Source organism: Nicotiana sylvestris, chromosome 6 (assembly GCF_000393655.2).
Source record: "Nicotiana sylvestris chromosome 6, ASM39365v2, whole genome shotgun sequence".
Classification (NCBI taxonomy): Eukaryota; Viridiplantae; Streptophyta; class Magnoliopsida; order Solanales; family Solanaceae; genus Nicotiana; species Nicotiana sylvestris.
In genome coordinates this window covers 78,462,161-78,534,249 of record NC_091062.1, presented here as the reverse complement: position 1 = coordinate 78,534,249, position 72,089 = coordinate 78,462,161, and the positions used below count along the sequence as shown (strand labels likewise).

The 72,089-nt window shown below is 35.9% G+C and overlaps 2 protein-coding genes, 1 long non-coding RNA gene and 1 pseudogene across 17 annotated transcripts; all 4 read right to left on the bottom strand.

The window, feature by feature from the left end:
• Positions 1-6,873: 6,873 nt before the first annotated feature.
• LOC138870180 (uncharacterized) lies at positions 6,874-8,266 on the bottom strand. The gene is made up of 2 exons (XR_011400418.1): positions 7,817-8,266; positions 6,874-7,025 (listed from the first exon to the last, which is right to left on the bottom strand). It is a non-coding gene; the product is annotated as an uncharacterized lncRNA (long non-coding RNA).
• A 23,031-nt stretch (positions 8,267-31,297) lies between these two features.
• LOC104247215 (DEK domain-containing chromatin-associated protein 1-like) lies at positions 31,298-38,682 on the bottom strand. Of its 5 annotated transcripts, none has more exons than XM_009803205.2 (11): positions 38,210-38,682; positions 36,009-36,042; positions 35,164-35,243; positions 34,926-34,985; positions 34,649-34,762; positions 34,473-34,553; positions 34,261-34,341; positions 32,302-33,001; positions 31,851-31,942; positions 31,740-31,770; positions 31,298-31,648 (listed from the first exon to the last, which is right to left on the bottom strand). In XM_009803205.2, exons 1-11 carry the CDS (start codon positions 38,591-38,593, stop codon positions 31,494-31,496), a joined length of 1,812 nt encoding a protein of 603 aa, XP_009801507.1. In that variant the 5' UTR covers positions 38,594-38,682; the 3' UTR covers positions 31,298-31,493. The 5 variants fall into 5 exon arrangements, with proteins under 5 accessions (XP_009801507.1, XP_009801492.1, XP_009801480.1 ...); XM_009803190.2 differs by having other exon boundaries at positions 31,851-31,948; positions 32,302-32,998; XM_009803178.2 differs by having other exon boundaries at positions 31,851-31,948; positions 38,210-38,681.
• Positions 38,683-44,566: 5,884 nt separating this feature from the next.
• On the bottom strand, positions 44,567-48,656 carry LOC104247263 (11-beta-hydroxysteroid dehydrogenase A-like; annotated as a pseudogene).
• Positions 48,657-56,724: 8,068 nt separating this feature from the next.
• LOC104247181 (HVA22-like protein e) lies at positions 56,725-61,645 on the bottom strand. Of its 11 annotated transcripts, none has more exons than XM_070150281.1 (8): positions 61,290-61,634; positions 60,819-60,859; positions 58,035-58,176; positions 57,809-57,866; positions 57,696-57,722; positions 57,422-57,544; positions 57,171-57,330; positions 56,725-56,910 (listed from the first exon to the last, which is right to left on the bottom strand). In XM_070150281.1, exons 4-8 carry the CDS (start codon positions 57,853-57,855, stop codon positions 56,890-56,892), a joined length of 378 nt encoding a protein of 125 aa, XP_070006382.1. In that variant the 5' UTR covers positions 57,856-57,866; positions 58,035-58,176; positions 60,819-60,859; positions 61,290-61,634; the 3' UTR covers positions 56,725-56,889. The 11 variants fall into 11 exon arrangements, with proteins under 11 accessions (XP_070006382.1, XP_070006383.1, XP_070006385.1 ...); XM_070150282.1 differs by having other exon boundaries at positions 57,809-57,863; XM_070150284.1 differs by having other exon boundaries at positions 57,809-57,860.
• Positions 61,646-72,089: the final 10,444 nt, after the last annotated feature.

Genomic DNA, 72,089 nt, shown 5'->3' with positions numbered 1-72,089 from the left:
TCACGAGCCTCTGATAAGTGGCTCCCGCGTTCTTACGCCCGAATGGCATCATATTATAGAAATATGTGCCAAAGTTTGTTATGAATGAAGTTTTTTCATGATCCTCCGAGTTCATTTTGATTTGGTTGTACCCGAAATAGGCATCGAGGAAACTCATAAACTAGTGCCCAACTGTCGCGTCAATCATTTGATCAATGTTTGGCAATAGGAACGAGTCTTTTAGGCATGCCTTATTAGATCCTTATAATCTATGCACATACAAAATTTATTATTCTTTTTGTGGAACTACTACTATGTTAGCTAACCAGTCGGGATACTTTACCTCCCAGATTGAACCGATATCAAGTAATCGAGTTATCTCTTCTTTGACAAACCTATATCTGACCTCGGCAATCGGGCACTTTTTTTGCCTTACCGAAGGTATTTTGATGTCCAGGCTTAACTTGTGCATGGCCACCTCTAGCGAAATACCTATCCTATCTGCATGCGACCATGCAAAGCAATCAACATTAATTTTAAGACATTCTATAATTCCTGACCTGAGCTCAGGGTTTAATCATATCCCCAAGTGCAACTTCCTTTCAAAGAACTTCTCGAACAATGTGACTTGTTCGAGTTATTTCGTTGTGGATTTGGTTGCATCCATTTCTTCTGGTACCTGAAAATACTTTGGCACCTGATAGGATTCCGATGGATCCTCCCATTTGTCAACTATGCTTAGTTCGAGAGCGGGCATCAGTTTCTGTAATTCCTATGTCACATGTTCCTTCCCTTTACTGCTGGAAATCGAGATCGCGTTCATCTCCTTTATTGCTAGTTGATCTCCTCTTATTTGTTGAATTCCCTCTAGAGTTGGGAATTTGATAAGTTGATGATATGTTGATGATATAGCCTTTATCTCGTGTAGCTATGGTCTGCCAAGAATAATAGTGTAGCCCATGTCGCTCTCTACTACTTCAAACAAGGTAGTCTTCATGACCTCTTCGGCATTTATGGGAAGTAGGATCTCCTAATGGGTTGTCACACTAGCTAAGTTGAACCCGGTGAGGAGCTTTGTGGTTGCAATGATGCTTTATGTTAGCTTGGCTTGTTCCAGCACTTTCCATTGAATGATATTGGCTGAACATCCTAGGTCCACCAAAACACGTTTAATTTTTAAAATCTAAAGCATTAAGAGAAATTACTAGGACATCATTGTGTGGTAGTCGGAGTCCATCGGCATCCTCCTCCGTAAAGGTGATATCATCCTCGACGACTTCTCAGAGTCTTTTTCTATGAGTCACCGATGCCTTTGTCTTTTTTCTACTGAAAAGGTTACACAATTAATCTCATCCCCCCCCCCCAAAAAAAAAATCATGTTGATCGTTAGTCAAGGAGGATCTTCTCCTATCTTCGAGGGTTCCGCGTATCTTTATTGCGGGCGTAGTTAATTTTAGCCCAATCGCTTAAGAACTCTCTAAGATGGTTGTTTTTTAGCAATGTCGCTACCTCCTCGCATTGATGTCGGTAGTCCCTAGTCTGGTGGTCGTTAGTCAGTCCCATGATTCTCACACCATAGATTAGGATCCCTCTGATTGGGATCGGATCTCAGCTTGGGGAACTGTGCTTCCGTAATATTCCTCATCATCGATACCAGCTCTACCACATTGACATTGAAATTATACTCGGACAGTCTGGGGTAGATGAAATCCCGAGAGCATGATATCTCTTTATCCGGCAATGATATGTTACTCCGACCATGGTCAGCTCTCCTATCGGTAGTGAACCTATCCGCCAATCGAAAAACTTTGCCACATCCTTCGTTCCTTTTGTAGGGCAATAATTGGCCCTTAGATGACCATCGAACTGCATCAAAATCATTCTTCGACTTATCCTTGTTCTTTTGTCGATCTCGACCATTGGTTTATGCTGGGAAACCGAGCTGGTCGTCTTCTATTCTTACCTTTAATCCATAGCGATTGTGGACATATTCCCATGTAGCTCTCTGGAACTCGAGCAGGCTTTCTTTCAATTTTCGGGAAACGTCTGAGCTCCTCGGGTTCAGCCCCTTAGTAAATGCCCCAGCTGCCCATTCATCTGGCACGACTGGTAGCAGCATCCTTTCCTTCTGAAATCTGGTCACGAACTCTCATAGCAATTCAGACTCTACTTGCGCAATTCTGAATATGTTGGCCTTCCGAGCCTGTATCTTCCTGGCCCCGGCATGGGCCTTGATGAAAGAATCTACGAGCATCTCAAAGGAATCTATTGAGAGCTTGGGTAAAAGTGAATACCATGTTAGGTCCCCCTTCGTGAGGGTTTCCCCAAACTTCTTCAGTAGGACTGACTCAATCTCGTGTGGATCTAAGTCGTTTCCTTTCACCGCCATTGTGTAGGTGGTGATATGCTCCTGAGGATCTGAAGTCCCATCATATTTTGGTAAGTCTGGCATTTTGAACCGCTTTGGTATTAACTCTATTGCCACGCTCGGTTTGAACAGAAACTGGGTGTATTTCTTTGAGTCTGGTCCTTTTGAAACTGGTGGTACGCTCAGAATTTGGTCCATTCAGGCGTTTATTTCTCTCATAAACCGCATGAGCTCGGTTTTAAAGGGATTATTCATGTTGTTGTTACCAGATGCATTGCCATGGCCCCGGCCCCATCGAAGCCGACCTCACCGCTCGGGGTGGTTGTTATAAATACTTTGTGTTGTTTGATTTGTGGGAGTAGTGGGAGGAACTAGACCTTTTTCATTCATGTTGTTGGAAGTACCTGACAACGCTTGCCTCAACTTTGTCTAACCTGGTCTTTCCGCGAGAGATAGCCCATAATAGCCTTTTGTTGCTCTCTCAGGATTCTTACCATTTCCGTAACGTGCTCGTCTTCAGCGTAATTAGAAGCTTCCTCATGTACGTGTTATGGATATTGCCCGCCATGGACCGGCATGACCATGTCCTCCTCGTTGCGGGTGTCACTGATCGAATCTTTGTGTTAAGGCGGATTTCCTTTTGCCTCAGCGTTGTGTGCGATGTTGTCATTGTTATCTACCATCTTTTATGATTTTTTGCTAAGAAACAAAGAATCAAACTGATTAGTAATATATGCACGAATCAACTCAATTACGCAACTGTCTAAGCCCCACAGTGGGCGCCAAATTGTTTACCCATAAAATGGTACAGTTGAATTTATAACATAGTTTATAGACAAGTGAATCGATTTGATCCTAAAATGGTAAATATATTAAATAAAATGTAATATTTAGCATTGAAATCGAGATAAGACAGCAAACAGCTTGGTTCTGGGAGCAAGGCTTCCGAAGACAACAATAAGAATATCAATAGACTGAAAATAAAGTATTATTGAGCTTAGAACAATGTGTAGCATAAGTTTGTCAGAATTTTCGTCGCTTACAATGGCTGTTGAAGTCACTATTTATAGCTACACCTAGGGAACAAGGTCCTAGAATCAAGCCCCTCTTAAATGACAATTAGGAGGGTCATTGATGAATGTATAACGACGGATTGTGCATTTAATAATGAGAAATATTCTTCATTGAATGTCATCGGATGGCAAATATTCGTTTGTCCTTGAGTCTGCCCGATGCCAGCCGATGCTGTTGTCCCCAGTCTTGGCTTTCACTTGTCTCGTTTTTCGTCTATCTCTGATTTCACGTGTCACTCTATCATTCGAGTATTTAATATGAACCAATTTTACCCTATACACTACTCGTAACTAATTGATGACATCCTCCTTGGATTTTATCTTATTTGTTGTTGTGTAAAAAATGTTAGGCTCGATTGAATTCATTGAACACGTGCTACTTTGAACTTCCATGTGAAGAACATAATTCTAGATATCAAGATGTAGGGGTGTACATAGGTCGGGTTGGTTCGGATTTTACAATTACCAAACCAAACCAATTGTATCAGGTTATTAAATCTAAAGACCAAATCAAACCAATAAAACTCGAGTTTTTCAATCTCGGATTTTCTCGGGTTTTCGGGTTATTCGGATTTTTTCGGGTTTTTTCCGGTAAAAACTTCGTAGAACAAAACATATAACTTTTCCTCAAAATATTTTTAATCTTAGTAAGATATAACTATATAAAGTATTTTCCAAAAAAATAATACAAAATATGAGATGTGTCATGGAATTATCCTAAAATATTCAATAATAAAGACAATAAAATTATGTAATATAAATATTGCTAATTAAAAAGCCATAATAAAAATAAACATAATCTAAAAGTACTAAGTCATGTTAAAATAAGTAGACTAATAAGGGAGTATTAATTACATGACTAAATGCTAAAGAAAAAATAAAAATAGGTTATGCATTTTTATCTAAATTGTTGCAAAACAAAAAATAGATATTCAATACATTCCCGTTCGTAGTATTGAATTGAATGTCTTTTGCTAGCATTAGTATTGATTTGATTTTGGTTGGGGCTTTTCTTAGCATTATTTAATTTACTAATATTAATGGCTATAAAACTTATTGGAACACTCAAAAGTTCTAAGTTCAACCTTGAAATAATACCTTAAAAGATAAAATTGTGAAAAAATTTAAGAATTATTTATAAATTACATCACAATAAATATATTTATATATTAAATATATCTAAAATTTCTACATATGTAATGTCGGGTTGGTTTGGTTTCGGTTTGACTTTCTTTAGTTAAAACCAAACCAAATCAATTATGGTCGGGTTTTTTTTCCAACGCCAAATCAAATCAAACCAAACCATAGTCGGGTTTTTTTTCTTGGTTTGACTCGGATTATCGGGTTGGTGCGGTTTGTCGGTTTCCTTTGTACACCCCTATCAAGATGTATGACTATTTCGTTTAATAGTTTAAGTAGTTAGAAAGAAAATATTTTTAATTATATTATTATATTGTATCACAATATACTTTTTTTAAGTTATTTTCTCTCTTCTATTAAGGAAATTAATTGACACGAATCGAGACTTTCCGCAACTAACCTGCCAATGGCTTAAACAAAGACCACTAATTAATTAGCACATTAAAAACTGCGCCTTGAGAGTAACTAAACTAGCACTAACTTTCATGGTTCCATACTTGGACATTAGTACATTACTATATCTAATATACAGTAACATATATGGGACATCCAAATTGCTCGAAAGAAAGATTCCCACAAACGATATGATATTATATTGCCCCAAGAAAGTGGTAAGTACTTTCCTTTGTCCCATTATAATATTGATTCAAAAGACTATTAATTCGGATGATCGCTATAGACAGATCAAAAGCGGGAGAAGTCATATCTCAATTTCAAATTTTCTGCCTTTTCAAGTAATAATGAAAACAAAGAACGGAGTGGAAGACACAATTCATAAGAATGACCTCAAAAAATAGTTATTGATGTCCCCTTTGACATAATTCATGGTACTACGTCCAACGATTTAGTGCTAGTTGCTGATGCTTGGGCGGATAACATTGCACTTTAGGTACACTATCACCTTTTTATTTCTTTATGAAATGAGTTCGTGCCAATCTCTTCTTCTAGTATTTTCATGGTTATTATGGTAAATTAATTTCTCCTACATTTCCTGATGTTGTATGTGTCTTGTCTTGAGATGATTAAAAGTAAAATGGATAAGTTAGAATAATTTAATCTTGTCAAGCATAGTGTAAGTTTATCAAAGATTTGCCTCATAAAAGTGACTCTCACTTCTTTAGTCCAAATATTTCAGAGTTAGATTTTCATGGTGATGATGAGACTTCAATGTCAAACTGGTCTCCTAATTGTGATTCTCAGAATCTAAATGATTATTAAGAAAAAGAGAGGAACGTCTGTATAGAAAAGAAAGGATGATGCCAAATGCTAATCTCTTAACATCTGTTGTCACACCCCTTTTTACCCCTCCAGGAGATAAATGTAAAATGTTATGGATTGTGGGTTAAAGAGTTTTTCCAATTAAAGTGACAAATTTGAAGTAGGGATTATTTTATTTACAGAATCGCCACTTGGAATTGATTTCTACTGGTGTTCCAAGTCACTTTTTATTTGAATCTCTATTCAAAGGAAGGTTTGACTCTATTATTATTGGTCTGCAAAAACAAAGTCCGGGTAAGGAATTCTGTTGACCGGGGAGAAGGTGTAAGGCATTCCCTGAGTCCCGTGGTTCTAGCACGGTCGCTTTATTGACTACATTTGGCTTGAATTAAACTTGGATAAACTGTGGTTTATTTGGTTTTTATGCTTTTCTTATGTCCGTTTTTATTTATTTTTAAAACAAATTAAAGAAAAGATTTGAATAATAATCTACAACTTAACTAATGAGAGAAAATTATTGTTATGAGTACTAATTTAAAAGATGAGAGTAATGAGAGAAAATTATCAATTGACATTGCTTAAAACTAGTAAGATGTGGGCTTGTCTTGACATTGAATGAGGCAGCCCACTATTGGGTTGATGGAGTCAAATGGGCTCATGTCCAAGACAAAATCCAAAAGCCCATATGCTTTTGGACTTTAAATCTGCAGATATGGCCTTTTAAAGCTATGTTACAGATTTGGCCATATCTTGCTATTTGCAATCCGTAGCCAACTATTTACAAAAATAAGTTTACATATTGTCTTTCTAATCTATAACTTAACTACCTTACTAAATAAGTATTTTTTAAGAGATAAAAAAAGGATTATTGGGACTCTAAAATATAATAATAATAATAATAATAATAATAATAATAATAATAATAATAATAATAATAATAATAATAATAATAAATAGCTTGGTGACAACAAAGGGACAAACATGGCTACAAGGGTTCAAATTTTAATATATATGCTCCTTTCAGACAACCAAATGTCAGTGGAATTATATTTAATGCTTTGCAAAAATAAAAATAATTAAAGATGCTTAACACAATTTAATTAACTAACATATCGTTATAACATTATCAAACATTCAAGAGCATATAAAAATGAATTACAATAGAAGGATAAAGCTACTAATATTTTCCAGCTTCATTATCTTTCATTCCAACTCGATTTTATGAGTTTACATGGTCCGAAAATTACCTGGACAACAGAAAGAAGAACAAATACAGCAGAGTCAGCTATTTCCAAAATCAACAGCAAAACAATTAAACGGGCAGCAACAACAGCAAAAGACAACGACAACCAGCAGATTCAAACCCAAGAAAATAAACTAGAAATACTCCAGCAAAACAGTACAATTATGTAACTCCAGAAAAACCTTTCAAGACTACTCTATTTTCCTTAAACAAGTTTTTCACTTAAGAATCAACTCACAAAAGCTGCTAAGGGATATTATAGCTACTGATTTTTTCTCTTTTTTGTGTGTCTAGAGCTCCCTCAGTAAGATGGAGTGTCCTCCTTTTATATCAAAACAATCAGCTATTTCAAAAAAATTAAAAATCAATCTTTTTGACAGATTTTTCTACAAAATCTGCTCTTAAATTCAAAATGCCAGACTTTCTGGTTCAAATCTTGTCAAGTATTTCAAACAAAATCTGCTCTCCACTATTCAAAGACAGACTTTTATTCAAACACTGTCCAAAGGTCTACATTTTCTTACCAAACAATTTGACTTTTGAGTGTTGTACTCAAAGAGTCTTGAAGTAGTAAATAAACAATCAAACAAGTACCATATACTCTTAAGTATTTTTCACTACCTCACTTTTATCAACACAAAACTATTTTACTACTTCAACAAGTGCAAAAACAGAAAATTTGACATTTCAAACTTCAAAAACTAATGCTAAAATAATTAATAATAGACAAAAATAAGATCTGAAAAAATAAAAATAAAATAAAAAATCAGCCACGAAAAATAATAGGATTTTTACCATTTTATAATTCAAGTGGCCGAAAAAATGGTGGTATGCCAAAAGATGGTGTTCGGGGAGGTCGCCGGAATTTGGCCGGATTTTGATCGCCGGATTTTCATGGTGAAATTGGCATCAATAGCTAGGTCTTGAGGAGCTCTATCCAATGATGTAAGTATTGTGGGGTGGTAGTGGTTGGAGCTTCAAGAATTTTGGCAAAAAAGTGACGGGAAAGTTTCCTAGATCTAAGATTCAAGGAGTTTGAGGGATTTTTGAAGGATTTGGTTTGGAGATATGGAAGGAGGAAGTTGTGGAGATTACATGGTGTGAATTTGGAGGTGTTTGGAGGTGGTCCGCCGGTGGCGGCGATTTTCGGCCAGCGACGGTGGGCGGAGCTGGGGCGGTGTAGAGAGAGTGAAGAGAGAGAGAAGAGAGAAGAAGGAGAAAAGAATTATGGGTGAAAATGAGGACAATTTTCAGATTTTTGAGGCTTTAAATACCTAAGCCAAGAGTGAATGAGATCCATTGGATCAAGATGGAATGGATGGGTATGATTTGATCTTGTTTCATTTAGTGAAACGACGTAGTTTTGAGGCAAAACTGCGTAGTTTCAGACCCTTTCAATGGCAGCCCTTTATCTTGCACTCTTGGACACTTTTTCTTTCAAATTTGGCCAAATTTCTTCCTTAATCCTACTTATTAAATTAATTTTACACAAATAAATTAATTAAATAACTTATTCTAATGATCAATTAACTAGATTAATTCACCAACTGAACATCTAGTTAATTCTTAAAATGCACAAATGAAGAAAGAACTATTTTTTTTAGTATTTTATGATAGGAAATATGCAATTAAAATCACAAAAATTGAGAAAAATAATTAAAATAACAAAACACTAATAACTTTAGGAGGTGTTAAATAGTGCAAAAATTAGGTGTTCACATCTGTTTGTTTCCACTTACTAAAATTAATTTAAAAAAATTCAGCCCTCAGTTCATAAGTGTAATTTTAAAAGCGTCGTACAAAACCAAAGGAGGAGGGGAACGTCCCCTTAGTAGCTTTTTGTACCTTTATCACAATATTATCATATGTATGCCATGGTTAAAACCTAAAAGCCCAAAACGCCAAGAGGAGACCTCAGCTTAGGCATCACGTCCCCAACTTGTGACTTTTGGAGAAGATGGGGATGAATTTGGGACGATTAAAGTTTAGATAATCATATATCTAGATGCAGATTATGAAGGGGCATAAGTTTGTTAGATTTTGATGTTCAATTCTAATTATATGGCTTACCCAAATCGTAAGATTGTGTGAACTTTTGTTCAAAGGCAAAACGGTAGAAAGATGGCACAATAACCATGTCTTTGTGTGGAACTAATGATTAGTTTTCACTGATGATGAATCGAATTAAGGTGGATTCCGTTTCAAAATGATAATTAATCTAGGGCTCCAGTTCCTTTCTTTTTTTGGGTGGTAAATAAAAATGATTTAATTACCAACTGATCGATAATGTACAAGAAAAAAAGAGTGATTGTTGGACATCAAGTCCCAACATCAGAGACAACATAAAAAAGCAACTATTACTGACTACTACTATATAGCTACTCAACCTCCTAACTGGATCCAAAACTATTCTAAGGATAGAAGTTGAGTTGTTCAAGCTTAATTTCTTGCTAATCTCATCTTCATTGGATGACTTGTTTGATTATGTATCCTGGACCTTGCTTGTTTTGAAAAAAAAATGGTATAATCTTTCCTTTCAGATGTAACTCACACTTGGAGCTAATGTCATTCTATAATTTGATTAAAAGTTGTTTCATCTTTTGACACATTTCAAAACATACTTTTAGTAATGCCTAAAAGACTTTATATTTACTTTGCAAATTTTCTTAAAACAATTCTCTTTGGGGTGATTTTGACTTCAAATTTAACCATTGAAATCATATATGGTTTAGACAAGACGATAAAAGGGTGGTCTTTGAGCGGTAAAGTTGGAAAAATGACACTGTATAGCCGCTATCAAAATAATAGTCAAATATATATATATATATATATATATATATATATTAAAAGTAGGAAGCCCATAACTTAAAAGTCAAATTACTAAAATATCCTTCTTATTATTTCTCTAATTAATTTATTTAATTTAAATTAATTAAAAAAACTACAAGTAGACAAATGTTCCTCTGCTTCGTAATTAAAAGTCCCAACGGTTCACATATTGCTTCGTAACAGTCACAACCATTTGTTAACCAAACCTATCTTTTAAGTAATCTTTTAACCACTTCAAACATTCATCTACTGTTTTCAGTTTTTCTCTTCTGCGCTTGATGTTAGTATTTCACCATCGGCTACTCTCCTTAACGTTCCTTTGTCAAGCCAACTCCCAGTATAGTATACTGTAAGTTTTAATATGGCATTTAAATTTATGTGCTTCTTATGTGTATTTCATTTGACAATTATGTTACTTCTTATAATATTATTTTGAAGAGGTTAACGTTTTGTTCTATTTTTATGGATAGTTAAAATTTATCCTATTGTACAATATTAAGTTCAAGAATAACTATTTTTTCTTTGTCGGTTACTTTTAGAAGCGCATGAAAAATATAATATTTTAGAACAAGGCCTTCCTTTATGGTGACTACTTCGCGTTACTTTGCTAAACTGATTGGATTAGAAGTCATCGAAAAAAGTGAAAGAAAATTCTCAGATATTAGTATCAAAACTTTAAACATCTATATAATACTTGTGTGTGCACTTGTTGGATCAACATGTGATGTAATTTAAGTTAAGTTCTTTTATATGTTTTTTTAACTCTGCTGACCGATCAAAGTGCAGATATTGATGGAAAAGACTTGAAAACTCATGTCAGTATATCGATCGTAATAATGGCGTAATACTTACTTTTGTTTGTTGCTTTTCTACAATTGAAAAATTGAAGGTCTATGGTAATTCTTTATCAGAACTAATGAATTATTTTCGCAAACAACTACTTTGCACTTGTCCACTAACTTTAATGTTATACTTTCAAGATATATAGTTTACATGTTAGTAGTAGCGAACCATTTATTGAAGTACGACGGAAAAGGAGAAGATATACTCCATCCGCTTCAATTTTCAATTTAGATGATATATTTTAACTTGGTACAAAGTTTTTATAGAAAAGGATTTTTGAAATATGTGGTGCTAAAAGTTTGAGGGAAAAAGCTTAGTGGGGCCATGATATTTGTATGGCAATAAAAGCTTCTCATATAAATAAAGGGTAAAGTGGATAAAATAAAAAATTTAAAGTTAAATTGTTTCTAAATATAAAAACGTGGCGTTTCTTTTCCAACAGGCTAATAAGAAAAGTGGGTCATTTAAATTGAAACGGAGGAAGTAAAAGTTATAAATTAAAGATAAATTACATTAACACAAGCTTTTATAAAAAATGTTAAATTGATGTACTATATAAATAAGTTGATGTAATTTAAGTAATTTATTATTGTTACTTTAGGGAAGATTTTGTTGATAATAATGGTAAAATTCTGAAAGAATGAACGATGATAAATCAATCCTCAGCATTTGGAATGTTAGAGTCTCAATTTACAAAGGTATTATGCCAATAATATTATGTACTTATATGTCAAATTTAATGGATTGAAATTAATTATTCTAATTTTTTTCTAACTAGGAACGTTTGGACAATCACTATTCCTCATTAATGTGCTAATCAACCCAACAATTCAAAAACTAACAAATCTCTGAAATTGGTAATGTATATTTTATCCAGCATAAAGTCAAATTTTACATATTCGACATATTCCTCAATCTCTTGCACCGCTCAAGTAAGTGAGTCTCTGTATGAGGACCTCATTCTCTTTTGCCTACTTTACATTCACACGGTTCTCGAAAATGACGAGGATAGCCCTCTATCGTGCATGTATATCTAGACTAGAGGCAAGTGTATTGTAATAATACTATTTGAGCGTGAAATTATGGCTTGCATATATTATCAAGACGTATTAGGTGAAATACATTGTATCTAATTACACTGTGATTGTTCATATTGTTAGGTTTAGATGATATCCAATTGTCTTGATATTGACGAATAATTAATTCATTATATAGTGATCATCACGATTCATAAAAACTTGTACTTTATTTTTTACTCAAAATTTTATTTAAATAATATTAATATTATATGTATAGAACTATGTACTACATGACTCGGCATACACGTGCAACGCACGTGCCGAGGAACTAGTGTGTGTATATATATATTCTGTTATTTCTGTATGTTATATACAAAAATTATATGAATTTTATATACTTTTTCGGCTACTGAATGTAAATAGTTTTTTACGCGGGTTAGAAGTGATAATACCCTATTTTTAAGTGCCCTTAAAAATATATTGGAAGAGGTTAGAAGTGATAATACCCTATTTTTAAGTGCCCTTAAAAAAACATTGGAAGTTAAGTTGAATACAAATAGTTTAAAATTTATCTAGTCGGAATTGTCAAAATATAGACAAAGAAGTAGAACCAAAGAAAACAAATTATGGTCAAAATATAGAAAAAGAAATAGAACCAAAGAAAACAAATTGAAAAGTTTTTTTGGTAATTAAAAAACAAATTGAAAAGTTGAACTGGGTCAAGCCCATAATATATCAAAATTGGTGATTCAATTGAAGCAGTCCATTGGACAGGAGTGGCAAACGGACGGGTCGAGTCGGATATGGTTCGGGTCAAAACTGGTAATGAAAAAACGGATGAATTATTCGACCCGACCCATATTTAATACGGATAAAAAAAAGGTTAACCGGCGGATAATATGGGTAACCATATTATTCATGACTTCTTGCATATATGATCACTTTTGGGAGAATTCTTAGTCTCCCTAACTTGAGGAACCCCCAATTTGAGGCTTTATAAATGTAGAAGTTAGATCCATTGACCTAAATGGATAATATGATTCTTATCCTATTTGACCAATTTTTAAAAAGTTCATTATCCAACCCATATTTTAGTGGATAATGTGGGTGGTTAACTGTTTTCTTTTAATTATTTTATCACCCCTAATCGGACATTTATTTGGAGGAGGCGGACCTGTTATCCTTCCACTAGATAGAGCAGGAGCTATTTGTTGCTCAGTGAAATCAGCCTCATGCGATCCATCCCACGTTAGGGACTAAACAGCTCTTGCCTTCGCCTAGCTGATTTCGTTGCTCCGTGAAACTAGCCTCACGCATTCCACCCCGCTTTAGAAACTGAAAAAATTAACTTAAATAGTCATTCATCTAATTAACCTCTCTGGGAACTAAGCATTCCCTGCCTTCGCTTGGGCCACGTGACAAACTCTAGTTTGGATAGGGTTGACAGGATTTAGCCCAAGCCCTACCATCTAGAAGAGCCCAACATTCCACCATTTTTTGGTTACTGAGCTCGGCATTGGAGTACGTTAACTAGCTATCTATAAAGCTGAAGTTACTTTCAGTTTTCGATTGTGGGACATGCAGAGATTGACATAGCAGATACAACTAAGGATTGTGTTCACGATTATTCTCCTGTGTAAATTTTAGTGTGCAAATAAAGTTAAATAATTTACACTTGGAGCTGATCATATTCACCATATATATGTTAAGAGTGATTTTTTGTAGAGAAAAAGGAAGGAGATAAAATATGATATCTATAGTTTCCAATAGTTTAATATATGTTTAATACACTATATGGGTGATCAGGCACTACATATTCAACTGCTCCACTTATTTTCTAAAAACGGAATCTCTCATTGTCTAGTTTTTAGGTAACCAACTATTTTTATTTAAACTGTTGTTGAAGGTGTCACGTGAGTGGAGTGACAGCTGGATCCTAGCTGGAGAAGAGTTAGTTAGAATAGTTATTAATTAAGTAATTAGAAAGGTAGTTAGGTCGGTTATACTCTATATAAGTATGTGTACAGTGCATTGTTCAATACAATAGTGAAAATTTATTTCCTCTCTTCCCCTCTCTGTTCCTCTCAGTCGTGTAAGCTTTCCATAGAAGCATCCATGGCAGACTCTCAACATGGTATCAGAGCTTAACACGATAGTCACGCTTGTCTGATTTTCCTTTTGATTTCACATGAACGAATCTTCTCCTTCTTCTTTTCCTTCGTCTCTTTCCCTTGAAAATATCGAACCGACAAATGCGACGGAGAAAATTGCTACGATTTCTCAAGGAACGGATTCAGTATCCATGTATTTTATGAAATTGAAGGAACTTTGGGCTGAGTATGATGCGATGGTACCTTCAACAAATTCGAAGGAGTACACAGATCATTTCAGCAGTAGAGGTTGCTACAATTTTTAAGTGGACTGAATGATTCCTATGCTCAAGCTAGAAGATAGATTTTAATGAAGTCAGCAGACCCTACCTTGAATCAGGCTTATGCTCTAGTTGTTGAAGATGAAAGTCAAAGGAGTACATCAGGAACATCACATACTGGACTGAGCCCAATAGAAGAAGGGAACGACATCACAACATTGTGGAGTTCAGCTGCTAAAGGAGGCTCAACGCATAAGAACAAAAGGAACTTCAGCATATATTGTGAATTTTTCAAGAAGAAAGGACATAGCAAAGAAAATTATTATCAACTCATTGGTTACTCGACTGACTTCAAAGGTAGATGGAAACCAGTACAAGGAGCTACTGCTGGTCATCAACACCAAAGAACAAATGTCGCACATCATGGAGGTTCCTCAACTCAGGCTAGAGGAAATTGTAATGCATGAAAAACAGGTATGGTTAGAGTTGTTTTTGGAAACTCTCTTGCAGGGACAGAAAGTGGAAGCAACAATCATATACAGATGTAAAGGCAAGATTCTCACAACTCTATGCAGATGCAAGAGGCACAATCTCAAGGATCCACATGGGATGTTACTATCACTTTTACTCCTGAGCAATACAATCAAATCCTATAGATGCTCAACAAAGAAAATGTACCAGAAACATCAGCTAATATGGTAGGTACTATTTGTTCATTTCTGGCAAGTAAAACAGGTCACAGTTAGCTAGTAGACACAGGAGCCACAGACCATATGGTATCGACTCCTGAAATGTTATTTGATTTATATGATTACCTTAAGCAGGGATCACTAGTACATTTGCTAGATGGAAAACAAATGACAATTAGTCATGTTGGTAAATGTAGGTTAGCACAAGGGGATATTAGTGATATACTGTGTATGCCTAGGTTTAAATTTAACTTGTTGTCAGTGTCTAAACTAACTAGGGAGCTGCAGTGCTTCATGTCCTTCTATCCTGATTTCTTCCTGATGCAGGAGCTTCACACTAGGAAGTGAAGGGGACTGGTAAAATGCATAATGGCTTGTACTACTGGAGAAGCAACATACAAAATAAAGCACCACACTCATTGGCTTCCAGGTTGACATCATCTACAGGACTATGACATAGGAGACTAGGGCATGCCCTCACAAAATACTACAACAAATGGATATATGTGAACCGTCAATACAACTGCTGACAGAACTTGTTCAATATGTCCATTAGCCAAGCAAACTAGGTTACCCTTTCCTCAAAGTACTAGTAGCGCTGGTAAAGTGTTTGAACTAGTTCATGGAGATGACTGGAGCCCTTATAGGGTGTCTACTCATGATGGTCATATATTCTTTCTTACACTAGTTGATGATTATAGTATAATGGTTTGTTTCTTATTAAGGTTGAAGAATGATATCTCAGTTGTAATGAAGGACTTTATAAAACTAATAAAGACCTAGTTTAATGGTTCAATCAAAGTCTTTAAAAGTGATAATTGTATAGAATTATTTAATTCACATTGCAAAGATCTGTTTAGTAGTGCATGTATTATACACCAGAGCTCTTGTGTTCATACTCCACAGCAGAATGGAGTTATTGAAAGAAAGCATAGACAGCTTCTTGAAGTAGCAAGGGCTCTCAAATTCTAGGCTTCTATACCTCTAACCTTCTGGGGGTATGCGTTTAGAATGCAGCATATTTGATTAAGAGGATTCCATCTACAGCTTTAGCAGGCAAATCTCCTTTTGAGGCATGCTATGGAAGGAGTCCCAACTTGCAACACCTAAGGGTGTTGGGGTGTTTATGCTATGCCACAAATGTAGCTGCCAAGAGTGATAAATTTTCTAGTAGAGCAATTCTTGCAGTACATATGGGATATTCTAGTACTCATAAAGGTTACATGTTGTATAACCTGGCTACAAAGTTGTTCTTTGTGAGCAGAGATGCGTCTTTTAGGGAAGATGTTTTTCCTTTTAAGTCCTCTCATTATCAGTTGAAGCCTCATGTTGTTGTTGACTGTTGGGATGATTTCCATGATCCTTTTGATCTTAGAGCAAAAGTTGTCATAGGTTCATTGGAGCCACCATCTACTACTGACACTGTCCATAGTCCTTCTAGTACTCCTGGTCCTTTGTCTTTGGAAGGTTCAACAACTAGTAAAAATGATTATACTACTATACACACATTACATATTTCCTTAGCTAATGAAATAGTGGTGCCTGCTACTAGAACTGGCTCTCTTATGCTTGATGACACAACTCATACTGTTGCTTCAGACCTTGTTGATTCTAATGTGTCCACAGGATCAAGAAAATCCTGCAGAACTTGTCCCCTATTAGAGAACCTGATACTTATAAGGAAGCTTTACTCAATCCTCACTGGGTAAAAGCCATAAAGAAAGAGTTGCAAGCTCTACAGGACAACCATATATGGTTACTAGTTGAACTTCCTACTGACAAGAAGCCCATTGGATGTAAATGAGTGTTCAAAGTCAAGTATAATGCCAAATGAGAGGTAGACAGATACAAGGCCCGCCTAGTGGACAAGGGATATACTCAGTAGAAGGGATTAAATTACCAAAAAAACTTTTCTCCAGTGGTGAAGATGGTTACTGTGAGAACTGTCTTATCCCTAGTTGCTATGTTTGGTTGGAGATTACACCAGATGGATGTATTTAATGCATTCCTTCAGGGTGATCTTGTAGAAGATGTTTATATGGTTCCACCACCTGGTCTTTTAGGATAGTGGGAGTGCAGCAAAGTTTGCAAACTCCAGAAGTCTCTATATGGATTACAATAGGCCTTTCGACAATGGAATCTCAGGCATTGTGAAGCTCTTCTCTCTTCAGGGTTCATTCAGAGTCATCATGATTATTCTCTTTTCACCAAAAAATCAGGTTCTGATCTAGCCATTATCCTAGTCTATGTGGGTGACCTTCTTATTACAGGTTCCTCTACATCTATGATTCAAGAGTCCAAACTCATGCTTTATCATCATTTCGAGATCAAGGATCTAGGGGAGATGAGATACTTTCTTGGCCTTGAAAACGCAAGGAGTAAAGAAGGAATTTTAGTCTGTCAAAGGACGTTTGCACTAGACCTTATTTCAGATCTTGGACTACCTGGTTCCAAGCCTGTTGCCACACCCATGGAGCTCAATCAGAGACTTACCAGCATATAATTTGATCAAGGACGTGAGACTGAATGCACTACTGATGAAGTGCTAAATGATCCTGATGGATATCAAAGTCTAGTGGGAAAGCTGTTTTATCTTACTATGACTCGACCAGCTATAAGCTACACAGTACAGAACTTGAGTCAATTCATGCATAGCCCAAAGAAGTCACACATGGAATGGGTTCTAAGGATGGTGAGATATCTGAAGAATGCACCTGGATTGGGAATACTATTGTCATCCAAACCATCATCAAAGCTTACAGTTTATTGTGATGCAGATTGGGCAACTTGCCCTATGACAAGAAGACCAGCAAGTAGTTTTATAGTCAAGATAGGAGACTCTTTGATTTCCTGAAAATCAAAGAAGTAAAACACAGTGTCAAGGAGCTCAACAGAGGCTGAATATAGGAGCATGGCAAATGCAATTGCAGAAATAGTATGGCTTACTAGATTATATGAAGAACTGGGAATGCAACTAAAGTTGCCAGTGAAACTGTTTTGTGATAGCAGGGCAGTACTTCAAATTGTTGTTAATCCTATATACCATGAGCGAACGAAACAAATAGAGATTGATTGTCATTTCATTAGGGAAAAGATTCAAGAAGGCCTTATATGCGCAGAACATGTGCCCACAAACTTGCAGGTGGCTGACATCTTAACTAAAGGACTAGGGAAGGCACAACATGAAGTTTTGTTATCCAAGCTGGGAATATTCAATTTGTTTACATTACACAGCTTGAGGGAAGTGTTGAAGGTGTCACGTGAGTGGAGTGACAGATGGATCCTAGATGGAGAAGAGTTAGTTAGAATAGTTATTAATTAAGTAATTAGAAAGGTAGTTAGGCCGGTTATACTCTGTATAAGTATGTGTACAGTGCATTGTTCAATACAACAGTTTTCACACACCTTTTTTCCACCGGCAAAAAAATTTTGTGTGATCATGTGGATTGAAGAGTTTTTCCAACTTAAAGTGACAAATTTGAGTATGGATTATTTTATTTACAGAGTCGCCACTTGGAATTGATTTTTGGGTGTTCCAAGTCACCCTTTTTTTTATTGAATCCCTAGTCAAAGGAAAGTTGACTCTATTTATTATTGGTCTGCGACAATAATGTCCGGGTAAGGAATTCTGTTGACCGGACAAAAGGTGTACTATATTTTTCGAGTCCCGTGGTTCTAGCACGGTCACTTTTATTGACTAAAATTGGCTTGAATTAATTTTTGGATAGAGTATGTTTTATTTGCCTTGATTAACGATCATCTATTGTCGCTTAAAACTTAATAATTGAATTTTATTAACTTTGGCCTAGGAGCGTATAAGCACACAAGGTCTTTATTTGGTTATGTGCATTTAACCAAAGAACGGATATGAACATATGGTCAAACACAATTTGTTAATTAGAGAGTCAAGGAGCGGGAATGCACACATGACTATCTATTAATTAAATGTTGACCAAAGATTATATGTTGTCAATGCACCTCACTTAAACTCTTTCACATTAGACTTAACTTGTACAACGTATATTAAGATTGTAGGAAAATATTTCACTATCTATGTAATCTAACTACTTATATCTAATTAGTATTATTTTATATATCATCAAATTAGATTTACTATAAAGAACAGTACTCCTATGTTATAATGTAATTTAGTGTGACGGTATAAACAACTTATATCCTTCAACGTAAGCTAAACTCTTTTGCATTTACATTTCTGTCTTTGTCTCGAACCCTCCCTTTCTCTTAACTCTTTAGTTAAGAACACATGGTCTACATTTGAAACATGCCTAAAATTGTGCATAAATTAATTAAAAGAGATTAAGAAAATTATTCAAGAGAAAAGAATATGACATTATAATATTTGTTTAACTAAATATGACACTAAAAAGATTTGGATTAACTCATGGACTATATCGACATGGGCTGCTGAAATTATATTTTTGGAAATTTTACCTCCTATAGCAAAGGTTAACACCTTATTTATTTTAAATAAATACCATTTAAAAAATTATATTCTATAGATATCTTTTAAGGTTTATAGCAAAATATTTAATTTTGGTTACCTCCTAGCCCTAAGCCACTAAATACGCTAATCAATTACACTATTTTCTTTCTCTCTCTATTTTGATACATCTCATTCTCTTCCCCAATCCCATTAAAATTTCCGATCTCCTCCTCCTTCCACCGGATTTGTGCAAAGTATGAAAGATTCAAAAGGTAACCAAACACTTTATTGGTGATATTATGTGCAAAGTATGAAAGATTCCAAACAGTTTGAGTCTATGTCTTCTATGAATTTACCGCCGATAAAGGTTCACGTTGAGGAGAATAAAAAGGGTGGAAATTTTGAGGAGCAATTTTCACAGATGACTCTTGGGGTAGTGAAGCAGAAGCATGAGGAAGGAGGATTTGTGGATTTATCTTCGCCGCCTGCGACGACTGTTTTAGTGCCGGCGACGGCTGTTTCCGGCGTGCAACAGCAACAGCTACAGCCGCCTCCGCAATTGCAACCAAAGCTTGTTATTCCATCTGATTTGTCTTCCCCTGATTCAGTTTCAAATCAACTTCATTAATCCAGAGCAATTCCACGTGACATCCACGACACGACTTTATCTTTCGCGATGAAGAAGAACATTTTTTTTAATATATTTCAATGTAACTTCAACGTATTACGCTGTATTTTTATGTATTTCATTGGATTCATTGTCTTTTTTTCATTGTAATTCAATGTATCTCGTTGTATTCTATGTATTTTATTGTATTCTCTGTCTTTTTTTTAATTGTATTTCAATGTATCCCGCCGTATTCTATGTATTTCATCATATTCACTGTCTCACTATATGCCATGAATGTATTCATAAGTTTTTTTTAATTAATATAATTTATGTATTCAGATGTATTATATAATTTCTCTGAAAATTGCTATGTTTTTTAGGTATTTTTCGGTTGAGAATCTTTTTTATAACTGAAAATACAAAATTTGTGTGTTATAATTGAGTTTGTTGAGTTATATTAGGAGTCTATTATGTTAATTGATTCACTTTCCGTTTTAAAAACAGTGTAATCCCCTATTTCACGCCGTGAATACAGTCGAATACAATAATCTGTCCAGCTGTAATCCCATGTTTCACTTCATGAATACAGTCGAATACACTCGAATACAACAACTGATTAGCTGGACTTCCCTGATTCACGCTCATTTTTACTACTATATTCATGAATACAATAGCTTAAATACAACTTATAACCATATAAAAAGGTATCTATAATCCGTAATATAGCAAATGGTATTTATAAATGGCTAATTATTATTAAAAGACAACGCTTAATAAAAATTTCCCTATATTTTTTGATACAAAGTGTAAGACATCTCATGTAGCAAAGGAAACCCTGCTCATGACAGATTGTTATTGAACAAGTCATGGCTATTGACTTGGGGGCAAGTTAATTAAAACGGCCCAATCATACATATGTAGACGAAGAGAACCTTAAAATCACTTCAATGCATCACTATGGCTTTCTACTTGACTTACATGAAACCACTTTCAATTATTTTGGATATCAAACACGTTAGTAAGAAAATGACGATCATTAGTTTCAATCAATACTTCATAAAGATGAAACAACTTAACCATGAAAAGAAATGTCATTTGGTGATTTTTCACAAAACAAACAGAAGGAAAAAAAAAATGGCAGTGGGCTATGAGCCAAAATGTTTAAAGCTTGGTGTCAACCACAATGACACAAGAAGTTCAACATTCATTACACATGCTTACATACAAAGTCCTACACAAGAGAGTATTTAAAGCTCAAAAGAAGCTGAAGAGCACTTTAAATCTGCTTCATTTCCATTCATTCTTGACCAAAATTACAATAGTTGTTAAGAAGGTTACCTGGATAAAAGAAAGTAAAAGTGTTAGCAATAACTGAAGTAACAGAAACCAGCAGCAACAACCAGCAGTTTTTAAACCAAAGAAAATGAGGAGTTTTAGCTTTTTTTTTTGCAATTTACTATAGATGTTAAGTTGATCTTTCTTTTTTGCTCTCAAGTGGTGTTTTTTCTTTCAGTCAGTAAGAATTTGTCTTTTTTAGAGTGAAAGATATGTAGAAGATCTGAAGATGTGAGCTTGGACACGTCCAAGATAGGAGTTTGGATACGTCTAAGGATGTGGGCTTGGACGCGTCCGAATATTGGAGCTTGGATGTGTCCGAAGATAGGAGCTTGGATACGTCGAAACTTCAATTATAGGCTTTCATTTGCCATTTCAATTCTTGTTCTTGCCATAGCAGACTTTCATCGAGCATTCCGTCTTTTCCTTCTGTTATTTATAATCTCTTTTTTTTTTCTTGGCAAGCCATTCATTGGACCCGGGTCAAATGATTTGGGCTGCTGATTTTGCACCATTTTGAGCCCAATTCGGCTGATTAAAGTTTAACTCAATTCCTTTTCTCTCTAATGAAATTATAATCTAATATGATCCTAAAAATGTACAAATAGAAAGAAAATCTTTTTGGTGTATAATTTAAAGATGTAAACTAAAATATACAAATAAAAGGTAAAGAATATTTTTGGTATTTTTTAATTAAGGAATTCACATAAAAATGCACAAATAAGTTCAAATAAATACAACTAAAATAGCTAAAACCTTCCAAAAATTAGTTTTTGTTGGAGACTTAAAAACATGCAAAAATTAGATATTCACAACCGTAAAAATTCATTTCCTCTCTTTTCCTCTCTTTTCCTCTCAATCGTGTAAAGCTTTCCACATAAGCATTCATGGCAGACGCTCAACAACAGCATGCAATATAGTACTTAAGCAACCGAACTAATGCAGAGATGTTACACTCTGCGTGTATCTGTTTCTAAACTAAAATAAAAAAATAAGATGCAAAGCCCTTTATGTTGACTCTCAAGAAAACCAACAACATGTCAAGTTTCTCCAACTAGGATATTCAGATATAGGTGTACTTTTTAGTACGTGAAGAGAAGATACAGGCCAAACCAAGAGAACCTAAAAGTGCGACTATAACGTGTCGACTCCATCCGAGTTTTCCAAATTTGAAATTACTAGGATTATAATTACTAGTTAGAAACATACTTCCCCAGTCAGTTCTGCATGTTCTGGTTGCTGGATATTTATATTTTAAACAAAGTTTAGTGACTGGGATCGTTCAGCCTGAAAAAAGCTTATAAAATACAATAAAATTAACATTATGATATACAAAAGGAACTAAATAACAGTCACGGTCTTCAAAGTTAAAGTTGTGATTTTGCATAGAATGGTTTAGAACAAACAACGACAACAAACTCAGTGTAATCCCACCAGTGAGGTCTAGGGAGGATAGTGAGAACGCAACCTTACCCCTAACTACCTTCTGCAAGTAGAAAGGTTGTTTCCAATAGACTCTCGGTTCCAAGCAATAGCATGCAAAATCACAAACAGTATATAAAAAAATACATTAGTGTAAAACTCAGGGTAGTAACAAGATAGTAGAACAATCGAGATACAAACAAGATCAGGTAGTAATAAAATTTTAAGATATAGAATAAGGAAATACTGGATAATGCTACCGGAATTAAAGAACTAGACTTGAATGTTTAAAAAAAAAAGTAAAGAATTTAACTTGAAAAATAAGATAACTAAGAAGATGTTTGGGTAAGCACTTTTTGCTTATCTGCATCTTTAATAGACATTAACAACATTTACAAATAAGTGCTTATAGGAAAAATCATCCAAATATCATAATAAGAACCTGCATGTATAGGGCAAAATCTATTCATGTTAAATACTCGCGTAATAAAGCGACACGTGGAACTGGAGAGATGAAAAACGAGACAGGTGGAAATCAAGACCGGGTAGTCCGGTTGGCACCGGGAATCCCCCAAAGGGAATGTTGCTCATGAAGATAAATGAACGCTTGCCACCCGATAAAATTTAATGAAGAATATTCTGTAGTATTAAATACATAGTCTGTTATAGAGAATATGGCATTCATAGCTTGTCGTTACACATTCTTCAATGGCCCCATTATTATCATTTAAGAGGGACTTGATCCTAGGACTTTGTTCCACAGGTGTAGCTATAAATAGTGATTTCAACTGCCATTGTAGCGGGAGGAATTTTCTGAAAAACTTATGCTACACATTAATTTAAGCCCAATAACACTTTATTTCTTGTTTATTGGTACTATTATTGCCTACGGAAGCTCTGCTCCAAGAACCAAGCTATCTGCTATTGTATCTCGATTTTAACGCTAAGTCTTCCCTTTTTATTTAGTTTATTTATCATTCATGGATCAAATCGATTCGTTTGTCTATAAATTCAACTGTACCGTTTTACAGGTAAATAGTTTGGCACCCACCGTGGGGCTTAGATTGTTGCGTAATTAGGTTGATCCTTGCATTTATTACTAACGTGTTTAAATTCTTTGTTTCTTAGCGAAAAATCATTAAAAGTGGCCGATAATGATGTCAACATCACGCACAAAGTTAGGCCCAAGGAAATCAACCTCAACACGAAGATCCGATCAGCGATACCCACAATGAGGAGGGCATAGCTACACCGATCCATGGCGGACAATATCCACAACACGTTCGAAAGGCAACTCCTGATGATGCTGAAGACGAGCACGTTGTGGAAACAGTGAAAATTTTAAGGGAGAAACAAAGGCCTATTATGGGCTATCTGTCACGACAAGTTCAGGTTATGACAGAGTTAAAGCAAGCGTTGTCGGGTGCTTCCAAAACGCAAATGGAAGAGTCAAGTTCCTCCCAGTGCTCCCACAAATCAAACAGTACAAAGGGTTGATAATAACACCCCGAGGAGTGAGGTCGGCTTCGACTAGGCCGGGAGGAATGGCAGCGGATCCGGTAACAACAATAAGAATAATCCCTTTAAAATCGAACTCATGCGATTTATGAGGGAAATAAATGCACGAATGGATCAAATACCGTGCGCAGCGCCGTGTTGAAAGGACCGTATTTAAAGAAATATACCCAGTTGCCATTCAAACCAAGCACGGCCCCAGAGTTGATCTCGAAGCAGTTCAAAATGCCAGACATGCCAAAATATGATGGGACTTTGAATCCTCAGGAGCGCATCACCACCTATACAATGGCGGTGAAAGGAAACAACTTAGCGTCGCACGAGATTGAGTCAGTCTTGTTGAAGAATTTCGGGGAGACCCTTACGAAAGAGGACCTGATGTGGTACTCACTTTTACTCGAGCACTTAATAGATTCTTTCGAGATTCTCGCGGATTCTTTTATCAAGGCCCATGCCTAAGCCAGGAAGGTACAGGCCTGAAAGGCCGACATATTTAGAATTACATAGGGAGAGTTTGAATTGCTGCGGGAGTGCGTGACTAGGTTTCAGAAGGAGAGGATGTTGCTACTGGCCGTGACGGACGAATGGGCAGCTGAGGCATTCAGTAAAGGGCTAAATTCGAGGAGTTACTAACGCTTTTCAAAAATTAAAAGAAAGTTTGCTCAAGTTCCCAGCAACAACATGGGTAGATGTTCATAACCGCTATGAGTCAAAGATAAGAATTGAAGATGACCATCTCGGTTTCCCGGTATCAACCAATGGTCGGGACTGAGAGAAGAATAAGGAAAAGTTAAAGGATGATTTCGACGCAGATCTGTAGACATGTGATTTTTGACCCTCCTCAAGATTTTTCATATTTTAGCATGTAAATACTTAGTTTAAGCCTAATACCGTTATTTCAACTAGATTTAACTATTTTATGGTATTTTATAAAAAAAATAAAAATTACAAAAATATTTTACCTAGTCACTTTTAATTCATGTACCTTTCATATATTTAAAAAAAATACAAAGATAGTACCTTATTTTCATCTTTATAATATCTTGAAAATACAAAAAATAAAATAAAAATAGTTTCATGTTTTAATATAGTTTAGTTTAATTAATTAGGATTAGTTTTTGCATTGTGTAGTATTTTTATCTTATATTAAAAGGAGTCAATTAAGGTGTTGGACCACAATTTTAGGAGTCGTAGAACCCAATTTTTGGCCCAATTTGGATTAGTCTATCAAGCTCAATACCCATTGCTCGTTAATCTAACCGTATGGACCCTTCTAGACTTTTCTTGGGAACAAAATAAAAGAAAACCCTAAGACCTAAGATTAAAATGAGCCGTGAATACACAAAAGGGGAGACCTAGGGACCTAAGGAAAACAAAAAATCTAAAAAAACCTAAGGAGCTGCTTCTTCTTCAAAAGAACGGAGAGCTGCTGCTGCTTCTTGATGAAGCAGTTGTTACACCAAAACAACTCCACCACCGTTTTGCTTCTTCTTCAACCTTCCAATGACCCCTCCTCTCCAAAACACAGCAGAACACACAACGCCCCAGCGATAACGACCAGACCAACCGTCCCACCACCATAATCGTCGGTAAATCCCCATTGACGGCGAGCTTCTCAAAAAGCTTCACCGTTAGACTCAAAACGAGCAGGTCTAGAGCAACGAAACACACACACCCCTCTGCCGATTTTCTGCTTCTTTCTCTTTGACTTCGATTTGATTTTTGGTTTCAAATTCATGGAGTTCATTTGAGTTTGAAAGCTGTTTTGTGTTCGGGTTGATTCGAGGTCGTTGTTCGTAATTCGCCGTCGAGGTTCGGAATTGCGGTTCGCAAATTCAAATGATTTTGATTGCTGTTTCATATTCATCGTAGTTGTGGTTTGTTGACGTCCTTGTAACTGTCGGAATTTTTATTAATCAAAGGCAAATTTCAGCTCGTGGCATCTTCAGTTCGAATCAGGGGGTATGGTCTCTTATGTTTGTATTCTCCAGATCTGGTTTAACGTGAAGTCACGATTGCTTCACCTTATTTGTTACTACTGTGCGGATTTGTCTGTTTGAATTAGTCTCAGTATGAGTGAAGTGCGACCCTGTCCATTTGTTCGAAGCTGCTTGTTTACAAATACAATCCCTCCATGTCTCTGCACTTTATGTTGTAGGTATCAATCAAAGTTTGTTGTTAGAACAACTAGAAATGAGCATATGTTATTCTTGAAAATAATTTGAAGCTCTAGGGTGTTTACTTAACTTATTTGTTAACTTGATTAATGTGAATACGCTGCTGCATGTAATCAAATTTGTTGTTAGTTAGGGTAAGTAGAAATGAATAAACTTTTACATATTGTGTGAAGCACTTCTGAAGAACATCCAAGAAAATTAAATGCCTATACAATTTTACACAAACTATTAACAGGTAAAAAAGTAAAAATTATTCTGTGATACATGTGTTTTAAATCAATGTTGAGGAGTACGTAGTTAGTTTAACAACTCGTGTTTAATTGTGGCTCTTTGAATAGTTTGTTGGACTAAAGATGGTTAATGACTTGAACAAGACATTAGTTGGTTTGGGTTTAAAAGTTGAATAATTGATGGACATCGTAGCTTGCTTTAGGCATGTTCAATATACCATCGTGGTGGTGTGCACGTTCGCGTGACACAATTGCAATTTCTAAGAACAAAACCGAAGTATGCGTCCGCGCAACTTCGGTCAAACTTTCTTAATAATAATAAAGCGTTACTAATTGTGGACACGTTCATGTGACGTGATTTTGACGTGCCAAACAAATGGGTACACGTACGCGTGATCCGTTTTAAGATAATTTCTTAATTAAAAGAGGCAAATGCACATAGGTTCTAAAATCAGTAATTAGATAATTTTAATAAGCCAAGTATGATCAAAGCGACCGTGCTAAAATCACGGAACTCGAAAATGCCTAACACCTTCTCCCGGGTTAACAGAATTTCTTACCCGGATTTCTGTGTTCACAGACCGTAATTCAGAATCAAACTTCCTCGATTTGGGATTTTAAACCGGTGACTTGGGACACCATAAATTATCCCAAGTGGCGACTCTAATTTTTAAATAAATAATCCTGTTTCGGGAGCAGCCATCTCGAGTAAAACTATTTCGGGAGTGACCACCTCGGTATTGGCGGTCGGTTAGGAAGATGAAGTGGCAGCCTATTGAGGGACTGATTTAGATGTTTTAGCCATTTTTTTATGGAAAAGTTTGAAAATTTAAAGAAAAAAACATGAAGGTTTGAATGAACAATTAGAAGGATAAAGAACAGAGTATGAAGATTTGAAGAAAATTTGGGTAAGAACCTAAGAACAACTTTGGGAGTTTGAAGATTAAGGATGAAGATATGAAGGCTTGAGAGAAGTTGGTGATAGCTAGAGAATTCGAAGGTGGAAGTTTGATCGTAAAGTGAAAAAAGAACAGAGGATAAAAGCTTTTATAGGGGAGGTATGCGACGCTTTGAATTCGAAGACAACAAGTCGATGGTTGACACGTGTCTGAAGTCAGAATGACACGACTGATGGGACGTTCCGACTTCTTCATTTCGGTCGTGACGTATGAAGGAAGGAATCGGGGTTCATCTATCATTTCTCATCGTTTCGGAAAACCTACTCTCTGAAAATGAGGAGATTATCTGTATACAGGTAAAATCGGGGCTTGTAAGGACCTCGATTTCCCGATGGGAGAAATGAAGCAAGGACATAACTATAAGGAATCGAAGCCGAAGTTAGGAACTTCTCATACCAAGGCCCGAACAAAGCACCTGCCCCAGGAGCCATCAAGACCACGACTCCGGGTCCGTTTCGGGCTCCAAGACCTCAGAAGGCATAACCAAACGGTTGTACTCGACTACTGAAGGGTCGTGATGTCCGCGCTCGACTGGATATCACAGCGTGGTCTCGGCCCATCTCGACAGAGGATCACTGATCAACGAAAAAGAAAATTTTTACCTTTCTTAGAATTGTACTATGGGTAAAACTCTCCTACTATATAAAGGGAATAATTTTTATCAACAAAGACATTTTAACATGGATACCAAGGCAATATACATTTGTTTTCTTTGCTTCCAAAAGTTATTCAAAGTTCTTATTTTTGCACATAGTTCTTCATAAATATTTGGTTCCGAACCGAAGGCAGGCTAATTGTTAAGCTGAAACCAAGCCTGGACTCAATATTACTATTGGTTTGGCTGTTCATTTTATCTTTAATTTGCTCATCTAACGTTATTAATCACTTGTATTAGTTCACATATCCTTAAAACCGCGTATAAATTCAATTGTTATCCATTTTTAAGGGTAAACGGAATCAACATACAACTCAAATATAATTACTAGTTGAGTAAGCCAAAGCACATATAATTGAAATTAACAAAGTTTCAATATGAAATAATTAATGGCCTTGCAAACTATTTGTCCAGCCATCTATATGATGTAAACAAAGGCAACATCACGTTATATAAGAGGCAGGAAAATAGCAGCATGCACCAAGTTAGAGATCGAGATAAATTAAATAAAAAAGTTCATGACTGGTTTGGTAACAAAGAAATCATGACAAGCAACATTGCGGATAAAGAGGAAAACACAAAGCACATTTATTTGTACATGTGATTCATGAAATTTCAAAATATTAGACCATTATTTACCTTTTGTTTTTGCTCTACACAAGTCACACTTAAATGGTTGGAGTCTGCAGAAATCAGAATCCTTATCACTTCAGTTCAATCTATCAATTGTATTTATCATTGGATCAGTTAGTAATCTAAAGCTTTGTTCTATATTCTTGATAGAAAAACTCGATTTGCTACATTACCTAAAATACCTCAACATACTACTCCCTACTCTTTAGAAGTTTTTGCCTTCATTTAAAAAACCTTCGCTAAATTTTAAACGAATAAAAACTAATACTTTCTCATTATTTAAGACATTCTATCTAACAACTCTACTGTTCACATATTTTTGTTCTCTAAGGACTCAAACTGATATAAATTAAGCTAACATTATATTCATTCAGTTGTTAGGATTTTTTTTTTAATCTAACCACTCTCCTTATTGACATTTTAGACCATTATTTAACCACTTCTTTAGTAATTTAATATAAAATCTATCACAACTTCCTTCTCTTAATCACTATCCCAGTCATAAGAGGCAAGTTTTACAAGTTTGGGGATTGATATAAAAAAAATGCATAGCAAACCATATCTCACCATTCAATAAATATGCAGTTAATAAGAATTTAGAAGCCAACTATTCAGTCACCCAAAAATTACAAAAAGAACACAGTTATCAACAACAACAACAACAAAAACTAAAAAAATAGACGTTAGCATTAGCAGTACCAGAATTCTGATTAGAAGAAAATTTATTTAGGCACACCGATATCGGAGAAGCGGCATTGCACTTCATTACAGAGTGTTCAAAAAACAGACAAAAATATGCCAAGATATAGAAAAGTACATCTTAGAAAATTTATTGCTGGTTGTGGTTGTGGAAGTCTTGCTATCATCTCCATTCCTAATATCTATATATAAATATAAAGCTGGGCGATAGGCTAGCTTATGTGGCGCTCTCTGCCAGCTTTTCTATTTATCTTTTTTCTTAGAATTTTGCCTTTTTTTATGCAACTTTTGAAAAACGTGGCTCTATTAGAAAATTCAACAGTTACAACTTTTAAATATGTTGCTACATTAAGTATTACAGTGAATTTAATGTTAATTAATCCCAAGAATTGTTGTTACTTCTCAAACCTTTTATATTCTTCAACTTGAGGAGGAATCTTAAAGTCTCCAGCAATCACCTGACTTATATATATATGGCACCAATAGAGATATGCAACAACCCATGCAAGATGTGAAGTAATCAAATCAAATATTCTATACTTATACAGTCGAAAACATAGATGTGACTGATAGCTTTTCTGACCATGTTTCTTCCCTAATCCGCTAGCCCTCTTCTGTTCAAGGTATTTTCTCGGGGTTGAGTTTGGTTTCAACGGATCCTCCCTAAATGGAGAAACAAGATAACTTTGTTTGCCCTGGAAGAAAGAGAAAATTTATTGAAAAGGGAGGTAATTGAAAGAAGAAAAAAAATGGGCATTGTTTCTTATATTCATTCGGGTCCTTTCTTAGATTTCTATATCGACTTTGTTGTAGTTGTTGTTACAGCAAAATCTGAACTAACCAACAAATTTTTACTTTTTAGTCGGTTTGGTCTCCCCTTCCTGGTGCTATCTGTGATGAATTTAAAGGAGGAGTTTTAGGAGTACTGAAATGGTAAGAACAATAGTTAAAAGAAAAAGGTAGAATTATTAGATTTTGCATAATATTTTATAGCATATTGTATATAATTACTCCTGAACAATATTTACCTCTAAATATAGTCACTAATAAGTATATTATTATTATAATTAATATTATTTATATACAACATTTAATATCATTCAAAGGCTTACGTTACTTTGATTTTTAAAACTACTAAAAGTTATGTGATGATTTTTATTTGGATTTAATTTTTTATTGTACTACTATTTCTTTCTGTTTTAAGAAATCACTTTCTAATATATTGATATATGTCCGCACGAAGAGCGGACAATTTAACTAGTTCAAAAATAAATTTTGGAGAACATTTTGGAAAAGCAAACCAATGTAAGAATGAATCAATACCTTCGGTTCAGAATTATTCCCACAAAGCTTGTTGGAGTTGCAATCTCAGAAGAGGAACAAAAGTTAGATTGAGAGAGAGGATGGCCGTAGATTTTTGCTTATTTAATCGGTAAAATCCGCCACAGTTGCAAACATCAGTTGCCTTGAGAAGAAACTTAATGTTCTTTCTTGTTCTCCTTCACAGATCATCCATGTTAGAAACAAGTGTTTTTTGCAAAACAGACTTATGAAGTATTGGCTTCTTTTGCCAGGCTTTAGGTATTTGTTTTTTTAAGGCATATACGAAGCGTTACCTTCTTTTCCTAGGCGTTAGGTCTTTTTTTCAATTAAACAGGATAGGCATATATATGAAGCGTTGCCTCTTTTCAATGCCAGAAGTAACAAGTGTTGCCTTCTTTTTCTATGGGTTATTAAATAAAATACTTGGGTTAATAGGATGGAATCTGAGTAATTTAACTTTGAACTTTTGGGGTTCTCATTTTTAATATAGTATAAATAGATATAAACAAATATAAACAGAATAAATTGACAACAAATATTTCAATAACAGAAGGAACAGGATTTGCTTTAAAAGAAATGCTAAGGTTAACTCTAAAGAATAAGCAAAAACAAACAAATGCTTACAGACCAACCCATTGGGATCACCATCTTATAACCAACTAAAATTATAAATTACAGCAACTAACAAACTGTATGGTACCTTCTACTTGACTCATAAATTAAGCATCACTATCATCACCTTCATTTTTTTCTTCATCATCCCCAGCCTCGGGGTCATCCCCTTCTTCCTCATCACTCATGTTATTTATTACATCAGTGATTATAGCCTTCACCTCTGCCTTTTTATGCATCAAATCTACACCAAAATGGCTACCTGAAATGAACCCCAATTATGTGATCACCAAATAAAAGAGCACAACCATTAGTGTTAGAATAACAAGGAACGAGTGTTTCCTAAGACATACCTAGTTTCCGGATGATATCAGATAAGGTTGCCTGCATTTTGAAGAGAGCAACAAGTTTGATTAGTAAGAAAAGTTCATGACTATTTAACGCAAGGGCAAGATATCACTTACAGAGTTAAAGTCCACTTCTTTCAGAATATGTACTGCTGCTGCATGAATTTCTTCGTTGCTGGGGTCTTTTTTGGCCTTCTTGACACTTTTTCCTTTTCCTATGCCAGAAGATTTTGAAACAACAGTCAAAAACATGTACATTTTCCTACTCAGAATTGTTCCTTTTCCTGTCCAGAATTGTTCTGTGATAATTAACTTGTACATTTATCCCTGAATCCTAAACATTATAGGAGAACATGAGATCTTTGATGATCACCAACATATTAAAAGAAGTTCAATAGAATGGCATATCACAGGTAGTTGAGTGAAGATACTGAAGGGCCACTGCATATTGTATGGTGAAACACCATTCCTCAAACCAATATCTCAAAAATGAAAACCAAAAATATTGATTTTTTTCCTCAATAAAAGCACATATATATCACCAACAAATAAACAGAAAGTTACTCACCCTCCGTTTCAGAAACCTTAGCAGGAGACTTGGTTGATTGTTTCTTGTTTGAAGCATTTTCCTTCACAAAATCATTTTCTTCTTTTTGACTTTTCTTTTCGACCTTTTGTTTCTTAGATTCAGCTAGTGAATCAGCACCAGAAGCACCTCTTTTGGAAGCTTTACTCGAAGACACTTTGGAAGAACTTTTTGAGCTTTTGGGGGATTTAGCAAGGGTGTCCTTTTTCTCAGCCTTGGATTTCTCTGTAGCTTTTTTTCTTGAATCCTTCTTTAAGGAAATCATCCCATTAGATTTCTTTTTCTTTGGTTTCTCTTCCTCTTCCTCTTCGTCATTCTCTGGAACACTCTCTTCTTGATCACTTCCTACTTCATGAGCCTCGTCATCATCATTGTCACTTCCTACTTCTTTAGCGGGGTTATCCTTTTTCACAGCCTTGGGTTTCTCTGTAGCTTTGCTTCCAGAATCCTCCTTTAAAGAAATCTTCCCATTAGACTTCTTTGGCTCCTCTTCCCCTTCTTCCACTTCTTCCTTTTCGCCTTTCTCTGAACCACTCTCTTCCTCATCACTTCCTACTTCATGAGCTTCCTCATCATCATTGTCATCCCCCGATTCATCCCTGGTATTTGACAGTTCATCATCAGCTTCTTCTTCCTCCATTTCTGCTGACTGCTTCCGCTTCTTCCCAACTTCAGACTTCTGCTGCAAACAATAGAGAAGAATCACACTTTCAGCAAGATAAGGCAGGAAAACCATCACCTAAATGAAAAGGAAGAGATAGAGAGGCATTCAAGTTTTGCTAGCCACGAGCAGCCATAGTCCATTTACATAAAGTTAAACTACAGCGTAATTTGTCATGTAATACCAGCACTGAACTCCAAGTTTATCCCTTTGCAAATATTGGATCCATCACAAATTTAACTAGCCAAAGGCCATAGATTCTGTTTCTAACATAGTTCAAAGGAAGCTATAAAACACTCTTTCACTCATTGTATGTGTAAATAAGTTTTCTCAACTCAATAGACTCAACACTAATTTGATGAAGAAGTATGAATGGAAGCTCGCTGAAACTCTGCCACAAATAATTACTTTTTGGGATAAAAATGATGGCAAATAATTAAGAACAGGATGTGACTGAGTAAGAGCCCAAATTTTTTAAGCAAGTTCTAGTTGAGTAGGCTCCATGTGCCAGGAGATAGAATTGACTAATTGATCGACACATAACAGTTATTCCACCATACATGCATTTAGTTTTTCAAATATTGACGAAAGCACTTATTGCTGCTTACAGAACATGTGAATTCAAGCAACCAATAAAGCTTGTATTAGCAAATAAGGCAGATCTCAATATTAAGCCAAGTAACTACATTCTTGCCTTATTGCTTTTACATATTTTACATCTTGCAGTTCTATTATGTAGCAGTAGCTGAGACAATTGCAAAGCATGGGTCCATAGGTCACCCCAGAACCAAGAAAAGAAACATTTGTAAGTTTGAATAAGGCAATGCCGTCCATAGAGTCACCCCAGAACCAAGGGAAAAAAAACATTTGTAAGTTTGAATAAGTTAATGTCATGATCACAATTGAGGCTATAATGTCATGATGAACAGCCTTAAACTAGCCTAGCCTTGCAATAAAGAGGAAAGGCAATTTTGAAAAAAAAAAAAAATCATTTCCTGATGGACAAGCTCAGTAATCACACTAGCAATGCGAATAAAATAGAGATAACAGACAACATTCAGAAACCAACTGGTGCAGAGAGAAAAGACTTCCCTAATTGTGACATTGTGTAAATGCAGCCAGATCCCTTAACATATCAAGACAGGACTATTAACATAAAGAGAATGATATAAACCATTACTTATTTGAAGTTCAAGTAATAATATTGCATAACCAATAACTATTGCAGTAGCAGGCTGTCATTTTCTTTGAAGAGAACGAACAGATTAAAAAAAGTTAACCTTTGCTGATTTTCCTGTTGCTTTATCCAATGAACCTTTGCTTTTGGAAGTTGTGCCCTTCCTTTTTAGCTTCTTACTTTTCTGAGATCAAAATGAAACATAATAATGAAATAGCTACATAAGATAAACAATTAACAAAAAAGATACCAAAGTCAAAACAAAAGGCAACACTAATGAGTAAGAGGAAGCACAAAATGCAGGATCAGATTTACCTGTTCCTTCTCAGCAAGCAACGAGTCAGTCGTACTATGAGGAGATTCCAGGAAGTCTACTAACTTCACAGAGAGTTCATCCTGCAAATTGAAACATGCAACAACAATGATTAGCAAAACATATATTTTCTGTAGGGAATCACACAGTAAACAGTGAAGCCATTGATAATACATGCCTTCTTTGCTGCGGATCTACTGACTGGGATATTGAGTATATCACAAAAAACCAGTAGCTTTTCTTTGACACACTTGTCAAGCTTCTCTTTCACTTTTGACCTATGTTTTTCCTGCTTGAGAAAGAAGCGGAAAATACTCAAGATACATATGCCATTCACAGATCATGAAATCACTGGATAATAATGTTAACACTTGTGTATCCCATGCACATATGTCACATTATGAAGAAGAACAATGATGCAATCACAAGATTTAGAAAGGAGAGAGACTAACTACCTCATTTTCAACCCAAACATATCCAGAAAACTGCCCTATGTTTTTCTTCAGATTGTGTGCCTGCGAAGCCAAGGACTTTGTTTAATACTTACAAGGTTAAGAAGCAAAACCAATTGCCAAGCACATTATCATAACCCAAAAAATACATGATTGTGAATTGAAGAGAGACGGAAAGTGTGCGCAAGCAGGGGAATTAATTTTTAGGGATTAAAAGATTTTAGTGTGAGGAAGACTTTACCTTTGTTCTCTTGCCATAAAGAATACTGTGAAGTATTTGCAGGTTGTCATCCGGTTTTCTCTTGGACAACTTATATGCCACTGAAATATTTCAAAACATCATAACTGTCAATGGAATTATTTTCACACAATGTAGGTTCTACAAATTTACTCAACCAAAAGAAAGGCAAAGGAAGATAAAACGTATATAAAGTAACCACAAAATAAATTCCATGAGCACAACTCAAAGACAGAATACTTCAAAGTTGCTAGTACATAATACATATAAGCAGACTACAAGGGGGAGTGAACCTAAATCGTTGTGCTCATGGAACACCTAGAAGTTAGAACACCTAGAAGAACCAGGTTCTTCTAAATCGAAAAATTGGATACCACACAAATCACCCTCCCCCCTCTTGTGTGGTATTGACATTTAGAACATCACTTAACCAGGCTCATCAGTTCCTTTCCTCCTTAACAGAAATGGTCTTGTCAGGGATAAATTAAACAAAGCACCGGTAACCTAGCAAAGTTCATTACTGATCAAAGTTTTTAGAAAACAAAAACAAACAAACAAACAAACAAACAAACAAACAAACAAAAAACAAAAAAAAGGCTACTGCTGCAAAATCTAATTAGCCACCAATAGACTGAAAGTACAAGAAACAAACACAAGCATTTTTGTTGGCAAGAGAGGCACATTTTTTATGTTACAGTATCAGTGCATATTTGCCAAGTAATATTAACCAAGCCTTGTTTGTTTCTCTAAGGGAATAAACTTGATGTAATATAACATAAAAGCAAAGTAAGAAAAGCCTGAATCCAATAAGGGGAGAAATTGATTCAGCAAAAGAAGAAAAAAAGTACCATTTGGGATATCCTTCAGTTGAGTACCTCTACCCTGCATTTAACACCAAAATAATAAGAGGGATTCCAGAAAATGACAAAAGCTAGCATTAATGGTAAAAATCAAAATAAGACATTACAGTAGCATTTATTCACTTCTCGGAAATAAGAAACTTGGAAAAGAAAAAAGGGCAGCCCGGTGCATTAAGCTCCCGCTATGCGCAGGGTCCGGAGAAGGGCCGGACCACAAGGGTCTATTGTACGCAGCCTTACCCTAGGCTATTTCCACAACTTGAACCCTTGACAGTGCCAAATAAAGTGTGTGGTCCCATTTGTCCAATTTCTTAGTTGAAGCAATACAAAGAAGGGATAGGAAACCAACCCTCAACAAATTGAAAAGGTATAGGGATAGTGGCAATGATATCAGAAATGAATGTTATGAGGAATTTGGTCAGTTTTTCCTTTTTCTCTTTCTATGCCCAAATTACCTTAGACATCAAGATGGAAGATAAATTGATGTAACAACCACTGGACCCTAGGCAGTTAGAGCATAAAAGGGAGTTCACTGTGGAACATGCCTTAGGCGTTGGAAGGGGAAAGTTAGGAACCATATGAGGGAGAGTTCGGGATTTGACAAAGAAGGCACCTTTAAACCCAAAGAGACAAAACTGTGAGACCCAAAACCTTTGAGGTGGCTCAGAGGGGCCAGGTCAAAGCAAACAATACCTTAGGAATTGGGCGTCAACCATGACAGGTGGTATCAAAGCCGATACATCCCTGATATGATTGAGTCAAACCCAACGAAGACCTGAGTCCCTAAGAGAGATGAGTGCAACAACCCAAAAACTGCTGGCAGTTGAACTTGAAAGTAGTTCGCTGTGGAACTTGCCTCAGGCAAATTGAACAACAAAATGAGAGGGAATGTTCGAGACCATATAAGGGTTATTCAGGATTTAACTGTTGATGCAAATTTTAGGTTAAAGCCCATGGGGACAAAACTATGAGGTCGAAAAGCCTAAGAACATTAAAAAAGTCAGACCAAAGCAAACAATTGAGCCTGGGTTGTAATAAGTTATATAAAACCATGAGGCACAAAAACCCTTGCAGTGGGCCAATGGGGTAGAGCGAAAGCAATCAATACCTAGGCAGTAGGGCTTAACCCTGACAGGTGGTATCAAAGCCTGATTCTGCAATATGATAGTGGGACAAACATCAGCAAGAACGCTAAGTCTCTAAATAGGGGTTTATGTGACACCCATGACGTAGGCAAGCTGACAATGACAAGTCAAAGAGAAAGACTAACAAACTTCTAGCCTAATAAGCTTCCAATGAATGGGGTGCATATGACACCTTAGGCAAATTTCAAACCAAAAAGGGAGAGAAAAGCAAAGTCCACATAGCATATGACACCTTAGACAAATCCCAAACTAGAAAGAGAAAAGTAAAGTGTTATACAAGAAAAATGTGCACATCGTACACACACTGTTGGGCTCAATGACTGCATAGCCCAAGGAATAATTCTGTGAGGTCTCTCCGGCCAACACATGACATGGCATTTCATAAGTTAGATAACTATTTGAGAATTTCGAAAGTTTAGCGGATGACATCTTATTTCCAGTATTGAAAGTTGATTTTCTGGCTGAAATGATTTTCTGGGAGGGTTGGGTTAACCTGGATAATTTCACAGTGACCAAAGAAGTGATTTTACTCTGTTCTTGGCTTAGGCTAAATGACCAATTGAGAAATTAACTCTAGTTAGAACTTAATGTACCACCTTTTCCATCTTCCTCAACAAATCAACAAAAACCAAACTTGACAAGGAAAAAGTAAATGAATCAACAAAACCCGAAAGAGAACAGAGGCAGGCAGGGGCGGATGTAGAGAATGGAGTACGGGTTCCCGGGAACCCAGTAACTCTTGGGTAAACCCTGTATTTATATTAAAAATTTACTAAATATTTGTAAATATCTAAATGTGAACCCAATTATTATTGCATATTAATTTAAAATTACGGTAGGAACTCATAAGGCTCAAACCATGGATCCGCCACTAAAAATAAACATTCAACTGGTCACGAATATAAAAACTGCTCATATTTCTAGTCAGCTTGACTCTTGGATTTGACAACCATAGGACACAGGTAGTTTCAGATTGAAGTATAATTGATTGAATAAAACCATAAATGAAATGAATTTCTAAAAAAAAATATTTTTGAATTATACCTTCTCAATAGACAAGGGCTTAGTTGCAGAACCTCTAGCACCCAAAGACTCAGAATACCTCTCCACTGTTTTCCTTTCCCTCGATGGCCTTGAACCTGGTGTTGTGGGCGAATCCACATTATCCCTTTTCCCTTCCTCCTCTTTTACTGCACCTCTATCTTTTCCCTTCTTCACAACTTTTTCCTTTTCCTCTTCCTCCTCAGATTCTTCCTCTTCCTCTTGTTTGTCTACTTCCATTTCCACGGCACCCTCTTTGTCTTCTCTTATTTCATCCTTATCATCATCAGTTTTTCTTTCTTCACTGTTCTGTTTAACCTTTTCTTCTTGCTCGTTTGTTTCTTTTTGTTGTTTCTTGCCTTCTAGGGTTTCTTTCTCGGAAGCCATGGCAGTGATCTGTAGGTTTTGTCAGTGTTTTGAAGGAAAAGTGTTGCAAATGAGTGAATTGGACCATATTTGTCAGATCCGGAATTGAATACTAGTACAGATCGCGGGAAGTTTCTTTTGGAAAGGGCGGGTATATTTGGAGCTAAAAAAGTTGGGGAAATTTTCGATTGGGTTTCAAAAAATTGTGCTAATGAGAATTTGCGGATCCGGATTCGGAAACATCAATTTTCCCGCCATGCCTCTTGTCAGCTCTATTGAGTTCACGTCCAATCTATGCTCCTTTGGTTGTAATATGATTTATACGGCATAAGTTATATTAGTATTAGTTATGCTGGGATTATTATTTATTCATTGTTTGGTATGTTGTATTAAGAATGACAATTGTATAATTTCTAAGAATAAGGTATAAGTTATATTTGTGCTAATTATCTCACCTTCTATAAAGTATAAGTTATCCCGGTGTTAACCAAACAGAGTATTAAGGTGTTATTAATTTTTTATACCACCCTTATACCTTCTTATATCTCATACCAAACGACCCCTTAGTCTATTACTAATAACAGGGGGTTAATTCATGGATAAAATTATCTCCTATGTTCATTTACGAATATAAATTTGTATTTTGTTTAACATTTTGTATTTACTTCTATTGTTAAATTATAAAAATATTATATAACTAAAATAATTTATAGTATAATTTATTATAAAATTGAATCTCTCGATTCACCCTTAAATGAAGGAGTCGGTCCACCCAAATTAATTCAATCTAGCCATAAATATGGACGCGAGGTGACCTGAATTGAGTCTGATGAGTTTAACTAAACCTATTCTAGTGCGGAGCTGAAATTATTTTGAGCTTGAATCTTATCTAAGCTTCTTACAATATTTTGAATCTAATCGAGCTTCTTACCATATTGAGTGGAGTCGAGTCCATCTAACTTTTATCATAATTTAATAGCCAACATGGGTAGTTCTTCTCTAATTGTTTCCACATAATGGGAAACACTCCTCGGGGTTTTCATCAGCAATTCAATACTTAAATGAATAATGGAATTAGAAGAGAGTTTCTTTATCAAATACACGTGTTATTTTATAATTAGTTCTTTTTACACGTTAGCTTGTAATCTGTTGGTCACATTTCTGTTGAGAAAAAGTGCAACTCGCGCTTGTAATCTGTTAGACTCTGAGTGTCCACGAGGTCATATTTCTTTCGAGAAAAAGTGCAATTAATAATTAGATCATTTGAGGTGTTCATATGATCGCTGCGAACAACTAAAAGGAACCACATTTCTGTTGAGAAAAAGTGTAATTGGTAATAAGTGTTGGGGAAAAAATAGACCCGCAAAAATAATATTCACGGTATTGGTGATAAACGCAGAACACTGAGTTATGGTTAAATCAACAAGAATAGAAATGCAGCAATAATGACACCAAGATTTTACGGGGAAACCTTTTTGAATAAGGAAAAACCCACGGCCAAGAAGAGCAATTGATATCACTATAGCGAGAAATTTTACACTATGTAATAACGAGTAAAAATACTCCTAAGACCACTACACCTTCAAAAGAAATAAATATTTTTTTCCTTTTTTCACATCACTATAATATCTCTCACACTCTATTTTTCTTTATAAACTATTTTCTTATAGTTTATGGAATACTTTGCTCTCTCTCTTTTCTCTCTTTGTTGGTGTTATGAAATGAGAGTTGAAGCTCTCCTTTTATAGCCAAAACTTCACTTTCTAAAGCCTATAATATTTGACAATTTTGCACACACTTTTCATAATTTCAACAATGTTGGCTACCAAACCAAACCAAGTCAACAAAATTGGCTACCAAACCAATACAAATTCAACAAGGTTTGCTACCAAACCATTTGAATGAGATGGACACTATCAATCTCCCCCTCTAGTCTCATTCATCTAGAGGAGGTAGCACTGTCTTCTAGTTTGAGTGCATGCCGATAAGTTCTTTTCATAGCTAGAACTTGTCTCTTGGTACCACCTTGGTCAACATATCTGCAGGATTTTCACTCGTGTGAATCTTTTTGACTTGAAGTGATTCATTCTCCACTTGCTCGCGAATCCAATGATATCTGACATCGATGTGTTTTGTTCTCGCATGGTACATTGAGTTTTTGCTTAGGTCTATTGCACTCTGATTGTCGCAATAGACAACATATTCCATCTGTCGCAATCCAAGTTCTTGAAGAAATCTCTTGAGCCATATCATCTCTTTGCCAGCTTCAGTGGCCGCAATATACTCCGCTTCAGTTGTAGATAGTGCGACACACTTCTGCAACTTCGACTGCCATGATATAGCTCCCCCTGAAAAAGTAAACAAATATCCAGTAGTGAATTTTCTGTTATCAAGGTCACCTGCCATATCAGAATCTGTATAGCCCTTCAAAATTGGATTTGATCCTCCAAAACATAAGCATTCATGTGAGCTTCCTCTTAGATACCAGAGTATCCACTTTACAGCTTCCCAATGCTCTTTTCCTGGATTTTCGAGATATCTGCTAACAACACCGACTACATAAGCAATATCTGGTCGAGTGCATACCATTGCATACATCAAACTTCAGACAGTAGAGGAATGAGGAATCTTGGCCATTCTCTCTTTTTCCTCTGTTGTTGTAGGACACATCTTCTTACTCAACTTCAAATGACCAGGAAGGGGTGTGCGAACCAACTTAGCACTTTTCATATTGAAACGCTCCAGTACACGTTCTATGTACTTCTCTTGTGACAAGTAAAGCTTTCTTTCGTTTCTCAAACGAGTAATTCTCATGCCCAAAATCTGCTTAGCATGACCCAAGTCTTTCATTGCAAAAGACTTATTCAACTGTTTTTTCAACTCGTCAATCTTGGAAGCATTCCTGCCCACAATCAACATATCATCCACATATAACAAGAAGATGATAAAATCATCATCAGAAAATCTTTGTACAAACACACAGTGATCTGAAGAAGTCTTCTTGTAGCTTTGCTCCCCCATAAAAGACTCAAACTTCTTGTACCACTGTCTGGGAGTTTGCTTCAATCCATATAGACTCTTCTTAAGTTTGCATACAAGATTTTCCTTACCATTTGCCTTGAAGCCCTCAAGTTGTTCCATATAAATCTCCTCTTCTAAGTCACCGCGAAGAAAAGCAATCTTCACATCCATCTGCTCAATCTCCAAATCAAGACTGGCAGTCAAACCAAGAACTGCCCGAATGGAGGACATTTTCACGGCAGGAGAAAATATTTCGTCAAAGTCAATATTTTTCCTTTGACCAAATCCCTTGACAACCAATCTAGCTTTGTATCTAGACTTCAAACTATGTTATTCAGCTTTAACTTTGAACACCCACTTATTCTTCAAAGCTCTCGTACCCGTAGGCAATTTCACCAGCTCATAAGTATGGTTCTCATGCAGAGATTTCATCTCATCTTGCTTGGCTTCAATCCATTGATCCTTGTGCTCATCTTCTATGGCCTCCGCATAACATTCAGGTTCTCCCCTATCAGTGAGTAATACATACTCATTGGGCGAATAACGGGAGGAAGGAGTACAAGGTCTAGAAGACCTCCTGAGTGGAATATTTAACTCGTCCACAACTTCGTTAGTAGGAGCATTTACCTCATCAGCATTAGCATTGTTATCACTATCAATATGCTGATCTGGAATATGGTTATGGGCATCACCATCATCATTGAGCCCACCAACGTCATCCGCATTTGTATGAGGAATTTGATCAAGATTAACTAAACCTTCAGAGCTTGGAGATTTTAGCTTCTCCGCTTTGTTAATATCTTCAATGGTTTGATCCTCCACGAAGATAACATCACAGCTTCTCACGACCTTCTTCTCAATTGGATCATATAGCCTGTAACCAAACTCATCAAGGCCATAACTAATGAAGATGCACTACCTTGTCTTGGCAGTTTATTTTGACCTCTCATCTTTAGGCACATGTACAAAAGTTTTGCAACCAAACACTTTCAAGTGGTCATAGGAAATATCCTTGACATACTAAACTTTGTTTGGAACATCACTTTGCAAAACAAACGCAGGGGATAGATTAATAACATGTTCGACGGTCAACAAAGCCTCACCCCAAAAAGAATTCGGCAATTTTGCTTCAGAAAGAAAACATCCGACTTTTTCTATCAATGTCCTATTCATCCTTTCTGTTAAACCATTAAGCTGGGGAGTCTTAGGAGGAGTCTTCTGGTGTCTGATACCCTGTTGTTTGCAGTATTCGTCAAACGATCCACAGTATTCGTCAAACGTTATCCGTATGAATACACTCCAGCTTCTTTCTAGTTTCTCTTTCAACTGAAGCCTGAAATTGTTTAAAGACACCCAACACTTGGTCTTTAGTCTTCAAGATGTAGACCCAAAGTTTCTTTGAACAATCATCAATAAAGGTAGCAAAATAAAGTGCACGACCCAAAGTCCTTGTCTTCATTGGACCACATAAATCTAAATGCACTAACTCAAGCAACTATGTCTTTCTTGAAGGAGGATGAGATTGGAAAGAAACTCTTTTTTGTTTTCCAGTCAAGCAGTGCTCCCATTTTTCTAATTTTACACTTTCAAAATTTGACAACAATTTCTTCTTGTCTAGAACATTTAGTCCTTTCTCGCTAATGTGGCTAAGCCTCTTATGCCATAACATTGAAGAGTTATTGCTCTCAACGGCATTTACCATATCAACACAGGTAGAGGTCGTAGTCCAGTATAGACCACAACGCTTTTTCCCACGAGCCACAATCATGGAACCCTTAGTGAGCTTCTACTTTCTAGATGATTTGTCATCGCGGAATCATCGTGGTATTTTAAATCCAACATCTGCTTTATCATAAACATCTTGTTGTTTCCAGTTTTCTGAGCATACAAACTTTCAAGGTGCTCCCATAGAGTCCGAGCATTTGTCTCCCCAAAAATATGGTTCAAAACATTATCGTCAACCCACTATCTAATAAAGCCGCAAACCTGCCTATGTAACAAACTCCACTCTTCATCTGATTTATTATCAGGCTTTATAGTGGTAAATGCAGGTTCATGAAAATTATTGACATAGAGCAAATCTTCCATTTTACCCTTCCAAATGACATGATTTGTACCATTCAAAGTAATCATTCTGCTAGTGCTGGCTTCCATCGTTTATCACAAATACAAATACTATTTATTAGGAAACCAAAGTAATTCTTTTATGATGTGGAAGTTCAGATTGTGCTGCAACCACAGAGCATACTCAGACAGAACCTTGGCTCTAATACCACTTGTTGGGGAAAAAATAGACCCGCAAAAATAATATTCACGGTATTAGTGATAAAGGCAAAACGCTAAGTTATGGTTAAATCAGCAAAAATAGAAATGCAGCAATAATGACACCAAGATTTTACGGGGAAATCCTTCTGAATAAGGGAAAAACCACGGCCAAGAAGAGCAACTGATATCACTATAGCGGAAAATTTTATACTGTGTAGTACAAATAAAAATACTCCTAAGACCACTACACCCTCAAAAGAAATAAACACTCTTTTCTTTTTTCCACCTCGCTACAATATCTCTCACACTCTATTTTTCTTCACAAACTATTTTCTTATAATTTATGAAATACCTTGCTTTCTCTCTTTGTTGGTGTTATGAAATGAGAGTTGAAGCTCTCCTTTTATAGCCAAAACATCTCTCTAAAGCCTATAATATTTGACAATTTTACACACTTTTCACAATTTCAACAAGGTTGACTACCAAATCAAACTAAGTCAACAAAATTGGCTACCAAATCATATCAATTCAACAAGGTTGACTACCAAACCATTTGAATGAGACGAACACTTTCAATAAGATTAGTTGAGGTGTTAATCTAATAAATGCGAACAACTTAAAGGGACCCTTTCATATATTTTGCCTATAAAAAAACAAACCACTCTTTGCAACAAACTGAAACATCCTTTTATTACACTACAACCACCACAGATCTAAAAAGTCCGAAAAACAGATGTACAACACACTTCACAGCTCATGAAGCTAATACAAGCATTTGTATAAACTTTGGATTAGCCGGTCTTTATATCTGCATTTCTGATAGTCTCTGGGTATAAGACATTTTGTGCACCAGTATAATCCGCTACTTTCTTGCTAAGTGCATCCTTCGGTGATATTTCCGGCCCAGTCAGATACATTAACCTGTACATCCACTCCAGCACCTCCGGGCAAAACACCTTCCACAAGTAGCTAACTCTAAACCAAGCAGGTATAGTCACGTATCTCTCCCCTCGACAAGCACTATTCACAATTGTCTTAGCACATGATTCGACCTTCGCCACTGGAGTCGCGCTTATTAGTACCTATAGGTTCAAACATTCACTTTCTTGTCAAACACATCGCTGAAAAGGAGTAAACATAATTCTTTGCAAAGGCAAATGATGGAACATTAATCTTCACCAAATAAGTTATTAAACCAATACATTACTGAAGAAACATGCTCCCTGCTCTGCCCTTTTTCTGTGACTGCTTTAGCTACTACTATCATTTAGTCTAATTCATATTTTAAAATGGATTTGACAAACTATCATCATCCACTCTACTATCATTTCTTGCTGCGAAAAGGTAAACTTAAATAAATAAATACACTCGTAATAGACTGTCTTTTAGAAGGTGTAATTAACTAATTACATGTATTAATCACCATGAAAATAATTTTTACACCGTCAACATTTCATAGATGCTATGGCCGACTATAACGGTTCTTTACTACCTTTGTCTAGTTCACCAAATAAGATTTACTACTCACGGTAAAGCTAGTTAATAACCGTCGCACATTAAAATGTAGAAACTAGGCAAAAAGGGAACAAAGAAGAAAACTTACATCTCTCATTCCTTGATCAACCTCTACACCGCCGCTCTTACCAATGTATTTGCCTTGCGTGAGTTCAGATTCAACAAAGCCAGGTGTTACCAGAGTTATCTTGATGTCCTGCCCCAACTCAATCCTTAATGTCTCAAAGAATTGAGATATTGCTGCTTTGCTTGCCTAAATTTGGTGTGGGGTGGTCAGTATCAACTATTGCCATTTCCATAAAGGAAACAATAAAAGCAGATAGAGTTGGTACTTACATTGTAAAAGCTTGATCTTGGAGCAGGCAGCCAAGCAGCAGATGAAGAAAGCACAATGATCCTACCCCCACTATATCTAAGATAGGGGATCGCAAATCGGGTCATATAAAAGGAACCCCAGAAGTTGATGTCCTGCAAAATGCCGGATACACAATTTTGAGTTTAATTTCTACACATTGTAACAACAAAATTAATGATAATATCGGGTAATGTGAAATCAGTATCTCAAAAATAAGGCAACTAACGGACCCTTCACGTATTTATTAAACTATCAGTGCATATAAGAGAGATCCCAATTTATTAGGCACGACAAACTAGCAACTAGATCTATCATCACACTTCAGGCATTATAGAAAGCTGACTAGAAAATTTTCGAGTTTGTATTTGGTCCTGATCCAAAGGTATTGTTCTAGTCCAGCTTATGAAATTAAATACCCGTAAAAAGAATTTGTCACAGAATCATTAACAAATGGAAGTTCTTAATTACAAACACCAGTTGTGGTTTAAAAGTGCCAAAACTGTAAATATCATAATCATGAGTTTCTACTTTACCATGACAGATCTAAAATCTGTGACATCTTCTGTATCTTCAAATAGAGTAATTGCGTGCACTCCAGCATTGTTAACCAGGTGGTCCACTGCAAACATAAAAACACAACGAACAAAATCTCTAATTAGTACATGCTAAAATCTCTAATTAATTAGTACGATAATTAATCAAATCTTACACCGGCCAGTGAGTCATGGTTTGATCAACAATCTTTCTGCAGTCATCAGCTTTTGAAGCATCAGCATGAACTGTTATAACATCTGGAGAGCCTAGTTCATGTGCCCTTTCGGCCACTTCATTCAAACTCCCCTCTCTTCTGGCTGCAAGAGTTAAACATGCTCCTCTCTTGGCATACTCATAGGCCAGATACTGCAAAATGACAAAAGGTAATCTTCCTATGAAATTATTAGCTAGTATTTATATATACGAATGTATAAAATAAACTGGATAACTAATATTCGTTTAGCTTATAATACATTATTCGGATTCTGCGGATATCAACTCTTATTACCAGAAATAATTTATGCGAAAATCTATGAATTATGTTATTACTTCTTTTCTAATATTACAGAATAGAATGTGAAAAGAAGTAGAGAGAGAAAATAGGTATATTAGCTGAGTCCATTACTCAAATGGTCACTCAACTATCCTAAATTATCTTCTGAAGTCACTTTACTTTCGTTTGTAACAACAAAGTCATTGAACTATGCCTATTGCACTCAGAAAGTCACTCAACTAGATTTTCCAAATTTTGGATTGCCAAATACCTATTTTGCCCTCTAAGTTATAAACATTTATCTTCTTTTTATTATTTTTAAACTTTTTAATATTATGATTTTCTCTTTTTAATTTATATTATGGACTTACCTATAGAATAAATAAATATTACTTATAAATTAAAAAAATAGAAAGTATTTAAGCATATATAATGCTGGAATAACAAAATAATAATCATAGTAAAAAATTAATTAGAATAATTTGTTAGTAATAATAATTTTAGTATTAACGACAAAAATTCAAAATTTATTTACACAATTCAGAATGAAAGAAAATAAAGGTTGTAAAATATATGTTCTATGCACGTAATATAAAAATAATTATTTAAATAAAGGTATTTTTATAATATACATTATATATTCTTGAAAATTATGCTCAATTATATTATTATGTCTCTACCAACTTTCCGACATCACAAAGTTATATCACCGGAAGGCAGGGGGACTATTTGTATAGGGTAAAATATGTTATGTTAAGTCGTGCATGGAATAATTATTTTTATATTACGTGCATGGAATATATATTTTACAATATTCTGAATTGTGTAAATAAATTTTTGAAGTTTTGTTGTTAATACTAAAATTATTACTACAAATAAATTGTTCTAATTAATTCTTCTACTATGCTCATTATTTTGTTATTCCAGCATTATAGATGCTTAAATACTTTTATTTTTTTTAATTTATAGATAATATTTATTTATTCTATAGTTAAGTGCATAATATAAATTAAAAAGGAGAAATTATAATATTAAAAAGTTTTAAAAAATATAAAAGAAGATAAATATTTATAATTTAGAGGGTAAAATAGGTATTTGGCAGTTCAAATTTGAAAAATCTAGTTGAATGACCTTCTGAGTGCAATATGCATAGTTCAGTGACTTAGAAAAGTGACTTTAGGAGATAATTTGAGATAGTTGAGTGACTATTTGAGTAACCGACTCTATATTAGCAATATGTGAACAAGAAAGAGTATGTAATTAACATACTAAAATACTCGGGCTATAACTGCATAACGATCCAAGTAGTATTATTTATAGCCCGTTTGGCCAAGTTGCAAAAATCAGCTTATTTCGATAAGTGTTTTTATCAAAAGTGTTTTTCAAAAAAGTGTTTTAGGGAGAAGCTACTTTTTTCTGCTTCACTAAAACTGCTTCTGCTTCTCCTCAAAAACACTTTTGTTTCCTTTCAAAAGCTTAGCCAAACGCCTTAATTTTAGAAAAAAACACTTTTGACAAAAAAAAAAAGCGCTTTTGCCTCTAGAAGAAGCTTGGCCAAACAGGCTATTAGCCATCTTAATTATGTATATTCATCCAATAAACAATTTTCCTGCCCTATGTCAATTAACATAATAGGAGTATATAGACCGTGAACTAAATGACATATATAATTAACTAAAAATGTTTTGGTAGTAGAAATATAATGAATATTCAGCACTAAAATGCTTGAAGAAAACCTCGCCGATGCCGGAGGAAGCGCCAGTGATGATGACGACCTTTCCAGCAACATCTTCGCTAAATAGGGTTCCCAAAATTGAGAGGAAGAACTTGAAGAATTGGAAAGGTGGCAAGAAAAGCAGCAGGCTTAAGAAGGTAAATGGAGGAGCTACTAAGTTAGAGAAATTTGTGAATTAGATCCACCAATATGGTTTATGGCTTTAGCACTAGCGTTGCTCAGACACAAGTGAAACTATGCGAACTCAAACCTTTAATTTACTACAGGACATAAAATGGTAGTATGAAGAACATGGACAGAAAGATTTAGAGTTATCCTTTCCTTCATAATAAAACAAAAAGTTTCGATAGAGATAGAAATGAAGGGGAAGCGGTGTTGTATTTAGATCGGTGTCACCATTGCATGGAAGCAACACGACACGTATTCCAACTCAAAACGGTCGTGATGTAAGAGTCGAGACACTGTAAAAATAATTTTTGACTCTTGCAGACATATAGAAGTATACACGGATAGCTGCACGTTAGATTGATTCACTATTAATTTACCGAGCATAAAGGTGGCATGTAGGCCGGTCCAGGTCCGGGACCGGCTCGGAATCGCGAACCATGTGAGCTTCTGGGCCTAAACGGTCCTTAACCGATTAGAATCGGGACCATGGAGGTGGGCCGATCCTTCACAAAAAGACCGCAAGACCGGGACCGTTTGAAACCGGGACCGGACTGGTCTTTGGCGAGCCTAAACGGTCCCAATGGTCAGGAATTAAAAACAAAATCTGCCCGTTTGTCCATTTAAAATCTAGCCGTTTGGGCTGCCAAAATAGTCATTTAATCCCCCAAACTTTGTTTTAACCCCAAACTTTTTATAATTACATTTTTTTATATTTTTAACTATAAATACCTCCTCATTCTTTCATTTTCTCACAAATCATCAACCTCACTCTAATTTTCTTCTATAATTGCCACTATTGCTTACTTTGCTGTTATAATTTGTGAAAAAATTGTGAAGAATTGAAGTCTTCAACGATAATCAATTTTCAATAAGTTGTTCGTCAATTCGGTAAACTTGTTCCAACTCATAATTTTTAATATTATAGTTTTGTTTGTTTTATTTATTTTTTATTATTTGATTAATTATAACGATGGCTTCCTTAAAAAAAACTTTTTGGTAAAAATAAGGAAAAATCCAAGAGTGACGAATCTAGTGGCCAATCTGTTCCTCCTCCACCGCCCCCGGCTCCCCAACCCAAACCCTGTATCCGTCCTACACCTGCAATTCTTGATAACGATAATAGTTTATTACAATTTACTGAGAGTCAATTTTGCGATAATGTTGGGGCTGGTGAACAATTAAACCATGAATTAATGAATGCTCTTTATTCTAATCCAACTATTAATGAAAATGATGATGAGGAAATAGATTTTGATGAAACTCAACGGATGACGATACATCCACTAGTCCTGCTCCTGAAGTTAACCCAACTAGTGATAATCCAAATGATGCCTCGTCTAATACCCCTGTTACTGCCCCTACTTTTTCTAGACAATGTACCAAACGAACAGAAACATCTATTGTTTGACCATTTTTTACTCAACTAATTCCACAAAATAAGACTAAGTGTAAAACTTGTGGCAAGAAGTTAGCTTTTAAATATGTTGGAGGTCGAGGGAGGGGGGAGGGGGCTTTGGCTAGATACATATTGATACACCCTCAAGATAAAGTCAAATATCTTCGTATGAAAGCTTTGGCTGAGGGGACAAGTTTACCTACTCCTAGTTAGGTTGACCCTAGTACCAGGTCAAATCAATTTCAACCGAGAATTAACATTGTTACCGGTGGTATTTTATATTATAATCCAAAAAAAGATCGGGAAGAATTGGCAAAAATGGTTACTGTTATGTGTCTACCCTATAGTTTTCCTTCTGACCCTCACTTTGTGCATTATATTAGAATTTTTTTTAATCCTACTTATAAAGATTTCTCGCACAACCGTAAAGAGCGATATTTATAAATATAAACATGAATATGAATAATATTTGCGCTATTTATTTACTCATATATTTGTCGTGTTGCTATTACAATTGATATTGGTAGAAGTGGTAACGACTGTGATTACCTTATTGTTACCAGTCATTGGATTGATGAGGATTGGATAATGTAAAAGCGCATTATTGCTTATAGAACATTACGTCGCACAAGGTAATTTATTGCTAGCACAATTACAAATATTTGTAGATATTTTTGCATTAGTGATAAAATAACAGTTTCAATGGATAATGCTACTAGTAACACAAATGTTGTAGCCTTGCTTACCACTACACTAAGTCCTGCATTTAGTAACATTTTTTATGTTAGATGTATTTATCATATTTACCATTTAATTGTGGGTGATGATATGAAAATTTTAAATATTGAAATTGAAAAGGTTAAAATGGCTCTTAACTGGCTTTTTTATTCAAATCGTAGAAGTAAGAGCACTTAGTGCTTGGGCGGGGTTCAGAGGTTATCAAGGTTCTACTACTAGTGATTTTTCACGACTAAATGAGCTTGAAGTTTATTTAACACAGGGAATTGAGGAAGTGAATCTCGACGGCTCCTTTAATATTTTGGAATGGTGGAAGGACAAAGAAAAATACTTTCCGGTTCTTTCAAGGATGACCCGAGATATTTTAACTATTCAAGCTGCAACAGTGGCATCAGAGAGCACTTCCAGTCAAGCAAGACTTCAACTCGGTGATTATAGAGTGTTTATGAGGGAGAGCTTGGAAAAATCAGTACTTTTCAGAGATTGGATCCGTTCGAAAAGAAAATTTTTTGGACTTGCTAAATCACAATCAGAGGTAGACGAAGCTTACGAAGAAATGCTAGCTGAACTTGCGGAAGATTCTGCTTCGCCCGGAAGCGGTGATAATCAAGCTTTTTTCCGCCACCACCAACGAAAATTCCTTCGGACCTTAATGGATTTATGATGTTTGTAAGAGATACCATGTAACTTGTATGAACAAAAATTAGTATGTATTATGTAATTTGTATTTTGTCACGTTTTGATTAGTTTCTTTTTCTTCTCAATGGTGGTATTAACACCTTGTTGTGCTCATTCCATAGGGGGAAGGAAGACTAAGAAAGATACTGCCATAATTTTTTATTGCTATAATAAAATTATAACGCATTGCTTTGAATATTTCTTTACAATATTTTTGTCTTTAAATTTGAATTAAAGAATTTAGGTCACAATTCTATAATATAATTTACAAGGAATTGCTTTAGATATTTTTATTACCATCTTTTTTCTCTAACTTCTATAAAAAAAAATTAAAAAAAATATCCGTTGGGACCACTTAGGCCCACTTGGCCCCACTTAGCCCGTGACCACTAGTTCGTGGGTCCGGTCCCGTCCGGTTCGTACAAAAGGATCACCAAGACCGGGACCGTGAAGCCTGTTTAAATTGGGTCCGATCTATTTAGGAACCGGCCCACTTAGCCCACTTAGGCCCGGGACCGGTCCACATGCCACCTTTAACCCGTTAACCGAGCAAGTCGGGAAAAATATAGATAGCCCTCTATAGTATGGCAAGTCCAAATTTTAGTTATGAAGTGAAAATATTTATAGTATATGTTTCAACACATACCTTAGTCCATTGATGATAACTTAATTCTTTCAAGTACTACAAAACTATATGTACATGATTCAAATGGTTATTTCTTAGATTACGTACTAGTTTACCTACTTGATGTAATACCTACAGAAAATGTAGTATCCGCTTTATGCGCATAGCATAACGTACATAGCGATGTCCAACCTGGTGACTTGCTCAGCTTTGTTTGAGGCTAGTCTAAATTAAAATATAAAACATTTAAACTTTCTAAATGGTTGAAACAAAATAGCTTCAACCCTTATATAAAGTTCCTTTTTTGACATTATACAAACGGAAAGTCTAAGGTTTCCCTCTCTCGTACTATGTTGTAGATTTACAGTCTCCCCGTTGTGATTTCTCTCCTTTCTTCAAAGGTCTTTTTCTTCTTTGTTCTCTCGTTCTTGTAGTTATAATAATCCTTTTTCCCTCCCTCATTTTTAGTGTTATAAAACTTGTTGCTTGTAAGTTGTAATCTTTTTCACTAAAACATATGAGAAAGCTTGTTTTAATTTCATGTGATAACCGAAAAGGTCATCTTAAGATTTAGAACCCAATTCTACGCTTTAAGCTTTAAACACCTTGTTTTATCCCTTCTCAATTTGTGTGCGCAGTCCGGGCATATTTTCGGGAAGCTTTTATGTTAAAAGTTGAGAAAAATAAGAATTTTTGCCTAAAAACTTCATTAGAGTTGACTTCGGTCAATAGTTTTGGTAAACGAATCCGGATTCATATTTAATGGTTCCAAGTGGCCCGTATCGTGATTTGGGACTTGGGCGCATGCCCGGAATTGAATCGGAAGTCCATAGCCCGAGATATCGGACTTTGTCGAAATTTGAAAGTTAAAGGCTTAATGAATTTAAAATGTTTGACCGAAGTTTAACTTTTGGATATCGGGTCCGTATTTTGGTTTTAGAACTCGGTATAGGTCCAATACCATATTTAAGACGTGTCTGTGAAATTTGATGAGAAACGGAGTTGGTTTGACGTGATTCGAACGTCCAGTTGTAAAAATAGAAGTTTCAAAGTTTTTTTGAAAATTTCATTTGATTTGGTATTCAATTCGTAGTTCTAGGTGTTATTTTAGTGATTTGATCATGCGAGCAAGTTCGTATGATGTTTTTAGACTTGTGTGCACTTTTGGTTTAGAGCCCCGAGGGCTCGGGTGAGTTTCGGATAGGCCACAGAGTGAAATTGAATTTAGAACATTTACTGGTATCTGCAATTTATGGGAACTGGCCTCTGATCTCGTATTTGCAAGATCAGAGTTTGCAATTGCAAACATATCAGCCTCGCATTTGCGAGCTACTCATCACAAATGCGAAGAGTAGCTGGGCCACACAACTTTCACATTTGCGAAACATACTTCGCATTTGCGAAGTGAGTCTAGGGAAGGCAGTGATCGCAAATGCGATCATAGGGTCACAATTGCGGAGGGTCATGTTCGCATTTGCGAAGGCAACATAGGTGTGAAGGGCTTCACATTTGCGATGGCTCCTTCACACTGTAGCTGAGTAAATATGATTTAGACGGGATTTTTGATTCATTCTTCGAATTTTCAAACTCAAGAACCCTAGAGGCGATTTTCCAAAGAACTTTTCTTCCCTAAATCATTGGTAAGTGATTCTAAACTATTTTCTTTCAATCTTTCACTACTCTTCCTTATATGTCAACCTAAAATCTAGAGTTTTCATAGTGGAATTGGAGGTTTTTGGGTAGAAATTAGGGATTTGGTAAATTGGGAATTTAGACCTCAAATTGAGGTCGGATTCCAAAACAAATTACATAATCGGACTCGGGGGTGAATGGGTAATCGAATTTTGGTTTGAATCTCGGGTTTGGACCAAGCGGGCCCGGGTGTTGACTTTTGTTGACTTTTTCAATAATGACCTAAATTGATTTTTTTTCAACCGTGGGTAGTTCTTAAAGAATAATTTGAATCGTTTGCTTGGTAAATTGCTAGATTCTATTGGTTCAGAGGCTTGTTTGAAAGGTAAAGCAATGGTTGAGCTTTGAATTCGGTCTTTGGAGCGAGGTAAGTGTCGTGGTTAACCTTAACTTGATGGATTGTGACTCATTTGTCTATTTGCTATGTGTTTAGATGTTGGATGCAACGTATAGGTAAGGTCACGAATACCTATGCATTGTTGTCGGATAAAGCATGCGGGTGGAACTTAGTTTCTTGTAATTAATGCTTTTCTTTGATCATGTTATCCATGTTTAGACTAGTATAATCAAGTTGATCGTTCTTATCATGTTTACGAATCTTTTGGTGATAATTGAGTAATGATTTCAATGTTGAGGTTGGTATTATGGAACCAAATATTGAACTAAGACTTGTTCTTATTATTTCTATCTCCCGGTTGTCTGTTGTTCATTGTTTTATGGTAAAGGAGAGTGTTAATGCACGAAGGGTGATGCCATGCCGTTTCTATTGAGAGAGTAAAAGCACGAAGGATGATGTCGTGCCATGATATGAGTGTTAATGCACGAAGGGTGATACCGTGCCGTTTCTATTGATTATATGGTGAGGTTGAGAGTAAAAACACGAAGGGTGATGCCGTGCACTTTCCTTTACTGTGTTTACTTATTATTTTGGTTTAAAATATATTGGTTGATCAAGTTCTCATTACAGTTGGGAGTCTCTATCTTGTAATCCCCTCAGCATGTCCCCCTTCCGATATTATTTGTCTATCTTTTATTTGCAGTTATTTTGTACATATACTGTTAAATTGCACAGATTTATTATGTGGGTGTCTTGTCATAGCTTCGTCACTACTTCGTCGAGGTTAGGCTCGACACTTACCAGTACATGGGATCAGTTGTACTGATACTACACTGCACTTCTGTGTAGATTTTGGTATTGGTCCCAGCTAATCGAAAGGCGTAGCAGCTCGGACTGGTTCATCGGAGACTCAAGGTAGATCTGTCAGCGTTCGCAGACCTTGAAGTCCCAGTCTATCTTTTCTGTTATTACTGTTTCTTTCACTCAAACAGCTGTATTCCTTTCACACTTTTTATTTGTAGTAAATCCTAGAAGTTTGTGAATTGTGACTCCAGATCCGGGTGGTAGTAAATATTGAAGTTTTTATAATATTTCGTGAACTCTGTTATAACTTCTGTTTAACTTAAATAAATTCTGTTATTAAAAGTGTACTGAAGTTGATTTAAAAATTTTCTAACGTTGGCTTGCCTAGCAAGTGAAATGTTAGGCGCCATCACGGTCCCGAAGGTGAAAATTCTGGGTCGTGACATTCTCTTGGCAATAGAGGCGGATCCAAGATTTGATAACTGCGGGTGCCATAATTTTCTGTACATTTAGCTGGTTCGATTCGTTTTGAATTAATTCCGCTCAGTTGATTTGATCCATTTTAAATTTATTTCGATTTACTAGATTTTTGTGATCACCAAATTAAATAATTTTTTTCAATATGATATAATTCTCTCAAATTAAATTCTATTGAATTATGTGATCGATTAAAAACATAAAAAAATAGCAAATACACCCATTTAATCTCCGTATAGCTAGACTAATATTATGTCTATTGATACCATCATTGCAAAAAAATATTTGGAAACCAAGGAATAACATTAGATGGGTAAAAAGAGAAAATAACTAAAATCACAACCAAACAAAATTTTGAGATTTTGATAAAAGGAAAGAAAGGTATAATTTAATATACTACAGAATGGATTTGTATAACGAGAGAAAATAGAAAGATGAAGAAATAAAAAGAAGTTAAGAAAAGGAGTAAAAAGAAAACAAAGAAAAGGGACATGAAACGACACGGACAAAGGAAAAGCTTTGGAATCTGTTGTGATTCAATCTTGCATCCCAGCTAGGGCTGGGGGTTTACCAGTTTAACCATGTTAATTGTGACTTCGGATGCCAAGCTTTACTTGTATAGACCTTTTTACGTAAAATACCAATACAAACATACAATTTTACCCGAGCGACGGGTGGCGTGGCACCCAAGTCAACTACGTAGATCCGCATCTTTTTCACTAAAACAGATGAAAAAGCAGCTTGTTTTATTTCTCTTGGCATGAATCATGAGCATTGCATGTTCCCTACATTCAAAGGCGAATCATGAGCCGTAAAAAGCAAATTCAGATTCAGCATTTAACCTGGATAAGAATTCAGAATTTTCATTTAACTTAATAAATTCAATCTTTAGCACTAAAATTCATTGAAAGTTTAATTAGTTCATCACTTTTACATATATTTTTACATACATGTTATGCTTCGCATTAAAAATAGTAAATTTGAATAGCCTGCCCTGACAGTATGTCACTCTAATTAAAGGCATGGAAGAGTACATCTTAGGCATATTTTGATTCTTTTTACAGAAGGCTTCAATCAACTGTTCCTTTGCGTTTTTGGAGGTTTTCTAATTCTCCAATGAGAATATTCCTCTCTATTGGAGATTTACAACACAAAGGAAGAAAGCTTTTTAGCTCTAACATAAGTCAGTTTTCTGGCATTAAATCACATCCGCTTTTCACATGCAGCATGCACTCATTTTGTGACATATACAATTACTTTCTAATGAGAATAGATTTCAAGCTTCCAGACATGCATCTCTCTGACCAAATATTAGGGACTTTCGTTAACAAGCAAGCAGATTGTATATATTAAAGTGATGATACAACATTCACGACAACCACATTATCTGCAGCACTAAAATACAGTGTAATTCTTCGCTGATTAGAAAACGAAAGACGAAAGCTGTTCCACATATGTAGATTAATCCTTCAAATCCTCTATCCTCACCGGGTTTCACGCTCCACCTGTCCCAAAAACCAATAAAGAAAAAGATAAATTAGAATCATCTTACTGACTTGGTATCAGAAATATTCAGGGGTATATTATTCTCTCTCAAAAAGAATGCGGTACAATATTGTATTTTTTGTGAAATGCAATAAATGAACGCGCCAGTGAACTGTAATAAATTAGTTTAATATATTAAAGTTAAAATCTTTAACTACCAGAATTAAAAGATAAACGAAACAAAATAATCTATTTATGAGAAACAAAAAAGGACAATCACCTTGGCTGGAGGGGGAGACTTGTCTCTGAAATATGAAGCTCCATATTTGTTGATGAGCTTTTCTCTAACAAACTTGTCATAGATAAAAGCAGCTCCCCTGAACTGCGGAAGTACCAGCCATGCCACTACCGCCAACTTCACATCATACCAAATTGGTATCCTACAACATAAATATTCAACCCACGTAATTTACATTGTTCTTTTTCTTTGCTATCTTGGGGGGTTGATTTAAAAATTAAGAGGTTGCAAACCATTGAAGCACGGGCTGAAGGACCATCTCCATGAGAGTGACAAAAGAATAGAGAATCCAATAAGCAAGCCATTGCTCATCATCCAGCTTCGATGTGCTCTCTATTGCCACCACAGATGCATATCTTCATTCAAAAATAAGGACGAAACAAAAATGTTTTAACAAATGGATAACTCTTAAGAACAAGGAAAAGTGATGAAACAAATGCATTAATTATATACAGAGTGCTCATTTAGATCAACCTTTTTTTTTCAAGAAAAGAAAGGAATACTTACAGAGGATAGAGCAGCATCACCACTGGCCTGCATGGAGTTCGTTTCAAGATTAAAATCAGAACGAAGCTACAAGAAAGGGAAAGAAGAAAATGAAAAATGAAAAGGAAAATTACCCGGCAAGAGTATGAAGGTGAGTGATTACAGTCAATAATTTACCCATGATTTCTGCTGCTGAAAAGAGAAACTTTAGTAAGAAAGGGCAACTAGGCTAGAGAACAGTACAAAGAAGTTTTCTGATATATAGATCTTGTAAGTTTGTGTTGTCTGCGCAACCAGCGAGAACTGAGAAGGGTCGCCTACTGAAGGAGGACAAAAGAATAGTAGTAGCAGTTTCTTAACTTGTTAGCAAGCAACAGAGATGTTGACAGCACAAAGTTATAAGACGATAGCGGCAAGATACGTGGCGGTCGCTCTAGTTTGCAACTAGGCATCTCATTCTCTCGCGACGGGAGTCTTACCACTTGCCCACAGCTCCACACCACTTTGCATATTGACACGTACATTATTTTCAAAAAAGAAAAAGGGCAGGGAAGAAAAGAAAAGGGATCAGATTCTTCTTTTAGATAAAAGGCTATTACTGAAACGGAAAAGATATATGTTCAACAGATTACACAACATCAATAAATCCAGTTTGAAAATGTACACGTATGTTCCTAACAAACCTTATGCCGAAGAAAACTATTATGAGCGGCCAAATTAAAAGATCTAACTAATACTAATAAATATTAGATGTCACACCCCCATAAAGTAGAAAAAGATTTGTTTGGCACCCCCTTCAAATGTAAGACACCTGAGGATAGAGTGTACGCAGATTTTACCCCTATCTTAAAGAGGTTATTTCTGATAGATCCTCGGTTTAAGCAGATGGAAAAAATAATATATCAATACCAACAACACAAAGCATAGAAATAATAACAGAATTGTAAGTACTAGAAAATAGATGAAAAACGATAATAGTAACACGTAAAAAAGGCTCGGTACTATGAAAAGTGAAGAATAAGTGTGAACACAATAATAACCACTAGCACTCTAGGACACAATCCTATTAGACTAGCCTCTCACCCGGTACAGAGTAGCAAAGCTCCGCTACCCCCTATCCTACAACTCTAATGCTAGACCTCCACATCTTCCTATCAAGGGCCATGTCCTCGGAAATCTGAAGCCTCGCCATGTCCTACATGATCACCTCTCCCCAATACTTCTTGGGCCACACTCTACCTTTTCTCATACTTGTCAAAGCCAACCGCTCACATCTCCTTAGTGGGGCGTTTGGACTTCTCATCCGCACGTGCCGAACCATTTGAGCCTAGCTTCCCGCATCTTGTCATCTATTGGGGCCACGCCCACCTTCTCTCGGATATCTTCATTCCTAATCTTATCCATCCTAGTGTGCTTGCACATCCACCTCAACATCCTCATTTCTGTTATTTTCATCTTCTGGATATGCGAGCTCTTAACTGACCAACACTCTGCCCCATACAACATAGCTGGTCTAACAACCACTCTATAGAACTTACATTTGAGCCTTAATGACACCTTCTTGTCACATAGGACTCCAGATGCTAACCTCCATTTCATCCACCACACCCCTATACGGTGCACGACATCTTTGTCGATCTCCCTATCCTCTCGTATAACCGACCCAAGGTACTTGAAATAACTTCTCTTGGGGATGACCTGTGATTCAAGCGTCACGTCCACGCCCACTTTCCTCGACTCGGCACTGAAGTTGTACTTTATGTATTTTGTCTTAGTCCTGCTAACCTTGAAACCCTTAAACTCAAGGGCCTGTCTCCAAACCTCTAGCCTCTCGTTAACGCCGCCTCACGTCTAATCAATCAGAACTATGTCGTCAGCGAATAACATACACCATGACACCTTCCCCTTGAATATGGTGTGTTCGTGCGTCCATCACTAGGGCAAATAAAAATGCGCTAAGTGCAGATCCTTGGTGCAGTCCCATAACAATCGAAAAATGCTTCGAGTTGCCTCCCACCGTCCTAACCCGGGTCTTAGCTCTATCATATATGTCTTTAATCGCCCTAATGTAAGCAATCGGCACGCCTTTCGTTTCCAGGCATCTCAAAAGAACCCCCCTTGGTACTTTGTCATACCCTTTCTCTAGATCAATAAATACCATGTGCATATTTTTCTTTCTATCCTTGTACTGTTCCACCAACCTCCTAATAAGGTGGATAGCTTTCACTTTATTAGGAGGAACATTAAACAAATTCACGAAAATAACTTGATTGAAACCAAAAACAAGAATGCATTTGCACGTTAGGTTCAAAATAGTTATTATAACCCAAATGAAAATAAAGGAAAAGAATCTTGATCTATCACATCCTGTGATATTGTCCGTGAATGGCCTCCGCTTTTATTAAGATATACTTGGGACATTTTCGAAAATGAATACATGAAATTTCGAAAGCAAGTAAAAACACAAGCAATCAAATGGACCTAAAGTTTGCGTATAAACCCCGATGATATCTCAAGTCGGGGCAAAAAATGGACCTAAAGTTTGCCTATCGATTTTAGGATTAGAATTGAAGCTATACTTATTTTGCAAAAAAATTGCAATTTTATACTCACTTTACGATCAACTTCAGACTTATCGGGTTTTAAGTTAAAAAAAAATTAGTTTGAAGTGCAATACACTCAAGACCAATAAGTCTGAAGTAAAAAAATTGCATTTCAGATGTACTTAAGGTGAAATAGGCCTGAAGTGCAACCAATGATTTCATGCACTTAAGCCAACAAGTTTAAAGTGAAAAAATTACACTTCAGATGCTCTTAAGGCCAAATAGGTCTACAGTACAAGTAAGGTTTTCATGTATTTAAGCCAAATAGGCCTGAAGTGCAAATTGCCCAGAGACAGAAATTTGTTCTTCGAATTTTAACAATTTAATATACTATTTAACACCTAAATCTACTATAAATGAGCTCAAATTTGAAATATAACATCCAAATATCATCAAGAACAAACCCCAATCATCAATTTGTCAAAACAATAATAACTCTAACGAGCTCATTTTGCAATTATGAAAGAGAAGAAAAAATCCTAAGCAATAGTAAAAAATAAAGCGTCACAACAACTCACTACTATAAAACATTATAAATTACCTTAAAATATGTTCACAAACACCATATAAAATTACTGTCACCTGAAGAAGAAGAAGAATAAGAAACCATTAAAAGCCCAAATGTTTTGACATTTAGTGACCTAGGACCAAAATCATGCCTTCAATTTTAAGGTAGAAATGAAAATTTAGGAATTAGCAAGTGGGTTTTGAATTTAAATTTTTCCGTTTAATTTTTTGGGAAAAATATTCTGAATTGTCCTGAAGTTAAAGATTTTTAGTTTAAAATTTGAGATAAAATAAATTCGGGCTAATCACTAAATATTATATGTACATTTGATCCAATTTTCAGCCCTGCCACCCGGCCCACACGTAGTCGGTAATAATTATAGCAAATGGCACTTGATAGCAGAGTTAATTTTGACGGTCAATTAGAACAAACAAAAATAAAATTAAGAGCTTCAAGGAATCATAAAATCAGGAAATGAAAAGATTAAATTTAGAGACGATGGACCTTTAAGCTTTCAGCAGTTTTTGATAAAAACAGAAAACTCGGAAGGTTTGAACTGGCCGAAGCTTCACAAACTGAAATTGCAAAGTGATTATGGCACTTTTGGGTGTAAAGTGGTGAAGATGGGCGGCGGACAGTGGAGTAGTTGGCTCTGTGTGTATGTTCTGTGTGAGCTATAGTGTGTAAAAATGAGGTGTGCTCTGGTGTTTGGACGGCGGCTGAGGAACCTCTTTCAGTGTGTGTTGGTGTGAGTTCAGCGGAGAGTGAAAAGTGGGATCTGCCGGCGAGTGTGCCCTGAGAATTGGTAAACGAACAGTCTACTTGTACGTGTATCTATCTGTGTGTGCCTGTCAAAAGTTAAATGTGAGAGTGCTGTGAATGTATGGACGTTGTGAAAGTGCAGGGAATCTTACCACGTGGCAAATTTTCGTTGGACTTCATTTTTTCCCACCTTTTTTTTTTAAATCAAATACTATAACGCTAAGTATATTAACTAACTGTACCTAAATTAAGAAATGATAAAATAACTACTCTGTATTAGTCTTTTCCAAAAAGAATGACACATCTCAATAATTAAAAATAATTCAACTTTCAACTTTTCATTTTACTCATTTATTCTTAATGAGAAATTTTTATAAGCACACAAATGTCATAACTCCACAAAACTTTTATCCCTTAAACTTTTAAGATCACAAATTTCAAAAGTCTCTCTTTTCTCTTAAACTCCGTATCGAGTCAAACTATCTTATCTAAATTAAAACGGAGGGGGTATTTTTTTTAACTTTCACCTAGAAACAAGAGGGAGGGTAAATTTTGTCTTACACGATATTTGCTAATCAAAGAACCTAGTACTTTGATATGCCCAAAATAGACATAAACAACTAGTAAAGTGCATAATGTAAAGAACGTAGCGATTTTTACGTGAAAAATCTCTTGTTCAAGAAAATAAAAACCACGACATATCGTATTTGATTAATTCTATACGATATCAACTTAATTAGAAAACTAATTCTAGTACCCTACATCTACAATCAACTTAATTATAACAACCCCTTGCTAAACTAACTCTAATCTAGAAAATGAAATGAAAACTTCAATGTTTTTTTGCCAACCTATAATTACACTTCTCAAAAGAAAAATAAGTTACAATTCAAAAAAAAAAAAAAGACTCAACCTAACAACTAAATAACTAAGTAGTTTCATCTTCAGGAACAAGTTCTATAATAGAGCAGTTTGAATCCCTTGAGAGCAACTTCTTGTCGTGGTTGCTATTGCCAAGAGTAATATGCTTAATTTTGTGAGAATAGCATAAGTTCTCGACTTTTGGAATAGATCTCTTTTTATAGGTGTGAGGGTGCCCATTTTTTTTAATTTTTTTATACAATTAATGCTCTAAAACCTAGAATATTTCGATTAAGGAAAATCTCTCCTACTTTGATTTGATTTTCTTATTTAGTTCAACCACCTCAACCTTTTCTTTCCATGCAAGTTTATTCTTATTTATTGAAAACCCTTTTAGAATACAGATTCATCCAGCTAAGATCTTTGCCTGTTTCACACAAACTGAACTTCTTCTGGAGTCTAACTTGCACATGCAATCTATTCTTCTATGTATGATCATCAATCTACTACGAACCTGATTTTTTTGACATCTACATATTTTATATACTCAACAATTTAGTAGAGTAACATCTTCTTCATGAAATTTATTTCTTTAAATATAGTTGATATTAGTTTGTCAATCATCAAAACACATCCATGCTAGAATATGCTTAGCTCAATAAATTTTCCTTTCTTGATGATGACAAACTCATGTGCATCTCAGCTCATTACTCAACTATATTAGTCACCTATCTACGATCTTTAACTTAAGAATTAGTTTTACTGTCACCACTCTTCTTCAGATTGTCCATGTTTGCACAAGTGTAGTTGACTAATCTTTCATTTATCGCAATCCATAAATAGCTAGGGATAAAATATTTTAATTTCTGTAAACAAATAAACCTTTTAATACAGTATCAATTCAAGTGCATAAAGACCATATTTGTTGATCCGCATATGTGCACATCCTTGACTTTTTTCTTTTGACATCATAAAAAAAATAAAGCATTAGTAGAGTCAAAAGTGTGAATTAAGCAATATCAAACTCATGGCCACTTGGGCTATACTAATACTTACATAATGTCAAGATCTCAAATATTTAATTCAATTAAAATTATCCATCCTTTAAAAGAAAAATACAACCCAAAAATAGAAATTTATATTGATTGATAAGTTGTACTACATAAAGCCTAAAGGGCCCAAACCAAAAGATGGTTGAATAAACCCGTCAAACTGCCACAAAAAAAATCCATAATCTGGTCATAGAAGGGACTTAACTAGGGACAAGTTAGGGATTAAACTGGGACACCTAAGAGGACAGAAGATCAAGTTCTTTATTAGAAGAAGATTCTCCAAGAGTGAGCCCCAAGAGTCTGTCAAAGTGTGCACTAATAGTAACTTGCTCTTTCTTCATCTATTCTTTTAGATGCCTATTTTCTTGCTTCAAGGAAGCAATTTCAACATGCAACTTCTCCTCCTTTTCATTGACAACATCTAATTTCTCCAACAAATATGTGACCATGCTCTTGCTTTTAGTACCTGATGGTATCTCAGTGCTTTCACATTCCCTCAAGGTATTCTTATCAAATATATACTTCTTAGTCCCCTTTTTGGTTCTCTAATAGGGACCTTAAAGTGTTAAATACCTTTAGTAAGAAAAAATCCATATGGCAAGGCATGAGTATCTTTTGATTAATCAGCTGCTCCAGCCATATGGTTGATCATCCAAGAAGGCAGGTTAAACATCATATTCTAATCTAGAACCTTCATGACTACCAAGTCTAAATATGTGTCTTCTCGAACCTAGGCAGCATACACTTCTTCACAAACTCAAATAAGAGCTTGTGAACTCATTTTATCTTACCTTTTCCCCTATTTCGGGATTTCTGCTTCTCTCTTCTCTAGTTATAATTAAAGGTTAGATACATATTATCCTCTTCCTCCCCTAAAGTGGGCCATTCTCGTCGAACATATGCATCAAACCCATTTACATGCACCCTCAAAATCTCTCTCAGAAGCTCAGTATTGAGAACCAGGTCCACTCTCCTTACCATAATACTCATTGTGCCATCCTCAAGCAGTTAGAAATTCAAGTAAAAATGTAACATGACTTTACCATACATCCCAAGGAATGGGCACATAAATAAGTAAGTCCACATTTGGTGTTTGAGCTTCTCTAGCAGCTCTTTCATTTCAAATATCCTAAAAGTTGCAAGGTCTATCACTCTACCCTTCAACATCATTAACCCACTGAACTGACATTCTTTGCCTACAACAACAATCTTTCTCTTTATTTTCTTTCAGCATTTGAAACTAGTTCCTTTGACCGTAGAGTTCAGTGACTTTCTCTTTCTAGGAGTCCTCTTCTTTTTGGGTATGACTGAAGATGATTCAGCCTTGTCATTTCCTTCTTTGAAGATGAACCTCCTCATCTTCCTCCTTATCTTTCTCATAATCCTCACTAACCAGATCCAACCTTCTCATTTCCTTCTTTGAAGAGGAACCTCCTCATCTGCCTCCTTATCTTTCTCATCATCCTCACTAACCAAATCAACTTGTTCCACATCAGAAACTGGAACTCTTTTCTCTCATTTCTCTTTTTATTACCTCATGTAAATCTTTCTCAAGAGAAAGTTTGCTCTTACACCTAGTGTTTAGATTTATAACCTTAGGAACCACAACTTTCCCCTTTTTAACTGTCTTCTTGGCTATGTGTTTAATTCTTCCAGATGATTTATCCCATTTACTCACATTTTCTGCTTCAAATGAGAAAATCTCTCAGCCAAAATCACAGCATCTCTATCACTCCCTTCCTTGTTTACTTTAGGTTCTCACTCTTCTCTTCTTCCCCCTATGTATCAGAAAACTATATCCTTAAAGATGAAGATTTTTCTTTATCTGATGCTAAAGAACTAGGTTCTTGGTCCTCTTCGCCACCTTTTCAAATATTCTCTTATACAATCTCCGCTATAGGAACTTTTTCAAAATTTTCTTCTCCCACCCCTACCTCTTACTAGCAGCAAAAGAACTAGTTATTGTTCTAGGGCTTCTGGTGCTTCAAAACCAGCACTAACATTCTCACTCTTTAGTTCATTACTAGGGCCTTCAGTTCCCTCCACTTCAACAACATCATTAATATTACCACTCTTATTTTTACTTTCTTTCTCTTTCTCTTTCTCACCCTCCACTATCTCTTTCCCTTGAACTTTTGACTCCACTATTACAGGACTTGCATGTCTAGATCTTTTACCTCCTTGCATGTTGGATCCATCGACTGGTCCAATGATAGTTTTTGGGGTTTCTTGAGTGGGGTTTTGTTCAGACTCGATTTGGGGTAGGTAAGACAGAAGGAGTGTTAGAAATTGGAGTGGGTTTAGGTTTCAAAGAACTAGACGTGAGAAGGTTTTTTTAGGCTGACATTATTAGAGATTTTTCGATTTCTTCGAGAGGACTGGGGTTTGCGGTTCTTTGATTTTGCTTTTACTTGAAAATTAATAGAGAATTTGAGCAATTGTGAGATGTAACTGAAAGAGAGGACTTAAATAAGGGACACAATTTCACAGTTCAAGTCCTAATCAATCAAGATAATAACTTTTAATCCGGTTCAAAACGGGAAAGACCTGATATATTTAATTATGCATGAAAGAATTTATGATTGTGGGATATAATTAGGTGAGTATGAACCTAGTTTCCAGGATGTAGCAATTCAACATCTTATTATAACTATCTACTAGAGATGAGGCACATACTTGGATGTCAAGCAACTAGGTTCTTGACTGATTTTCTTAATGCGACCAAAAGTCTTTTTGAGACCAAGGGTATTTTAAGCCCTCACTATTATGCCGTGCGTGCATACTTGTTATAATATAAGACCGAGTTATACATTTTCACGCTTAGACTTACTAAACACTTTATTAAAATATAACCAATCATTGAGGGAATCAGGATTATCTTAGTTCATCTTGATCAAATCAAGCTCCAAGTGATTTTTCTCGAAGTGATCCCTGCTTGAAGCTTTGGTAAATATATTCGCAATCTACTCCTTTATTTTGCAAAACTCCATAAGATGTGGCTCTTTTCTACATTATGTCCCAAAAAGTGATGTATCACATTAATATTCTTTGTTCTCTTGTGATGAACCAAATTCTGTTTGCCATGTTTATTGCACTTGTATTACCATAAAATATAGTATCCTATTCTATCACCACACCATAAACTTCTAATTGCTATTTGATCCATAACAATTGAGCATAATATGAAGTAGTAGCTCCGTACTCAGTATTTTGCTGTTGACAAAGCTACAAAATTTTATTTCTTTGAAGCCTATGAGAACAAACACAAACACAGGAAGTGAGATATCCCAAGTATTCTCTTCCTATCCACTAGATAATTAGCATAATCAGCCATCTGCATATCCAATCAAGTCTAATGTATCACCCGAGGATACCAAAAAACCAAATCTTGAGTACCTTTCAAATATCCCAAGATCCTTCCTACAACTTTCAAATGTGACTCCTCTGGATTTGATTGAAATATTGCACAAATTCCAATGCTATACACAATATCTAATCTGCTTGCAGTTAGGCAAAACAAAGATCCAATCATACCCATATATTTTTTTCATCAATAGGAAGACCATGATCATCCATTCCAACCTCGTTGTAGTTGTAATAGGAGTATCAATTATCTTTCAATTGTCCATGTCAAATCTTTTGAGTAACTGTCTCAAACCAAATCCCACCATAGGCTGTGATGGCACCCACTACTGCCATTAGGCAAGTCAATACTTTAACAACACAAAATGGCGGTTCATAACACATTTTAACACAATGGTGAAATAATTAAGCGGAATTTATCTGTTTTTATGGAAAATACTAACACCATCTTCGAGATTAGAATAGTATCAAAATACAATACCGAATGCTATCACAGAAATACACCCAAGAATAATAGTCTAAACCCCAATACTACTACAATACTACTACAACAATTGTCTAGTATAGAAAATAGACAAAATACAACAAATGAATAGGACGAGGACTTCGTGTGTTGCAAATTATAACATAGAGAGCAACTCACCACAAAATCTCCTCAGCAACTGCGCCTACGCACCTAGATGACCACAGAATGTACATGTCTTAGTACCTGCACAATTAGTGCAGAAGTGTAGTATGAGTATGTAAATCAACGCATACCCAGTAAGTATCTAGTCTAACCTCGAAGAAGTAGTGAAAAGGGGTTGCTATACTAGTTGTCCAATAACAGTGAACATAAAAATAGACATGTATGAAACACAACGAGTAGAAACAAAATAGACTAATATAAATAACACAATTCTCCTCGTAAGAAAAATTTTGAAATCATTAAATACCATAAACTGCAGCGGCGTAAAGAAAGATAACCAATATCAAATACAATTTCAAATCTCAAGTCAGGGAAAACTCATATATATACTCTGACTCCCGATCGAATATAACACACAAGTCTGCCGAGGTAAACTGACCAACCCATAAGAGTATTTTATACAACTGCCGAGGCAAACGACCCGATCCCATAATATCACTCATGATAGTGTGTTACAGGATAATCCCGAGGCAAATAACCCAATCCCATAATGGTACTACTGAGGTATTCATCCCGATCTCACAATAGTACTGCTGAAGTATTCAGCCCGATCCTATAATAATAATGGAACTTGACTAGTCATTGGCCCAACTTTTATATATATAATTTAAGGAACTTTTGGATAAATACGTGCAACGCAGGATAAATCCATAAAAAGAAGTATAATTTCCGCTACTAATCAAGTAACGCGTCAATTATCTAAAATAGCAAAGTTTGATACTCCACGTAACTCTAGTCTCAAGCTAAGATGTAAATTAAGGCATTTAAAATGCAAGAATAACTCAAGTAGTACAATTAAAATATGGTGTGAGTCTAAGGCTATCTAGACATAATCAAGAATCTAGCATGTGCACATTACCTCATACGTGCGTAGATCCTATAACACGTAGCACATAACAAATATAGCACCTATGGAAATTCTCTCTTACAAGATTAGACAAGACACTTACCTAGCTTCGAAATCTGATAACTGACTCCAATGCCTCTCTAACACCTCAAACCAATGCCAAATAATCCAAAACTAGTCAAAGAACATGCAAACCTATCAAAATATATTTAAAGACTCATAATTTATCAATTAGAAACAATTACCAACTCCACACAAAAAGTCAACCCCCAGGCCCACATGCCCCATTTTCGAAAATTATCGAAGATAAATGTTATCCATAACACCACGTACTCAAATATATAACTTATTTCAAATTCCATGTCCAATTTCGTGGTCAAAACTCAAAAAGTTATTTCTAGATTTTCTTCCAAAATCTCACAATTTCTACCAATTTCCATGTTAAAATCTATATATAATCCATGTATTTAGCTCACAATGAGTAGGAATCATGTACCTTGTGATAGATGAAGAAAATGCCTCTCCAAAATCGCCCTAAAATCGGCTCCAATGAGAGAAATGAGATAAAATGAGTTAAGTCCCAATTTTCAATCTTATACACTGCCCAGACGTTACCCATTGCCATCCCGGTCAAAAGCCTCACGAATGCAAAGAAAAAATACCCACGCTGACCAAAATAACCTATGCAATCGCGTCTGACCTTCCACGATATTGAAACACGAAACAACCCCTCCACCGCAAATGCGGGACCTCTTCGCGTCCGCAAAGACCAACTCACCCTATCCTGACTTCAACCCTATTCAAACTCAGACCTCGACAAGCGAATGCAAAGCCCTAGCCCAGGACTCTATGCGAGCACAGAGCATCACCCGAGATCACAAAGAACAACATCTCCCAACTCCATATCAACCTAGGCGATCGCGATGCATACCAAAGACACCAATAACCAGCATTTGCAAATCAAAGGGTAATGGTTCGAAAGCATCCCAAAACACACCTAAGGCCCCCAGGACCCGTCCAATCATACAAACCAGTCCCCATACCTTACCCAAACTGATCCAAGGGATCAAAATGCCACGAATAACATCAAAACCAAGAATCAATGATCAAAATCATTCTCTTAACTTTCAAACTTCGTTGAACGCATCCGAATTACACTTAGACATTTCGGATCATGACCAAAATTCACACACAAGTTCCAATTAACTAAATGAATATATCTAAGGCCCCAAAACACCATTCAGAGTCTAATAGAACCTAACTCCAATCCAAGTCAAACTTAGCAAATTCAAAAACTTTAGAAACACAAACTTCCACAATATGCATCGAATCGCTTCCGGACCATCCGATACTCAACCCAAACATACTCCCAAGTCCAAAATCACCTTACAAACCTATAGAAACCTTAAAATCTCAATTCCGAGGCTGTTTACTCAAAAGTCAAACCTTAGTCAACTCTTCCAACTTAAAGCTTTCGAATCGAGAATTATTCTTCCAAATCAACTCTGAAATTCTCAAAAATCAAAACAAATTGTACATGCAAGTCATAATACCTATAATGAAGCTACTCAGATATCCAACTGCCAGACGACATGCTAAATCTCAAAACGACCGATCGAATTGTTACATTCCCTTCACTTAAACATGCGTTCGTCCTTAAACGTGCCAAGTATCATCCCCAAGATTACGAATTACTGTATACTCATCGTATACATACCTATACTACCTTAATCCATATGAGCATGTTAGCTCAACACCGACTGAAGATCCGTCCTGCTACCTTATCCCACAAGCCTTAGAACCAAATTCCAACATCCAAAATTTCCTATAAGGTCCGATTCTAGCATAGACACACTGTATCAATCTTAATGAGCTGTACTAAAACATATTTTACACCTAAGTCGTAACCACACAATGTACCTCACTCATATGCCCATAATAATATCATCCAACCACAATAGTTGTAAATTTCCGACCCTAGTATCGATAATGTACCTCATGCTACATAAAAACTATGTTCCATCCTTCTCAATAGTGCAACATTGAAAGAGATGTGTAGAAACCAATAACCACCCATCAGATCAATAAATCATGGAGTTCCTCTGCTCGACAAGAACCATAACTGTATTCTAAATTGATTAGCAACATCTCTCTTCCGAACATACATTGTACAAATTTGATTACACCGATTTTAGGTCCTACAACCTCGTCTTATCCAGTACAAGTTGCCTGGCCGACAAGATACCTCAACTACCATCTAAAATCTCATACGGTGCAATCCATGTGCCAAACAAGCCACAACTCGAATATGACTAATAAGGATATGAACCCCAAGTACAGAACTGTCACGACCCTAAATCCGGACCCTGTCATGATGGCGCCTATTGTGAAACAAGGCCAGCCGACTCAAACTCCCAATCCTTTTAAACAGTTATAATAATTCAATTTAAGTCATTAATAAGTGATAAATCCCAAAATAAAGTGAAATAGAACAAATGCGGAAATAAAAACAACCCGACATCGGGGTGTCACCAGTCATGAGCATCTAAACATCCGTCTAAGAGTATGAAAAAGGACTACACAGTTTATTACAGAATCTAGTACAAGGGAAAGTAAAGATAGAAGGGAGAACCATTGGGTTGCGAACGCTGAACAGCTACCTAGTGAACTCCGAACAGCCTGCTGGAAGCAATCAGCCTTCGCTAGCGTGACCCGAGGCTCCTGAATCTGCACACAGAGTGCATGGAGTAATGTGAGTACGCCAACTCAGTAAGTAATAAAAGTAAAGGAAGCGCCCCTACCGAACCTAAGGATGAAACTTGAGATTTATTCTTCTCAAAACAAAAGCAGTACCGAAGATAGTAAGAAATCCGGACAAAACCTTCCTATTTTTGGGGAAGAAGAAAGTACTGGATTAAGTAGGGAGCGATAAGAAAACACGTAAATCACAACAAAATGCTATAAAGAGGCAGTATAAAACCAATACAATGCAATAAAACAGTGAAAACTCGTAAAATACATTAGTTCCGTGAAAACCTCTTTAAAACATCTTTTAATAATTCAATAGAGTGAATGAAAACAGGGAGAAAAGATAGATACATAAATCAACCCCTCAGGCAAAATACCAACAGAATTAGCCCCTCGGGCAATAACATGGAATAACATCAGCCCCTCGGGCTATATCACATCACAGATTGGGTACCCGCACTCACTAGGAGTGTATAAACTCTAGGAGGGGCCTCTTACGGACCAAGCGCAATAACAAGCCATCTCGTGGCATAATCAAACAGGTTCTCGACCTCATATCAAGCCACCTCATGGCATACAACTCAGGCCCTCGGCCTAAAAAGCATTAATCAGCACAATACCACTGCGGCGTGCAACCCGATCCTATAATAACCTCACAACACAGGCCCTCGGCCCTACTCAGTTAGAAATCTCTAAAAGCCACTTGGGCACAGTAAAATATGATGCTTAGCCAAAAATATCATTTAAGATGTCAAAACAGAGTAAACATGACTGAGTTACAAAAACAGTAGAATATAGCATGACTGAGTACAAGTATAAAGTCAAAACAGTGAGGAATAGTAGTAAAAATCCCCTAAGGGTCCAAAACAGTTGGCACGGGGCCCAAATATGGCATTCAACCCAAAATATGATGATAACAAACAGTTTTCAATCAAATACGTAGTTAAATAGTCATACGGGATGGACTAAGTTGCAATCCCCAA

What these genes read in the sequence shown, in the direction of transcription:
- LOC104247181 (XM_009803147.2), bottom strand. Translation starts at nt 57,855, where the DNA reads ATGGGTAAATTATTGACTGTAATCACTCACCTTCATACTCTTGCCGG. An exon ending in CTTCAGCCCGTGCTTCAATG is followed by an intron (nt 57,331 to 57,421) that starts GTTTGCAACCTC and finishes TTTATGTTGTAG; the next exon opens with GATACCAATTTGGTATGATG. An exon ending in AGTCTCCCCCTCCAGCCAAG is followed by an intron (nt 56,911 to 57,170) that starts GTGATTGTCCTT and finishes TTTTTGGGACAG; the next exon opens with GTGGAGCGTGAAACCCGGTG.
- LOC104247215 (XM_009803178.2), bottom strand. Translation starts at nt 38,593, where the DNA reads ATGGCTTCCGAGAAAGAAACCCTAGAAGGCAAGAAACAACAAAAAGAA. An exon ending in ACTGAAGGATATCCCAAATG is followed by an intron (nt 35,244 to 36,008) that starts GTACTTTTTTTC and finishes GAAATATTTCAG; the next exon opens with TGGCATATAAGTTGTCCAAG. An exon ending in AAGAAGTGGACTTTAACTCT is followed by an intron (nt 31,771 to 31,850) that starts GTAAGTGATATC and finishes TTCAAAATGCAG; the next exon opens with GCAACCTTATCTGATATCAT.